This window comes from Mytilus edulis, chromosome 2 (assembly GCF_963676685.1).
Source record: "Mytilus edulis chromosome 2, xbMytEdul2.2, whole genome shotgun sequence".
In the NCBI taxonomy this organism is placed as follows: Eukaryota; Metazoa; Mollusca; class Bivalvia; order Mytilida; family Mytilidae; genus Mytilus; species Mytilus edulis.
Window position 1 is genome coordinate 14,554,663 of NC_092345.1, and position 72,089 is coordinate 14,626,751.

Below are 72,089 nucleotides of genomic sequence, written 5' to 3' on the forward strand. Positions count from 1 at the left end.
CCAATCTTTATTCTGTTAAAATATAAGGCTTGACGAATATTGGGCAAAACTGTTTCTCTTAAGGGAACGACCATTAAGCTTAAAAAAAAGGGGGGGGGGGGTATTTTCCCCCCTAAAAAATATTCTAATCCCCATTTAAGGTCAAGGAACAGTATTTTGCATCATTATAACGGAAATTTATGTATCAACAACATATAGTTTTTTAAGAAAAATCTATGGACTATAATTAGAGATTTGGCGATTTTAAGACAAATTTTAGAAGGTTTTTCGCCGATTTTATGTGCTTTCTATACAAATTTTCACCCATTTTGTAAGAATTCAATCAGTAATATTTCAAATGATAATTGAGATAAATGCATCATTTTTTCGATTTTCAGTTGAAATTCATCGAGCCAGAGTTGTATGCCAAATTTTACTTAAATTTGTGACATAGCCTTTTACTGTAACTTGACCCTAATTTTAATTACAAATGTTATGGTAAAAAATTGTTATGAATCTTGATTGTTCCCATACCTTATAGTGTTTAATTTTTGAAAAAATAATTTAAATGATAGCGTCGAGACTGTAAAAAGTAAAATAAATGATGTTTGAAATCAGACCCCCCCCCCCCCTGAAATTAAATGATTGATCACTTAATGGGAAACGCGTAGTGCAATGTTCCAAATGATCTATAGTTAATCAAACTGGTCAGAACTTCTGTAAATGTCTTTAGTATAAAAAAAACAGATGATCACTTCATATTGTATTCAAAGTTATCACACAAAAATCAGTTACAATTGTTTACTTCAATATAAATGTAATAATCTAAATAAGTCTTTTGTTTTAGTTAAATAATAACGTATTCAAATACAATATCTGATAAGAGGTCCGACTTCATTCAGAACATATAACACAACCTACAGTTTGATATTAAATGTGAATAGCTGAATAGTTAATATTTTTAAACACATTGTGATTTCTGCAAGTTAATTCTTATAAATAATTAATGGCGACCCGAAAGCATCAAGGACTTCTGGTCGCAGCTCTATGCTTTTCTGGTTTGGCCCTTTTATTACATATAATTGGTTTTGCTTCACCATACTGGTATACTCAGGAATTGGGATCAATCACTGTGCACATGGGACTATGGAAAGGATGCGCTGGTATCAGTGGATTACTTGTTTGTAATGACTATTCTCTGTGGGACTCTGAACTTGAGTGTGAGTTTTGATTCAATAAATGATAAATCGATGAAATTAACTTAAATGATATCAAAACAAAACGACAGAAATTCCTATAAATTAAATTGAAATTCGAAAATAAACAAAGAAATAAAAAAAAAAAAATTTATGTGGTGAGAATGTTTAAGCTAGTACGGATCGACTGAGAAAGGATAAAGATCTATACATTTTATCTGCAAATGCATATTGAATAGTAATATCTTATTCAAAATTCCTTTTTTTTTTAATCAAATTCCACGAATGAACGTTTTGATAAACTGTAAAAATACCTTCATACATATTTGATTGGGTCATAAAACCAAAGATTTCTATATCTATATAAACGACAAAAATAATGTGTATGTCATAGTTTGTGCATTACTTTTAAGGGAAATATATGTAAATAATGTTTTAAGTACTATTGAAAATTCTTCAACCAATGAAAAAATTTCTTCATTTTATCTTGCCTACACTGTCTCATTGTCTGGTCAATTATTACCCTAAACGGATGCGTAACTATATACTCCCTTCTTGTTCTAGTTGCAGTCCTTATTCCCTGTCCTTCATACCAGTTTAAACGGTTTAACCCACACACCAGACAATATTTCTCAGGCTTCCATATTTGAATGATACACCACTCATAGTTTTGTAAATGTTAAATTTATATTAAATCATGATGTTTTAGTTGTTGTTGACTGTACTTTGTTTAAATTGGTTAAAAACCACCCATCCCCAATGATCTACCGTAAACAAATATGACATTAAATGATTGCCAATGAGACAACTAGAGACAAAAGGCTGAAGACCCTAACAACTATAAGGCACTGAACGGCCCTCAATTAACTATGAGCAAGACATATATTGCATATTTATAATTTAAAGACCCCGGCATGACAAAACGTAAATCAATTAAAAAACAAGAAAAATCTAGAATTGCGTAAGTTATTCTTACAACAAACAAACATATATATATAAATCCAAATAGAGAGCAACTATCGACAACCACCAATTTCAAGCTTATTACTATGGATAGGAACCTGTAATCTAATGTGTGTCGTTTGTTGCCGAGTATCATATTTGTACTTCGTACTTTATAGTTTTTTTTACATAGATCAGGCCGTTAGTTTTTTCGATTGATTTTTTTATAGACTATGCGGTATGGGTTTAGCTCTTTGTTGAAAGCCGTATATCATTTGTTGGAGAGATGTCTCACTGGCAATTATTCCACATCTTCATTTTTTTCATAATTTAAACATTCAACCCTCCTCTTAAAACGCATAGGTTATCGTATGGACTTCAACTTAAACAGATTGGTGGACGTCCAACCCTCCCTTAAACCTGTGGGCAGTGTAGCGCACGGTTCAGTGTATGTGTTTCGTCCCCCTTTCAGTTAGATACAGGTCTATAGATACAAGAAGATGTTGTATGAGTGCAATTGAGACAACTCTCCGTCCAAGTCATAATTTGTAAAAGTAAATCAGTATAAAGTACGGTCTACAACACGGAGCCTCGACTCATGCCGAACAGCAAGATATAAAGGGCCATTAACATGACTAGTGTAAAACCGTTAAAATTTACATTCCAACTAGTTGCTCGTTCGATGCGGTAAACATTAGTAATCTAAAGAACCGTGGTAACTTTGAATTACGATACTGTTGTCAAGTCATTAAAGATTGCATATTTTGGCGTTAATATTGAGTCACTAATAAGGTCTTTGCATCGGAACTAAACACATTTGTTCTAAAAACAGTTGTTGGCATGACACGGGTTATGTTCTTCTCATCTTTGTTATGATGGTATGATACTAAACCCCTAACGGGAAGGATTGTGCCTGATGTTCATATGATGAAATCATAATCTTTCAGTCAGTTTAATTGAAGTCTGGAGCTGGCATGTCAGTTAACTGCTAGTAGTCTGTTGTTATTTATGTATTATTGTCATTTTGTTTATTTTCTTTGGTTACATCTTCTGACATCAGACTCGGACTTCTCTTGAACTGAATTTTAATGTGCGTATTGTTATGCGTTTACTTTTCTACATTGGTTAGAGGTATAGAGGGAGGGTTGAGATCTCACAAACATGTTTAACCCCGCCGCATTTTTGCGCCTGTCCCAAGTCAGGAGCCTCTGGCCTTTGTTAGTCTTGTATTATTTTAATTTTAGTTTCTTGTGTACAATTTGGAAATAAGTATGGCGTTCATTATCACTGGACTAGTATATATTTGTTTAGGGGCCAGCTGAAGGACGTCTCCGGGTGCGGGAATTTCTCGCTACATTGAAGACCTGTTGGTGACCCTCTGCTGTTGTTTTTTATTTGGTCGGGTTGTTGTCTCTTTGACACATTCCCCATTTCCATTCTCAATTTTAGTACATGTAACATAAACAAATATGAGTACAACTAAAAAGCACGTTTATATGTTACATGAACAAAACATATATTATAAGTGCTGCTTGAAATAATTCACGGTTACACGTTCGTATATATAGGTTGTTTTTATAAAAAGTAATATTACTTTTACTTTTAGATTATCACAGAATCCCCCAAGGTCTAACTACAATTGCACTAATACTTGCATCCATAGGATGTTTCTCATTGGTTGTTAAAATAAGTAAAGGATCAAAACCCGGATTTGAGAAAGCGTATTTAGTAGCTACTACCACATTTGGTATCGCAGGTATGTACAACTTAGATAATAGTAATCATGAACATTAAGACAAAGTCACAGTCACAACAATGAACATTTATGTTTCTTTGATAATATGAAATTGAAAAGACATAGAAAAATCCAACAGCACGAATTGGCTTAATCTATATTTATGTTTACATCGCTTATATGGTCATCGGATGATTTTAATGGTTAACTCGATAGTTAATTAGATGGCGTCTAGACTAAAATACACACGAAGCGAAGCTACGTATTTTTATGCCCGTGTCCTATTGGTTGTTTATTTGAGACTTGTAATAGTTTGGATAACAAGAATTTGACAGCTAGTGCCCTTTTAAGTATCAGGAAGACATTTGAATATGTCAGTAATTCATTGCTTGACAATTGTACTTACTTAATCATTCGTTCATTTATCAGAATATCAGAACTAGTAAAAGTATAATGTCTAGTTCCGAGACAGGAATATGGTAGTTGTTATCAAGTGGTCCGTTTCTATGTTTGTTTGCGTTTGTTTTTATAGCAGTTCAGTGTTTCTGTTTTTCCGTTATTTTCCGCTTATAGTTGACGTGATTCCTTCGGATTTGTTTTCGCTTAGTCGATTGATAACTATGGAAACACGATACACTGTTGTTGCCTTTTTTTGTTGTCTCTTTCCATAGTGTTATATAAGATAAGATGTATTTTATTATTTTATTAAAGTGTCACCATCCATTACAATATCAATATATATATATACACATTAAGTCATAGGAACCTAACATTTAAGTAAAGAGATGCCAGCCGAAAACGACTTATGAGACACTATCATTAAAACAAACATCTAATACATACATAAAAGGACAGCTTTGTTACATTTCAAAAGTATTTCGTAAATAAAAAAAAACTAAAAAAAAACATATATAATTTCTACATGACATGTTTTCGTCGATAACACATATGATAAAGGGAACTAGCTAAAAGAGGAACCATATTCTCATTACACATAAGATAACGAAGTTTTTCAATATCGCATAAATACTCAAAATCAACATTTAAAAGACAGGCTTTGGCATATAATTCATGCCTGATATCAGAGTAAAAACAACAATTAAAAAGAAAGTGTTTTTCATCTTCAATTTGGCAACTATCACAAAAAATACATAAACGGTCTTGTAGAGGTTCTGGTGGTCTAGCATATCGACCTGTTTCAACTTTAAGTTGTAACGAACCAGCTCTAAATAGTGACAAAATACGTCGGTGGCATCAATTATTAACTACCTTTACATAAGGCTCCGTACCAATACAAGTTTTAAACAATCTATAAAATCTTAATTTATTACCATTGACATTATTTTTATCATTCCATACTTCATGGTGCCAAGATTCTTTTTCAAAAGTTTGTATATAATCCCATCCATTACTCATATTAATTTCATCTTCTACATTTATAATCAAACTATATTTACGAGCTACATGTAATTGTAAAACTCTATAATCCCATGACGATTTTTTTCTAATCGCCCAGGTATGAACCTTTTTACATATATTACTGGTATTGTCACATTTAAGACGATTCCATAGTTTAAAAACTTCAACTTTTAGTAGTGCATCACCTGATAAAAAACCCATATCACCTCTAGCAGCTAAGTTGCTGCTTCTTTTGCTTAAGCCTTAGAAAAATTTACAAGCATTGTTTTGCAAATTATTTATACAATTATGTATAGTAATGCCCCATACACCGGAAGCATATGTTAAAATGGGTTTGACTAAAGTGTCATATAATTTAGTAAATACATCAAAATTCATACCACCAGTTTTACAAAATTTTGCTTTAATAACACCAAGAGCTCTATTAGCTGATTTATACAATGCTTTGGCAATTATAGAATAATCTGAAAATTCATTCAAAAGTACACCAAGATATTTATAACAAGCTGCATATTCAAGACAAAGTTCACCACATTTGAACTGAAAATTACTTCTTAGTATAGATTTATTCTAAAATGAACAATTTTGGTTTTGTTTTTATTTAGAGTTAATCTCCACTGTCACACCACTTGTTTAAAATGTCCAAATGCTTTTGCAGTTTCTCTGCATCAGGTGCAATCAATGCAATATCATCAGCATATAATAACATAGAGACCATTATGTCATCTATTTGAATACCACAATTTGCTTCTTTAATATCTGAGACTAAATCATTTACATAGATAGAAAATAAAGTCGGCGATAAAACACAGCCTTGTTTTACACCAAGAGCAACAGGAAAAAAGGATGTCATAAAGTTATTTACTCTGACTGCACAATTGACATTACTGTATAAAGAAGTAATACAATTTAAAAATATACCGCTAATACCAATTTTTCTCAATTTAGATAGTAGACAGTTCCTATTAACGGTATCAAATGATTTCTTTGCGTCAAAACATACAAATGTATCCTTTTTGCATTTTTTCTACTTTTGAGAATATTATCTAATACATAAACATGATCTGTACAGTTTCTATCTAAGTTTTTGAAAACCGTTCTGTTCATCACATAAAATTTCATTTTCATTAAGCCATTTATTCAAACGCTTATTCAAAATGTCAGCAAAAATTTTACATGGGATAGATAAAATAGTTATACCTCTATATGACATAGGATCGAATTTACAACCACTATCATTTTTTGGAATAGGATTAATAATTCCATTTAACCATAAATCAGGCACTTTACCATTTTGAAAGCAGAATGAAATAAGTTTAAATAACAGGTCTATACATATGCTATTGCGTAAACTTTCCGCAGGAATAGTCAAAACCGACGGCTTTATTCAATTTAGTCCTATTTACAGCGTCAATGACATCTTGTCTCGTAACAGGGCTTTCAAAGTGTCACAGTTCCTAGTCGGGAAAACATGACTGTTAACCTTTACCCGGTCTAAATGATTGTTATCAAAGTTGTCATTATCACCGGAATTCAATAGTTTTTCATAATCTGTTTTCCATTTGTCCAGGACAACATCAACATCACTACTAAAGCCTTCATCTGTTTTTACTTTGAATGGAATGTTTTGGCGACGTTCATTCGCAATACCAATATTACCGATGTATTTCCAAAACTCCCGAGTGTTATTACTTTCAAACAGTTTAGACAAATTATCCTGCTCCTTTAATTGAAATTTACGTTTAGTATTTCTATTTAGTTTATCGAACTGATTACGATTATTACAAAATTCCTGTTTTAGTTTGTCTCAGATTAGTGCAGTTTTTGCGATTCAACCACTGCTTTTCTTTAATACACACTTTATTCCATAATGAGGTAAGTTCTTCAGTCCAATATGGTTTTCGAAGAGATTTCTTCCTTTTATTCGAACTTGGTCCTGTTGGGGTCTTCAATACGGGAACTGAGTCTTTCATCTCTTTTTCTATTAAAGTAACAAACTCTGTATATGCACTATTACTGTCTTTATTTGTGACTAGTTCGTTTTCAATTTTGTCAATAGTATCTTGAATGTGTTTATTGTTATTTAGAAAGTTCAATGGGAAGCGTTTCAAATTGTACCTGGGTCTATTTGTATTTGGTGCTTGTCCAATATTACTCGTATCGCATGCAATGTCTTTCTTTACGTTTACAGTCCAAACTATTGGTCCATGGTCCGGTATGGACTTTTCAAAGTTCAAACCCGTATCGACTATAAGATCAGACATTAAATACACGTCACAGCTTGTACACATGTCTAAAAGAGGGACGAAAGATACCAAAGGGACAGTCAAACTCACAAATCTAAAACAAACTGACAACGCCATGGCTAAAAATGAAAAAGACAAACAGAAAAACAATAGTACACATGACACAACATAGAAAACTAAAGAATAAACAACACGAACCCCACCAAAAACTAGGGGTGATCTCAGGTGCTCCGGAAGGGTAAGCAGATCCTGCTCCACATGCGGCACCCGTCGTGTTGCTTATATGATTACAAATCCGGTAAATAGTCTAATTCGGTAGGTCAAATTCATGAAAGGGAAGGGGATTGTAGTTACGACGTGAGGAACATATCCGATATCATTTGTGAAATGGTTATTCCATAACGGTCAACCAACTCATGATGGCGTCCGTAAAATTTACGAAGGGATGATTTCAACTGCACCATTTGGAACTCTTGATTTAATAGCTTCCTTGTGAGCAGTAACCCTCTATCAAGAAAATCATGATAGGAAATGCAAGCACGGGAATATCGTATCAATTGAGAGATATATACCCCGTATGCAGGTGCTGCTGGAATGTTGCTACTTAGAAATGGAAAGTTCACAATTGGAAAGCTGAAATCATCTCTTTTGTCGTAAAGTTTTGTCTTCAACCGACCCTCATTGTCAATTTCTAGATGTAAGTCAAGATATGAAGCTGACTTAACTGTATCTGTAGTATCCTTTATCTCCAATTCGATGGGATAGATGCGTTCCACATAGTCACCAAATTTTGAATTGTTTAGTGAAAGAACGTCATCTATATAGCGGAAAGTAGAGTTAAAGGATATTGCTAACTTCTTATCTTTCTTCCTAAGAAGTTCCTGCATGAAGTCAGCCTCATAATAATAAAGAAACAAGTCAGCAAGTAGAGGGGCACAGTTTGTTCCCATTGGGATGCCGACAGTCTGTTGAAAAACACGTCCTCCGAACGTAACAAATATGTTGTCAATCAAGAAATCAAGCATCTTGATAATATCGGTTTCAGAGAATTTTTTGTTTGAATCAGAGTGATTCTTTACAAAGTAGGATTTATCCCTCCCTAAGACAAGATACTTGTATCTACGTTGGCCATTCTTTTTTATGAAGCAAAGTAATACCAACTCTTTTAATTTGTCTTTAAGTTTGGAATGTGGAATACTTGTGTAAAGAGTAGAGAAGTCAAATGTTTTAATACTGTTACAAGATGAAAGAGAGTTAGATTGTATGTACTCTAACAGATCTTTGGAATTTTTCAGTATCCACATCTGATTCACGCCACCTCTAGAATAGGCAGTTTCACAATAACTTTGAAGCCCGTCTTTGATTGCTGATAAAATGGATGTTAATAATTTAGAAAGAGGTTTTGTGGAGCACTTGGAAGACCCAGCAATATACCGCTGTTTGTAAGGACACTTATGTAGTTTAGGTATCCAATACAATGATGGAAGATCCAGTTCTTCATCTTTGGTTGAAATACCAAAGGAACAAAGAACAGACCTATGATTATCCAGGATTTCCTCTTTGGTAAGTGTCGTGAGGGTATATGTTGAGTTTCCAAGTGAATTGTCTATACCTAATTCGTTTATCAAGCAATTAATGTAATGACTTTTACAGACAAAAACGATGTTATTTGGGGCTTTGTCTGCGGGGACAACAACATATTTATCATGGAGGTCGGATAGGTGTTTAGCAACATTTGGGTCTTTAAAAATTGACGTAGCATGGGCATTGATGGACCCATTCAGTTTCTTAATTCTGATTTGTATTAAGGACCTCACTGCCTTTATCCATTCGGATAGAGTGTCTACGTCTTCCTTCTCGCGCTTAGCCCATTGCCTGGCATAATCCTCGACTGAATCCATCAAAATTTTAAAGTTGTATTTCCAATTTTAAAGTTGTATTTCTAACTGTTCATGAGGTGCAAAGACATAAAATTGAGAATGGAAATGGGGAATGTGCCAAAGAGACAACAACCCGACCATAGAAAAAAAAACAACAGCAGAAGGTCATCAACAGTTCTTCAATGTAGCGAGAAATTCCCGCACCCTGAGTCGTCCTTCAACTGGTCCCTAAACAAATATATACTAGTTCAGTGATAATGAACGCCATACTAATTTTCAAATTGTACACAAGAAACTAAAATTAAAATAATACAAGACTAACAAAGGCCAGAGGCTCCTGACTTGGGACAGGCGCAAAAATGCGGCGGGGTTAAACATGTTTGTGAGATCTTAACCCTCCCCCTATACCTCTAGCCAATGTAGAAAAGTAAACGCATAACAATACGAACATTAAAATTCAGTTCAAGAGAAGTCCGAGTCTGATGTCAGAAGATGTAACCAAAGAAAATAAACAAAATGACAATAATACATGATAAATAACAACAGACTACTAGCAGTTAACTGACATGCCAGCTCCAGACTTCAATTAAACTGACTGAAAGATTATGATTTCATCATATGAACATCAGGCACAATCCTTCCCGTTAGGGGTTTAGTATCATACCATCATAACATATATGAGAAGAACATAACCTGTGTCATGCCAACAACTGGTTTTTGAATAAATGTGTTTAGTTCCGATGCAAAGACCCTATAAGTGAATCAATATTAACGCCAAAATATGCAATCTTTAATGACCAGACAACAGTCAACACATATGAATATTTATACTGCACTCTATTTGAGCAGTCAAAATGCGTTGACCGTATATTTCTATGTCATATACAGTCACTGACCTGATATCACTTTTCCTCATGAATATTTAAATAGAAATCGTCGAAATTTCGTTTAATTATTCATACGACCTCTTCAACCTGTTCTTGTTCTCAATGTAAACAACGATGCGTTTAACGACTCAAACTTGTTTCTTTTGCAATTTTCGGGAAAACATATTTCACTTTTTAATATTTTTTTGTTTGCAACCTATAAATCATAAATTATTATGTTTTATGTTTATTGTTGATATTTTAGTCTGCAACGAATTCGTTCACCATTGATTGCGGTAATGATGTACATTTCCACAGTGTGGGAACGGAACTGTACGGTTTTCTAATATTTGGTCATTCGGGAGACTGTCAAGCGGTGCTCCGACATTTGCAAAATAACAAGTTACTTGATGGAAACTTTGATGAACTCTTATGTTGCTATCTAACGATTCCGCTTCAAGTTTTGATAGCTAAAACATTCTTTATGTAAATATGAACCAATAAAATAATAAGAAAGATATATGCATTCAAACGTTTTCCTTGGAATGGTGGAGCTCCGTGTAAAATTATCAAAATTGTCACACAACAGCGATCAACAATGTCAAATAAACATAAAAAAATTAATGTTTGCTACCTGAATTTTCACATGTACCTTTTCTGATATATAGTCTTACCTGTCTGAAAGTTTCAAAGCCATTGTCCTAGTAGAAGTCTAAATATATTCATTTTCTCCATGTCGGATATTTTTATTGACTGTACAATCGCTTGCAATTTACTGTAATATCACTCGGAGCCTTCCTGTACAATCGCTTGGAGCTTTTCTTTTCATCGTTTGGCCAACTAGACTACTCCGAAAAAAGGGTAACCTACTTTACCTTGTTATGACTTCACGGTCCGGCTAGCAAGCAAGCTAGTCAAAGGTATTACTTTTTCCTACACAGTCATTGCATTTTGCTGTAATAGTTTCTAGTGGCATATGACTAATTATAACTCTTAAGTAGATAATGCTTACTACTATCTCCTCTGACACATTCATGATCAGTTTATGTTTTCTTTGATACTTTTGTCATATAAATATTTATCAAAACTACTGCAATCCAATACAATATATGTCTGGCATGATTTTTCTCTCCTTTTTCTGTTACGATTTACAGGTACTTATTTGGTATTTTTTTTTTCATTTTTTAAAACCTAAATTACACACTTAAAAGTGTTAATGATGTTTGAAGCTGTTATTTGAATGGATGCAGCCTGCATAAGAGGATCCGGTATGCGGGGAGAGGGAGTTTTGGTGGTTGAAACCCCATTTTTTTCCGATTATTTTTTTATTTTGTGGACGTTTCAGTGTGTTCCGTGGTTTGGATCCCCCGTTTGCAGAAAGGCGGGATCCGCACTTGGTCTGATATCGTCAATAATAGTATGATGATCCGATCATTCATCTGATTTTTTATAGTTTGGTCTTGTACTGTGCTAGTTTTGGGGAGAAATGAGCGCACACAGACATTTTTAACCCTGCCAAATTCTTTATGTACCTGTTTCAAGTCAAGAGCTCGTAGTTCAGTGGTGGTCGTTGGTTCATGTCTGTCATATATATTTTTCGTAAATTATTTTATTATGAATTAGGCCGTCAGTTAAATTCGAAAGGTATTGATTCTTAATTTTCATGTCGGGACCTTTTATAGCCGACTATAATAATTGCTTAAATCCATTTATTTTTTTTAACTTTGACAATCATATCACATCTCCTTATTTTTATATTGAAGATATAAATGTGGTTTGATAAAAATGTTGTTCTTACTAAAAAAAAAACAACTGTTTCGTTCGTTTGTCGGATGCCGTATAGTGGGGAATATTGAAAAGTTGCTGAATCGTGACATTGATATAAAAAAAAATCATGTTGAAGGATTTTGTGTTTTCACTGTCTTTCAGATAACAAGTCCTCACCCATCCTTGATACAATTTAATTTTACTGGAGCTTTTTCTACCAGTAGCTATAGCTTGTAATAAACAGACATCTCATTTGAAATTATCACATCTTCTTATTTTAATATCGTGTTTATTGACATATACGTGTCTTTTCTTGGATCAGTGGTTAGCTACCACCATTCCACATTCGAATTCCTTGTTATAGTTACCAAATTAAAAAGTGTTGGGTATATTTAGATACACCATTGGAGGAGCTAAATTTCACGAGAAAGCTTTGCTTTCAAGTGAAATTTAGTTCATCCTATGGTGTATCTACACATAGCCAATCACTTTTTTATTTGGTAAATTACATGTGTCAAAGTTAACAACTGATATCACAGGAAAGAAAATGTGTTACATTGTAGTTTCTGGCTAAAGTGTGAGGTATCTAACATACACCACATGACCATTTTCAATCTTCTGGTAAACCAATCAGAGGGTCGATATGGAACTGTGGTGTATGTGTAGATACCCTCACACTTTTTCAATGGAAAATCAGACAAACTATGGTACATATCAAGTTACAATATCCCGATCCTGTGATGAAAAATATTTTGTTGTATTGTTCAAATATGTATTTATTATTATTTTTTAAAATTGCTGGTAAATAATATATTAAGTAAAATTCAAAATATGCTAATTACCCTTCAAGAAAATCTAATCACCTTTTCGGTATATATAAATATTTATTTTGGAACAGGATTATTTTCAGTTTTATTTAAGATTAGATTCTTAACATATTTTGTACTGTCCTTTTCTTTTTGTTTTGTATATTTATCCAGTGGTTTTGTGTTTATGTGTTACATATTTGTTTTTTGTTCATTTTTTGTACATAAATAAGCCGTTAGTTTTCTCGTTTTACATTGTTATTTCGGGGCATTTTATAGCTGGCTATGCGGTATGGGCTTTGTTCATTGATGACGACCGTACTGTGACCTATAGTTGGTAATTTCCGTGTCATTTTGGTCTCTTGTGGAGAATTGTCTCTTTGGCAATCACACCACACCTTCATTTTTATATCTATTGTACACATTTTGTTTTTGTCTCTGATATCGTCACCTTAAAAGAATTCCTCGATAGAAACTTAATTGTCAAAATGACCGGTTTTATGCTAATATTCAATTCAAATACCATAGATAAATTTAATAGGACAGCAAGAAACAACCAATGCAATGCATATACAATGTATTTAATAAATTTGGCCAAGCAATTCTACAAGAAAGCTCCAAGCGATTGTACAGGAAGGCTCCGAGTGATATTACAGTAAATTGCAAGCGATTGTACAGTCAATAAAAATATCCGACATGGAGAAAATGAATATATTTAGACTTCTACTAAAACAATGGCTTTGAAATTTTCAGACATGTAAGTCTATATATCAGAAAAGGTACATGTGAAAATTCAGGTAGAAAACATTGATTTTACGATGTTTATTTGACATTTTTGATCGCTGTTGTGTGACAATTTTGATCGTTTTACACGGAGCTCCACCATTCTAAGGAAAACGTTTGGATGCATATATCTTTCTTATTATTTTATTGGTTCATATTTACATAAAGAATGTTTTAGCTATCAAAACTTGAAGCAGAAACGTTATACATGAACATAAGAGTTCGTCAAAGTTTCCATCAAGCAACTTGTTATTTTGCAAATGTCGGAGCACCGCTTGACAGTCTCCCGAATGACCAAATTATTAGAAAACCGTACAGTTCCGTTCCCACACTGTGATTTCATCGTGTTTTATATTTCTCCGTCTGTGTGATATGAGGCCTTTTTAAAGGGGGATTTTCCCCAATATTTATATAAACAAAAAAATAACATTAACACAATAAACAACAATTGAAAATGTTTTTTTTTAGATTGCAGTATAAAGACAACAATAGTGCATTGACTTGACATATCAACGATATAAGACGTCGCGTACGGTGTTGGTGTTAGTTTTGGTAACGTTATTTTGACGTTGTTTTTCATGCATTGTATAAATAACGTCGTACTTTTTTTTATTTCGTGCAGCTCAATTATACAGCATAATTTATATGAGCGGTTTGCTTGACTTGCTACGCATAGAACCGAAATGCAAAAGCGGCACATATTTTTTTTTTAAGTACAGTTAAATTAAAACGGAAAAATAATATTCATTTACATTACTATCCCCTCGGAGCAAAACTACTAGGGGGCATTTTAGCGCAGACATTAGAGCCCATTTTAGCGCAGGATTAATCCGTTCAGCTGTATTTTCGATAGCCCATTTTAGCGAAAACTTTCCTAGTTGAATAATACTAAAACCACGAGCATTAATTTATGCTGGTTTAATATTAAAGTTGTATGTATATATCGTCGCTGGGCTTCTAAAATGTTGTAAATTACGATTTTTTTCAAGAATTTTTTTTTTTCACAAACAGGCTTTGAAAATTTTGGCAAAATGCATGCTTCCAAAATGTCGTATGTGAACTTGAACATTTTTGTAAATAGCAGTGAAATAAAAACGTTGACATTTCTGGATTAACCAAGAACTTAAATTATTTTTACAGAAATAAAGAAATGTACAATTATTTTTTTCCCAAAACCATTCTACAACGATTTTCAAGTTTTCATACAACATTTTGGAAGCAAACTTTACAAACAACTGACATTGGCAATTTTGTAATATGTCTTATTTCACACATTTTGATTGGTCTAACTGTATGCTATTTTGTGATAACAAAGATTTCCTCCCGCCCAGACCATTGGTGTCAAAAAGTATTTTTAGCCAAAAAAGTCATATACAACATTTTAGAAGCCCAGCGACGATATATGTTCACTTTGGTTCATCATGGAAATAAAAGTAGTTCTATAGTTGTCACTCAGCTATTTACGTTTTTCTTGATACTAACATCAAATTGCAAACAACAACATATATAAAAATACAATGTATAGGCGAATGTGCACCACAATCTAGACAAGATAAAGAGAAAAATCAGTTCCTACTGCAACTTTATCAACAGTATTGTACTGATTGTGCATGGGTTTTCTCTTCCAGATCTCGCCTATGGGTCTTTGTTTTTTAATGAAAAGTGTGCAAACAAAATAAATATTGAAACAAATATATAAAGAAAAATGCAAGGATTAACTTAAGGATGTTTTATTAATCCATCGAAATTGATAAAGAAGCATGCCAGCATTTTTTTTATCCTTTCATGTTCCTATGTCCCTAGAAACACACTATCCATTCTTTCTGATTTGAAAATGTGCAATATAAATTGATCCTTTTTCTATTTTAATCGTTCGTTTTAAGACACCAGGTCCCATGTACTGAATAGAGAACATATCAAACTAGTCCCCCAAACTACCTCAAATAATAGATAAAAAGGGAGGGAGAGGATTTCAGAAACATTAAACCTGTTAAAAAAGTTTTGAATAAGCATTCAATGACATATTTGTCGCTGGACGTCAGATAAACAATGAATCAATACACAAAAAAATGCGCCAATTTGGATTACGCAATGTTTCAACCAATCTCATTATTATAATTAAATCATACTATTGGTAGAGAAATTCACAATTTGTTAAATCAAATTGACAATTTGTTAAATCAAATTGACAATTTGTTAAATCAAATTGACAATTTGTTAAATCAAATTGACAATTTGTTATTTCTAATTGATAATTTGTTATATCAAATTGATAATCTGTTATCTCAAATTGATAATTTGTTATACCAAATTGATAATCTGTTATATCAAATTTATAATTTGTTATATCAAATTCATAATTTGTTATATCAAATTCATAATTTGTTATATCAAATTCATAATTTGTTATATCAAATTCATAATCTGTTATATCAAATTCATAATTCGTTATATCAAATTGGAAAAAGTTAATTAGCATGGCACGTAAAGGCTTCCGCAATTTTCGACGTTAGGCACTACATGTCAAGTTTTACAGAACGTAACGTCAAAACAAGTAAAAAAGCATGGTGTGACATTATGACTAGACAAAAGTAGTCGCTGACTGTGTCGTTAATACTTCCGACATGTGATCGAAAATGGGTTCAAAAAAATCCCTGAACAGTAGATTTTAATGTTATATAGTATTTTTTGTGCTATTATAATTTCAAATCCCCCCCTCCAAAACTGTATAATACGACTTATCATACTTGTAACAAAAATGTAAAAAAACGGCGTTTTGTGACATTTTGACTAGACAAAAACAAAAAGATCGCGTTTATTTTTTTTTCAATATTTTCTCTTAAAACTTCGACACAATTTTTTTTCATACATTTAAAAAAAAAGTTTTCACGTTTGAATAAAATTTCATATCGTAGAAAAGACAGCAACTGCCTATTACTTTTCATAAGACACTTTACAAATACGCCAAAACGTCAGAAAACTGCGAGTGTGACATTTCAACGGATTTAATAAAATGAACAATTTAGGACATAATTTAAACAATACTTACTAATTGAAGACATAAAAAGTTGTATATTTATTGTATAATTTTGACACAGGAAGGTTGGATATGTAAATTGTGGTTTGGATCTGCAGCATTCGTTCGAATTTTGAAGAGCTCCAAAAAATATGCAAGATTTGGGTTTTGTGACAGAAACACAAATTTCAAAAAATCATTAATTTTGCCACGATCTTTTGAAATGTTGTAACACAACTTTTTTATTTTTTTTTCCTTATTATATACGGAATAAAAAGATATATCATTTTCTGAATAATCTATTTGAATTACCTTTAAAAATCACTCTTAACTTCACCCCTATCCATATTTTTTTCAATTTTCGGCTTGACCACAAAACAAAGTGAACTTTTCGTCCTGGTCAGACGCGTCCAGTTAACGATGACGTCATAAATAAAACATACACCATAAACACCAAAGACTACTCTTGCTAGGAGTACAACTTTTTTTTAATAAGTTTAAAAATTGACAAGAATAACTTCAAAGCAACGCTGATCATATGTCGCGGTGTTACTTGTCTACACGCTCAAAATCAGTGTTATTAGGGATCATTCGAGTAACAAAATTAATAAAAGTATTGATTTTAAGGCATATTCCATTTCTACTTTTAATTACGCACATTTTGATATATACATTTATATAGTTATCAATTCCGAAACTTCTAACAAATGCAATAAAGGCGAACTGGAAAGCAAAACCCGTATTATCACCAACACCGTACGCGACGTCATAAGGATTCGGCTCGAAACGGGGAAAATGCTCGGCACAGCCTCGCATTTCCCCGTTTCTAAGCCTCATCCTTATATCGTTGATATGTCAGCCGAGCATTTTCCCCGTTTCGAGCCGAATCCTTATATCGTTGATATGTCAAGTCAATGCACTATTATTGCCTATATTTATATATGTTACACTTTTTGTTACTATCCAATATTGTTTGATTGTGTTCATGTGATCACGTGGTTATTTAAACTTACAGATTGCACGGACTTTTTGTGGTAAAAAACTATGGTCAATAGATTAAGTATAAATTTAGCTTTTGTAAAAATGTTTCATTGTATGTATTCTACTCATTTCACTTCTATGTTATTTAAGAATTGAATGCTTCTTTTTGTAAATTTATTGGGGTGTAAAAGCGTTGACCGAAGTACATTTTTTCCGCGCTTCATTCTAAAAATGTACGCACGGTCACCCTTACTGAAAAAATCAGCCTCCTGCAAACATTTGCTGCAAGTCTGCTGCGAACTTGCTGCAGACTTGCAGCGAACATAGAGTCCGTGTTTGCGGCGTGTTTGCTGCAAATACGCTGCAGGTCTGCTGCAAACAATTTACCATGCAAATGAGTGTTTGCTGCAGACCTGCTGCAAACATTTATATGCAAATGAGTGTTTGCTGCATACCTGCTGCAAACATCTTTATGCAAATTAATATTTCTCCTGCCTGTTTGCTGCAGACCTGCTGAAAACATTTATATGCAAATGAGTGTATGCCGCAGACCTGCTGCAAACATATTTATGTAAATTAATCTTTCCCCTGCGTGTTTGCTGCAGACCTGCTGCAAACATTTTTATTCAAATCAATCTGTTATACAATTGACCAATGTCATGTGTACACATCATTTTATCTATATTACACAGCAATTAATTCTTAAAAAGTTATGTTACATCCATGCATCCATTCATAAAATAATTCAACTACTTTATCATTTGAAATATTGTCATAGCATAAGTTTATACCCTTTAACATGTTTAATAAGTTAAATTAACTCCAAGTACGTTCTCAAATGAATTACATGCATGAATCTAAAGTTAAAAAGATTTATTTGAAAATTTCTTTGCGCATGGATATGATTATATACAGCTATCATAGTTGAACTAAAATTGTCACAAAATTCAACGAGACTTGCATATATTTTGTAAGTTATAATCTCTATATGAGGGAGTACTGTATATTCCATGGTTACATATTTGAAAATGTATTTTAAACCTCATGCAGATATCTGTGGAAGGAATGAATTTCATAAGTTAAATTAACATTGTACGATGAATATGTACTTACAAATAATGTCTCTAAAACTTATCTGTTAATTGCCAAATTATAATGCCTCCCTGAACACTAATATATATCATGACACAAACATCACCAACATTTTCAAATTTCAAATCTTTATCTTCCAGGAAGTTACCAATAGGCATGCTCAGTCGTTTTATGTAGTTTCTTGCGATGCTCTTGCAAACATATAAAATTGTCAAAGATTCCTGCAATCTAGCTGCGAACATCCCTTATATTCTAGTTTTTCCTGCAATCTTACTGCAAACATATTTGTTTCTGCAAGCTTGCCGCAAGCTTGCAGCAAAAAGCTGCAATGTTTGGTGGAGGTTTGCAGCTAGCTGCGAACATCTGCAAACATTATTCAAGGGTTCCTGCAGGCATTTTGTTTGCAGCAGACCTGCAGCAAGTTTGCAGCAGATCTGCTGCAAACATTTCAGTTCTGTAAGGGTGCAACGCTTTTACAACCCTATAAAGTTACAAAAAGAAGCATTCAATACTTATAATTACATTTTTTAGCTATGATCATGAAAACACGAATTTTATATATTTTATTATTTAATTCACCTGTGCACTTTATTGTTGGAGCACGTGTTATCATGAGTGAAAAGTTGTATTGAGCAATGCAACTGCTTACGGAATAACACGTGATGTGCAGTTAGCCAATCAGAATAAAATATTATAATGAAACATACATCTAATGTAATTATTTGTAAATGTATGTATATTTGTCGCTCCTGTTACGCAGGAAATCTGCGTCTGAGTGTATTTTGAATAAACAGTTAAACAGTTAAACAAACAACTGACCGTCCACGCTTTGAGACACAAGTGAAGTCGTTATTTCCATCAGCACGACCATTTAGCATACACAAGTTACAACTGGTCAAAAAGTCAATTAGAAGATCACCGTACTTGTTACTAGAAACGTCAATTATTTCTCTTTCATTAATATCATCCACACCTTGTATGTAATCTTGCTCGCTCCCGCATCTAGAATTAACATCTCCACTAATATACACAAAGCCTTCATTTTGGTAGCAATAAACTTGTTGTAGCAGATCATTATATAGAATTTTTCACCATCATTCAAACGACTTGACCCTTCCGGTGGTAAATATCAAACACAGAAACATATATTATTTGAATCATCATATTTATGTGATAATTTAATCCACAAAATATCTTCCACAGAACTATCAAGAATTGAAACACTGAAATTATCCAAGACTTCAACTTTCATCAACACACCCACACCACCAGATCCTCTCTTCGTTTTTGCATTTAAAACTTTCTACTATGGCCAAACCATTCATAACCACTAATTTCAATATTATCATCGGTTTTAAGAAGGTTTCACAAACACCAATTTTATCCAAATTAAGGAAATTCAAAACACTTTCTCTAATCCTAGAATTATAGGAATTTTTATATTTAGACCAACCATTTACGTTCAACACACCAAGCCTGACGTTTTCCTAACTTGCTTTATTCGGGAGGATTCTACCACCAAAAACTTTGAAATTCCGTTCTTTTCCAACCATTTTAAGAATTTGCCGTAAATTGTTGTCATTGTTACGCATTTCAGGTGTAAGATCATTTTCAATATAAACGTTTGCAAAATTCTCAGACTTTTTCAAACTGGATTTTGATTTCATAAGTTTTTGCTTTTGTTCAAATGTATCTACCGTTGCAATAATTAAACCCGTCTTGTTTTTGCCTTTAGGTGTTAACCTTTTTGCCTGACTAACTTTGATGTCCGTTAGTTTTAATCCGTCTCGTAATAACTTATTAACAGTGTTCATCGTGGCAGATTTATCATTTATCTCTATCGTACACGGGGCTAGGTTTTTAATAACAATGTTACATTTCTTATTATTTGCGGATGGTTTTGCAACTTCTGCGTAAGATTTCGTGAGTTTATCTAAATCAGATTTCATATTGCCTATGTCCTGATTTATTTGCTTTTTGAAGTTGGAGATTTCATTACCAAATTCTTCATGCACGACCTTGCGTACAGCATCAGCTATATTTTCCGATAATCCGTCCTCAAATTTCTTCTCCAGATTATCCATACGACTACTTAAAGAATCGAAAACTGTATTGACTTTCTCTGTCAAAGTATTAATTGCATATAAAACTGCTGACTCTGAGTTATAAGAATCGTCATTTTTAACCCTTTTTTTGTTGTTTTTCATCACAGTTTCATTTTCGGGGCCATCTAAATTTTGCGAGGGTTTGCGTTTACGTTGGTCTACTTGATTTCTTATTGGGCTATTTGAAATATCTACTCCCGCCATATTTATGTTTTTCTTTGTTCGTACAAGTAAAGTGTTTGTGTCACTGAATAACTGATAACTAGTTCACTTTTGAACCACTGAAGGTTTTAAACAGTATCTAAATACAAAACTTACTGGTTTTGATTGCATATAAACAAGTTATTCCATATAAATCAAATATATTTCCACAAATTTTTCACAGCGAAAATTTTCACTTCACTTCAGCTTGGGCATGAGCAGATATATCTTATATATATAAAAAAGAAGATGTGGTATGATTGCCAATGAGACAACTATCCACAAAAGACCAAAATGACACATTGTCTGTTTTGATTATTTTTTCGAGATAGAACAATCATCTTAAATCTTTTAAAATGTAAGGCTTGACGAACATTGGGTTAAAACTGTTTCTCTTAAGGGAACGACCATTAAGCTTTAAAAAGGGGTATTTTTTCAAGGCCCCCTATTTTTTTTTAACCTTATCCCCATTTAATTTAAACCCGGATTTGAGAAAGCGTATTTAGTAGCTGCTACCACATTTGGTATCGCAGGTATGTAAAACTTAGATATAGTTACGTATCGTATATACATGGTACGCATATTCATAAGTTTAGGATCAGTTTACAAGTAATTAACATAGGAAGAAATTAAATATGAGACATCGCTGGTATTTTGTTTATATTTTTTATGAATACATATAATTGTTTTTAAATTTAACTTTTGATTTCGCGACAAAGGAGATTGATATTTAAAAAGAACTCAATTTAATCCTGATAGATTCTATAACTGAATAATTTACATCTTCGTATAATTACATTAGATGTATCATGTTTCATTATAATACGTTATTCTGATTGGCTAACTAGAAATCTCGTGATATTCCTTAATCAATTGCATTACACAATGCAACTTTTCATTCATGATGACACGAGGTCCCACAATAAAGTGCACAGGTAAATGAAATAAAAACTTGATGAAAGGCGTGTTTTCATGATCCTATACACGGTGGGTATGGTTGTCCTGCGAGAGAACGTACTGTGCTGGTGATTTGGTCCTGACGGGTGCTGGTGGGTCCTGATTCTGTGCTGGTGGGTTTGTTTACATTGTATCAGAACGGCAATAAAACGACTGTTTTGTTGCTTAATTTTTCTCTGATGTGTCATAAGTACCATGCAAAGTATATTACAACAATATTATATTGCAAAAGTCGTGCAAGTTCGTTAAACGGAATTGTCCTGACGCTGTGCTGGTGATAAGAAAAACGGTCCTGGTTCTGTGCTCCTATGTCCTGGTTCTGTGCTTTTATATTTTAGTTAAAAGTGGCATATATTCAAGAGCATTGATGCTGTACTGTTGTTGACTAATTAGCTGTTGTCTGCTTTCTTGAAATTGACATTGTTGTGAATCTGTTTACTGTTATTATGAGAGAAAAAATACCCCTATTTAAAAAAAAAAAAAATGAAATTAACTGTAATCTTATTTATTGGCCTGTTAATGGAACCCTTCTTGCCCCCTTTTAAGATAAGAAAATATGTTTACGATTTTCGGGATTACGATCATTTTGCAAGATCACCAAAATACGTTGTAATTTATACAATACTTAATATAATGTAGATGATGTGGTATGTTTGTTGTCAATGGACAAATTTCCATAAGAAACCAAAGGAAGTATGTGTTAACAACCATGCGTCATCGTACGACCTTCAACAATAACCCATAAAATAAAAATGTGAAAGGTTTTGCATAAATATAGAACAAAGGACTTTCTGAGCGTTTTAATCATGTCTTTAGCAGCTTAAAACACATTTGTTTGTGAACAATTGAGTGTTGACTATAAGAATGACAATAGTATTGCGGGTTTGTTTGTTTGGTGTTTTTTTGGGGGAGGGTAGGGGAGGGAGGGGGATAAGTTAGAGCGAGGTTACAGTGAAAGCTTGGAATAGTTTCCCGTAAAATTTTAAAGGTGGATTGTAAAAGAAAAATGTATCTTATATTAGCCTTGGTCACACCTTACCGGATAGCTCGAACGGACGCCTAACGGATAACTTTTTCTCAATCCGTTCATGTCCGTTGGACGTCCGTTCTTATCCGTTAGGCGTCCGTCCATATCCGTTGCATGTCCGTTAAGCGTCCGTTTTATCCGTTGACGTCCGTTCTGTCCGGTGGAAAATTTTGAGCATGTTCAAACTTTGAACGGACGTCCAACGGATAAAATGTCCGTTGAACGTCCGTTAGGCATCCGTTTTGTACGGTACTCGTCCGTTTTGTATCCGTTACGTATCCGTTATGCATCCGTTGGAGATCCGGTAGACCAATTCACCAACGGATGTCTACCGGACGCCTAACGGATAAAACGGATATTAACGGAAGGATAACGGATAAAACGGATGACTACCGGATGTAAAATGGACAAATGCCAATTGAAATTTCTCATGGTTTATTGCCTTTAATTTTTAGATGGTTTATTGCCTTTAATTTTCAGATTATTTTGTTCATCCGTTTTATCCGTTACGCTTCCATAGCGGTGTCTGTTTTATCCGGTACTCGTCCGTTGGATGTACGTTCGACGTCCATTCTGTCCGGTACGTATCCGTTTCACGTACGTTCAGTGTCCGTTGTGTGTCCGTTTGGCATTCGTTACATGTTCGTTAGTACACCAACGGACTCCCAACAGATACAAATTTTGTCAACGGATAACTTTTTTTTTATCCGTTAGGCGTCCGTTCGAGCTATCCGGTAAGGTGTGACCGAGGCTATAGCTATTAAGAATCACTTGCTGTAAGATTTTTCCAACATATTTTTTTTTTGTCTAAGCGGTTATCAGGTATTTGTTTTTCGAAAATTCGATAAAACACTAAAAAATCACTATTTTATGAAAGGGCAAGCTAGAATATGTCAGAGAATGAAGACGAGATAACCTAGAAAACACTAAAAAACCTAAGATTTCTTAGCTTTTTCATTTCAAAATAAATATTTTTGATAAAGAATTACGGGGGAGGAAGTGAACAATGTGTCCTACTTTTCTATATTTAAATATTTTTCATGAATAAAAATCAAATGTGCCTTGATTATAATTGAAAATGAGTAAATGGAAAAAATACCCAACTAAAATACACTTTTATTTTAATATTGGTAATATCACTAAGCTTTTAAGTTTTGTGTGTCAAACACACCATCTCTGTAGTTATGACTCCTTACTAAGATATTTCACTTCATTCATTTTTTTTCTGCATTTTTTTATATTGTGAATTCATAGAATTATTATATTAAAATGTAGCCTTAATTTATATTTAAAAAACATAAACACGCCTGGAAAGTAAAATGCGTACTCGGCTGTCTGTAATCGACCATTTTTAGACACCCCAGGCTCCTAAAAAAAAGCCGGGGTGGGGGTTCAAAGATGCAAATTAAGTACTTATATCAATATTTTATCTTTTCGTGTACGGTTTATGACAATGTCAATTACGAAATGTGCATATATCAAGGGGAAACTTCTTGCAAAGCATTATTATTTATTATAGTTCATTATTGTATTTAGTAGAAAAAAGAGAATTTAGTGAAAATAAAATACAATTTTTGTAGAAAATTCACAGACCTTTGTACAGAGATTTTTGTTATGTTTACCATGGGATCAACACAAGGGTTCATTACCGAGTAAACAAATCAAAATGTCTATCTACCTTGCACATTTCAGAAAATTCGGATCAGATAACGAAACTAGGTCCAGCAACATTTATAAGCAATTTAAGATTTTGACCCTCACAGTTTCCATTCACCACAAATATTCTCGTTACAACGAATCATTTTAAATACAAAAATACCAGTTGCAGCCTTTCGTTTATCTATTAATATATGTATACGGATGAAGTTATGAAAGGCAGCAGGGTCATCAGGGTGAGGAGTCCATGTCATCTGAAATAAATGCTAAGCATAGATCTAGAAAGCGACAGATAATCATGACATTAACTTCTCTCTTTTTTTCGACTTTTTTCGAACAAATTGACACATAAAATGAATTATATAGTATTGTGGAATTTTTAACTTATTTTAGATACTATATATTGTTATCTGATATTGGACGAAAGATGTTGCCCCTTTATGTTATTATGTAATACAAGTTAAGATCATTTGAAAACACATACTAAACAGCCAAATGGATGCACAAGAGCTAAAATAGGAGTCATAGATCCTGTTGGCAACAATTATCTGCCCAATTTTATTGATTTTGTAACATTTGTTTCAAATATGACCAACTTATTATCCAAAATCACCAGCACCGTATCAGGACCCACCAGCACAATGACAGGACCCACCAGCACAGTATCAGGACATGCATAAATTGAGAAAATGCTAAATTTTAAGAAATTGCAATGTTTTTTCACAAAATTGTTTTGTCATGTGGATTGCGGTATAGAAAGCGGACTCTATGAGCATTTTTGTTTTATTTTTTCAGTTCGAGATTTTCTGAAAATGAGCATTTTTGTGTTACGCTTACTGAAACAGTTTAGAGGGTCAATTTTTTAATGGTTTATATATGAACCCATAAGAAACGAAATTGAAAAATCTCAACTGTTTTCTTCCATTTTTTATGAGTGAAAACGTCAAAAATCATCATTTTCGTCTTTGTTTACATTTTTTCATTGATCACCAGCACCCGTCAGGACCGAATCACCAGCACAGTACGTTCTCTCGCAGGACAACCATACCCACCGTGCTATAGGTAAAAATGTAATTATAAGTATTGAATGCTTTTTTGTAACTTTATAGGGTTGTAAAAGCGTTGACCGTGCGCACATTTTTAGTATGAAGCGCTTTTGCGCTTCATACAAAATGTACTTCGGTCAACGCTTTTACACCCCAATAAATTTACAAAAAAGAGCATTCAATTCTTAAATAAAGTGTCGAATAGAGATTCACACTGGGTAGATACTTCTGCTGGTGGCTGTTAGTCTTTGAAGGAACCACCAGCAACCCAGTAACCGGTATTTTGGTAAAATCAAAATTACGAATGTTGTTGTGCTGTTATAAAATCTTAAAATCATTTAAAATCAAGGAATAACATTGTATCTTCCCCATGCAAAACTATGATTGATAATCCGGATTAAACTTTATTTTCAGCTTCTTTTTGGTCTGATCAAATTTTTGGCTTCAGGCATCACGGAAAATACATTTCTTGTCGAAATGCGCATTTTGTGCAGTAACATTGGTACCGTTAATGATATCATTCAATCCAGTGGCAAAGTATATTAATATATTCAAAGACAAACAGATAAAAAGAAATAAGATATAAAAACTTAATGAAAAAAACAAACAAACGACAACTCATATATCTCTAGTAGTCGTACATATTTCCAGCCTTGAGGAAGAACGCAAAACATGATAATATATATGCGGAATAGGCTGGTTCTCTCCCTAGCATAAAAAAAGTATCAAATATAATTTAAACAGAGAAGGGACAGGGAACCAGTCAAATATTCCGAATGAATTAATGGTTTCTCTCTTGATAGTTAAATCCTAATGATTGTCAATTATGCCTATTGAAACAAAAATTGTTTGCATTATTTATTATTTTTCAGATGTATTTATCGCTATTGCACTAGTTATATGGTCACTGTTCCAGACAGAAGCGGTCAGAAATAATAAGGGTTATAGCATCTATCTAGAAATATTTGCAGCTGTGCTTTTTTTCCTTTCGGAAATTGTACTTTATTTACCAATCAATGCACCCGAGCCTGTTGTTTACCCAGCAATGCCACAAACTGTATCTTATATTACTACGCAACAACAATCTTACCGGAACTGGTGATTACATAAAATCTGGACGTTTCTGAAGAATTTAGAAGATTTCGCCATTTTATCCATGCTTATTCTTTTCTGTAAATGATAACTACTGTTTTAATTCTATGAATTTGTAATTATATAACATCAATAACCGTCATATCTCTGTTGTTTATCAGGTGTGTTCTATAAATGGTAAGCATGGTAAGATGACACAAAACCCAACATTTACGTGTACAATTTTACCGTCGCCTTTATTGCACAGTAATATTGTGGATTCCCGTAAAAAAATAAGCAACCTTCATTTGCATGATCTCTAGGTTAAAGTCATCTGTAACAGTTGATATTCATTTTGTTCAGCATCATATATAACTTTAAGATTTTATGTTTGAAATTCATGCAAAACGGACCAAACAAACGCAAACTAAAATCTAGATCTTAGTATCCTTTATCGTTGGAAAACGTCTCTGCCATTCGTACAGATGGAAACACGAAACAATTCCTGTACATGTAACAATGACGTCAGATTCAATGTTCCAAAGAAAGACAACTCTTTTCTTCAAAACGAACGAGAAAAAAACATGAAAACTACTCATAACTTTTTTGAAAGGTCGGTGACATACCTTTTTTGGGATTTATTTTTAAGAGTACACATGACACTTTCCTTCTTGAAATTTTTATGAAGAAATTACTGGTAGATATTTTTAAATACTGCAAACGCTTTTCATTTTTACGTTGTTTTTTTTTGCGTGAAATAAATAAATCATATTTTTAAAGATCAAAACAATTATAAGACTCTTGAACTTGTACTTGAAAGACAAATGTCTACTGTTTAACATGAAACAAGAATTATGTTTGTAGGTTTGATATACGGGAGATTAGATACATGTAACAAGCAAATACGTTTATATTAGGGTAAACACAAAACAGAGGTTGCTATAGTGACAAAACTAAGTCGGTGTCCCCCAATTTTTTTTTATATTTTGTTCCTCAAATCATGAAACACCTTCACATAAAATTTTAAGGGAAAATCACTTGTAGAACTGAATAGTCTGATTTTTCTTTAACGAAGGAGTAAAACAACCCATCAAAAACCGGAAATAAGTGGGCTCCATAAGGGTAAGGTATGATCCTTCTTCACTATGCACATCCTTTATTTGTCTTTGTTAAATTCCCTTGATGCAACTTATTTTGTGATGATAACGTTATTAAAAATTAGAAAATTGATTATTTATCTTGTTTAACTCTAAGATATAACAAACACTATTACTATCAGTACATTTTTACTTGCACTACTTCTTTTGCCGGTTTACAGATGATTGAACTTATGAAATTAAACCATAGACTTTGAAGTCAACTCTCAAATATGAAATTAAAAAATTATAAAGTGCAACCAAAACGTTTTTCTCAATTTACCTTTATCAGGAACGTTCAAAATCCTAAAGTTAAAAGCCAGTGATATATTTCAAATTCTCGAAAAACTTTATTACAGCTTGGATTTAGTAAGAACACACCGCACCGGTCGTCAAGCGTAAGCGTGTTTGACTCGAGTGCGGATCAAACCAATTTGAAGGACTTTGAAATTGTCATTTGCTGCTTCAGCGCTATGCACTGCATCAAGGAGAGAGAGAGAGCAACGACTGGTCGGCCCGGACTATGTTACGTGTCTCCCTGTGGACTGTTACCTGTTAACTAGCACATATGACTATAAGATTCTGCTTATCGGTCTAGTACAAAGCCGGGTAAATATTCAAATTGCATGAACATGATTGTTCTTGTCCGCAAAAGTGATATCTATAATTTCCACCAGATGCTAAACAAAAGCCATCTGTCATCGTCTAATGTAAGAACAATTTGTATGCAGTCCGATTCTTTATAATGCTTATCAGAAATGATTATTCGGTAGATATGGTTATCGTCCTTAGATTTGTGTAGTCTTTTGCAACTATCTAGATCAAAGTCAAAATCAATTTATTATTATCCATAATATATATGATTCTTACTATATTAAACATTTTGCGCCGGAACATTTTTTTATCTCTTTAGAGGAGAATGGTCCTTGGATAACCAACAAAGGTAAGTTCAAAACACGACCATGGCATTAATTTTTAATGTTATGGCCAAATGATCTTAAACCAAAACAATCTAGGCTTTATGACGCACCATTTAGCCAAATAAAGAAATCCCGTGACCTCCACAAGGATTTTCCCGGTCGGTGAAAATGTGATACATTGTGTACCTAGCATGGCTACTGTTAGCCACTAAATCAAAATCGGATTTCTCTAGGCACAGACTTCTTATTGGAGAAACAAGAATCCAAAGTTTAGAATAGTCTACTCATAGTGGAATATATTAGCAAGCACAATCGAGATGTTCAAATGATGATACAAGCATAAAAATTAGCACGAAGCATCATTATTATATACTTTTTAAGAAAAAAACTGCCTGGCCATGAAAAAAATTCATTTTTTTGAGATGGCCACGGCCTTTTTAAAAAATGACTGTTTTTTGCCAGTTCGAAAATACTTATTTTTCTGGAAAAAGTTTTATTTGACCTTTTTTAGTCAAAATTATATCAGGGTTGGTGGCTACATTCCTTGCATGTGACATATCTAATAAAAATAAATATTTTACTCTTCAGGGTTTGCGCATTCGCGAAAATGTAACAAATTCACACATCAACATTTGAACTATTTACTATTTACTTGGTGCTTTTGGATTTTTAATGATACTAGTATTATGAATTGGTTTGATAACATTTTTAAGGTTATGAAACAAATGCGTTTATCAATTTTGCGCATGCTCAAACTATTTATAGACATACAGAGTGATTTACCAGGACACAATGATGTAAATCGTAGTTCATCTAAAAGACGAGGACTTGAATTTCGTAAACATATCTTGGTCGTCATTTAATTCCTCTAAAAAAAATGATCTTCTATTCATGTAAGTGTAACTTAATATATGATGCCACTGTTTGAAAACACGCCCATTCAGTTAAATTGATCAAGCATTTGACGGATGAGATGAAAAACGTGGTTAGCTTTCAAAATCCCGGCCAAATACAATTATAGTTGCAGATCACCCACTTTTGGTATTGTCTGAACAAACTCAGTGGGAATGTCCAGATTTATTTTTTATGACCAGCAGCTAATTTTTTTTAATTATCGTTTAGTCAACCTTTATACCAAATTTCATGCTTGTATCACGATTTGCACAATTATTTCCATAATATCTCCCACTATCATATATTTCGACGAAATTAAACACAAATAATTGGTTACTATGATAATGGTAGTACTTTTATGGTCCGTTCGTCACCCAGCAGTCAGGTTTGGCGTACATTAACAGTTACGAGAACAAGCTACGTTTTCATGTACTGTATATGTTCCAGACCATATGAGTATTTGGTCATGAACTTATGGGTATATACTCATATGACCATGACTATATACGTATGGTCCAAATACTCAATTGGTCCGGAACATATACACGGTTGATTATTATCAGTCCATTAGCAGAATAAGTAGTTATTTGGCTAAAAATTGATTAACCTTACAGTAAATCTCTAGTTTATAGAATTATGTAATTTTATTTCTGAAAAGTTGCAACTCCCTCAGTAAAAGGATACAAAAAAGGTTAGATTTATACATTTAATACATTAAAACCCCGCTGTCACATGACTTATAGGTACAAACTAAGTACCGAAAATATACGGAATGGCTTAACTGTAATACATTTTGCATGGTTTACTTTTATGAATTGTGACTTTGATTGAGAGTTGTCTCATTGGCACTCATACCACATCTTCTTATATCTATGTGAGTCGTCTGGTAATAATTGAAGTCACTTTTGAACAAGTGCTCACTGTTAATTTGGATGCACATAAAGACATTAGGCACATCTATCACCTCTTGTTTTAAATGGAGTCTGAACAGTCAACGTTTTGACTGTGAAGTGGTTTCTTGTTGGCTATTAAAGACTGCCTAAAAAGAGTGAATCGAAAGTATGTGTGTTGGATTTTTCCAAAATCATGATATTCAATGTTTTTGATATTGTAATTTAGTATGTGTATACGAAACAATAAACAACAGATTGAATTTGTATCTATTTTAAACCAATTCCCCCTAATTAAATGGACTGGAGGGATTGAAAATGGGTATAGTATATCGAAGATTATATCTAACTGAAAGTTATATAAGCCCCATTAAGGGAACAGGTACACATTAGTAGCATACAAGGAACGTTATCAAAACTATAATTCGAAGGGACAGCGTAACCACTATGTGTCTCTATTTTTTTTCTGCTTTGTTGCCTATTAAATGCATTTACATTTGAAACCTACATTTTGGCACTGAACTATGATCGTAGCCCGTTTACAATCTCTAAGTCGATGCCACTTCTAGTGGAGATTTACCCTTCGAGAGTATCACCAGCATAGTGATCACAACTTGTATGATAGTATCACAGATATGATCATAATTATGAATCATTAGCTGTTTACACAACTTTGATTTATTTCGAAATAGTAAGGCCCTTTTCCCCCCGGAATATTATATAAACAGTATTTGGCAAAGCTTTTAGGAATTTTGGGTCCTAAATGCTCTTCATCTTTGTACAGATTGTTTGGTCCTTAGAACTTCTTTTTATTCGAGCGTCCCTGATGAGTCTTTTATAGATTATTATTGTGGCGTTTGCCTCAACATCCAAATAAGTAAAATTGAGAAAAGAAACGCGAGATGTGTCAAAGTGACCACAACCTGTCAAAAAAACTAAACGCCGAAAAATATAGATGAGCCAAAATTGAAAAAAAAACCCATACAAGACTAATGAAGGCCCAAGGATTTGTGACTTTGGACAACCGCCAAAAAAGAGCAGCAGAGTTTTAACAAGTTTTGTGATATCTCAACCCCCCTATACCTATAGCTAATATTGGATAAACCAATACATAGAAATATGCACAGTAAAAATTAGTTTAATAGAAGTCCGAGTTCGAATTATAATAGGTAACAGAAGAAACTAAGAAAATGAAGACGATGAACATAGATAAAGACAGGAATTAATACTAGCAGTTACTGACAGTTTATGTTTTTGTTTAAATAGTATTTCATTCAAATACTACTAAGTGAATCAATATTAATTCAAAAATTAAATGCCATCTTTAATGCCCTGACAACAGTATCATAACTAAATCCATTCTTAATAAGTATGTGGAAAGGTTTGGCTAGCATTACTTTTGAGGTGAATGTTCAGATTTTTTTGATTTTTATAGAAATTTACCATAAAAGATTGGATGCGAAATACCTGAACGTATAAGATGTCTGCACATTGATTTATATTTACAAATAACGGCTTTTTATCGATGACAAAATTTAGTAACTGTTTTGTGAATTTATTGTATCCTGTCAATTGAAGCTAGAGGAAGGGAAATAAAATCGACAAAGCAATCGTCAAAGAAGGGCAATGACTTTTAAATCATATCCGATAACGATCGAAAGTCATGTTGACTTATTTGCAGATCTTGTCTAGGTGATTATATAGGTATTTGCTGTTTCCAAATTAACTTCATCTACAACAATGTATTCTATTACTAACGGGAAGGATTGTGCCTGATGTTCATATGATGAAATCATAATCTTTCAGTCAGTTTAATTGAAGTCTGGAGCTGGCATGTCAGTTAACTGCTAGTAGTCTGTTGTTATTTATGTATTATTGTCATTTTGTTTATTTTCTTTGGTTACATCTTCTGACATCAGACTCGAACTTCTCTTGAACTGAATTTTAATGTGCGTATTGTTATGCGTTTACTTTTCTACATTGGTTAGAGGTATAGGGGGAGGGTTGAGATCTCACAAACATGTTTAACCCCGCCGCATTTTTGCGCCTGTCCCAAGTCAGGAGCCTCTGGCCTTTGTTAGTCTTGTATTATTTTAATTTTAGTTTCTTGTGTACAATTTGGAAATTAGTATGGCGTTCATTATATATTTGTTTAGGGGCCAGCTGAGGGACGCCTCTGGGTGCGGGAATTTCTCGCTACATTGAAGACCTGTTGGTGACCCTCTGCTGTTGTTTTTTATTTGGTCGGGTTGTTGTCTCTTTGACACATTCCCCATTTCCATTCTCAATTTTATTACAGATTTTGTAAAGGATAAAATGGATAAAACAGTTCCTCTTTCGTCCATTTTGCTTTTTGTTCTATTTCGCATTAGTTACATACAAGGAACGTAAACACAAATATAATTCGAAAGGGTAGAGTAACCACTATGTATCTGATTACATCTATTATGTTGTGGATGGTTGTGAGTCTGTTGACTAATATTCCATTATCTCCCTATATTCCTAAGTACAAACTTAACCAGAAAAGTTAACTATAAAAACATGTACAGTTTATATAGATATTCTTTAATAACGCATTATTTTGTACAAATAAAAAAAACAGAGTTAAAAGTTTTAAAATATGGGAATATAGAACGGAAAAAGTGTTTACATTAATTTAAAGCAACTTAATATCTCGCAAAACCCTGATTCGCCATATAAGGATATGCTTGAACTGGTGGCGGCATATATGGTTGAGCTGCTGGTGCCATATTTAGATGTATTTGAGTTGTTGGATTAACCGGTGCTGGATTCCTATAAGGATCTGAAGGAGCATACTTCCGTATTGCAAGTAGTATCGCAGAAACAATAAAAAGAACACCCGCACCCCATTCGATCCAGTAAGCAAACGACTTGTTTTCTTTGATAACTTTTTCCTGATATGCCGACCACACTCCGGTTACACCAAATATCATTAGGCCTAAAAAAAAAGAAGGTTAAATTACACGTAACTGTTCAAGAAAAAGGTCGTTTCAATATATATGCATCTTTATAAGTTACTTAAAAACCTACATAAATTAAGGTAATCTTCAATTTATTTTACTTTCAAAAAGTCATAAGCGCGCCCTTAAAGTAATTGCTTGTTTTATATGACTTAAACATACTACAGACTATCATTTATCCAATACCATTCTATAGAGTTAAAAGCGAAATGAACTCAATATTCATGCATCCCTCACAGCAAAAGGATATCGCATACTCTCATTCATATTTCAAATCAGACGGGATCACAATGCGTATAATTCTTTTAAAAGGATAAAAATTTACGAAAACAACCAACCGGGAAGACTGCTTCTCAGACCTGTAACATGTTAAATTGCGAGAATACCTTACTCCTAGGAACATTCAAAACGGAAAGTTTTTGATCGAATGGTAAAAAAAAAAAAAACACATTAAAAACGGATATCAATAGCTTCCTTGTGATCAGCAGCCCTCTATCAAGAAAATCGTGGTAGGAAATGCAAGCACGGGAATATCGTATCAATTGGGGGATGTATACACCGTATGCAGGTGTTGCTGGAATGTTGCGACATAGAAATGAAAAGTTCACAATTAGAAAGCTAAAATTATCTCTTTTGTCGTAAAGTTTGTTTTCAACTGACCCTCATTGTCAATTTCTAGATGTAAGTCAAGACATGAGACTGACTTAACTGTATCCGTAGTATCCTTTATCTTTAGTTCGATGGGCTAGATGAATTCAACATAGTCACCAAATATTGAATTATTTAGTGAAAGAACATCATCTTTATAGCGGCAGGTAGAGTTAAAGGATATAGCTAACTTCTTATCTTTCTTCCTAAGAAGTTCCTCATAACAATAAAGAAACAAGTCGGCAAGTAGAGGGGCACACTTTGTTCCCTTTGGAATGCCGACAGTCTGTTGAAAAACACGTCCTCCGAACGTAATAAATATGTTGTCAATCAAAAAATCAAGCATCTTGATAATGTCAGTTTCAGAGAATTTTTTGTTTGAATCAGAGTGATCCTTTAAAAGTAGGATTTATCCCTCCCTAAGACAAGATACTTGTATCTACGTTGACCATTCCTTTTCCTGAAACAAAGCAATACCAACTCTTTCAAGAGAGTTAGATTGTATGTACTCTAAAAGATCTTTGGAATTTTTTAAGTATCCACATCTGATTCACGCCATCTCTAGAATAGACAGTTTCACAATAACTTTGAAGCCCGTCTTTGATTGCTGATCAAATAGATGTTAATAAATATATGACAATAAAACTATCGGAAAATATTACCTCCAATAAAAAATAAAACTCGAGAGACAGGATAGGCACTTGTACAGCCAGGTTGTTTTCCTTTACACAGCTTTACTATAAGTATTATTACGCCGATAAATGTTAAGAGTGAAGCGCCCATCGCTAGACCTTGGCATGTTCTCTCATACCCTACAATTAAAAAAGAGTAACTATTATATAAACTCATCATAAATACCAGGATTAAAATTTTACACTTACGCCAGACGTACGTTTCGTCTACAAAAGACCTATCAGTGACGCTCGAATAAAAATATGTTTAAAAGGCAAAATAAAGTACGTTAAAATGCATTTTATTAAAGAAAAATAAATAAAAATAAAACAAAATGGCTAATTTAATAATGGAACGCAACTTTTAATTCTGAATAACACTTTTCAACTTAAGGTCCCGATTTGTGACATATAACATGACATTGTACAGATGTGTAATGTTCTATTTATATTTGATCTGAAGCTCCCTTATGCAAGAACTTACTAACTTCAAAAGCTCCCGGCTGTATCTATATTTCAATATTTGTTTTCTGTCAAAATTACTAGAAAACGTAATAAAATAAACATAAATTGAAATAAAAATAAAGTTTTCATATAATGATATAATTTTTCACCTAAAATAGAAAAACGGCGAGTACAGCAGGCTATATGAGCTTTGCGTAAAATAGGTTTTACATGTTGCTATGCATATAAATTCCTGGAGTACAAGCATCAATTTATTTTCCTGCTAGTTTATTTTATCTCTTTGGAAAATGCAACTTATTCGTATAAGTATGCAATTTGATCAGAGAAGTTCAGGGGAAAAATTCCAAAGAAAAAACCGATAGGCAGCAGCAAATATAAACCTTTTTTGGAATTAGGTTACTGATAAATTTCAAACTAAACGTATCCCGATATGAACATTATGTGAATAGATCGAATAGACCGCATAAACAACAAGAGGCTCTCACGAAAACCTGAATCGGTCATCTTGATTTTTTGGCATTTATCTTTCGTTTAAGAGTTTAAGTGCCCAATTTCATATAAGTTTGTTTTTTTAAACACATTGTGTAAAATTGTCCTTTAAAGGACAATAACTCTTTAAGGGATCCATTGACAATCTTGATCATTTATTTGTAGATCTTACTTTACTGAATATATTTGCTGTTAACAGCTTATCTTTATCATTAATACTATTCAAGATAATAACCAAACACTGAAAAATTTCCTTAAAATTACCAATTTAGTGGCAGCAACCCAACAATGGGTTATTAGATTCATCTGAAAATTTCAGGGCTGATAGCACTTTACCTTATGAACACTTTATCTCGTCGCAAGATATTGCTCTAACTGCTTCTGTTTTTGAAATATAGGCCAAAAACTGCATTTTACCCCTATGTTTTATTTTTAGCCATGGTAGCCATGTTTTTTGACGAAACAAAAAATAAGACATAAAACATATTCTAGACACCCTAAGGATCATTAGGCTTAGGTTTGGTTGGGTTGGAAATTGTTCAGTGGTTCAGTTCAGAAGATTTTTTAAAGTTGGAAAAGATAATAAACACATTGTGTAAAATTGTCCTTAAAGGGCAATAACTCTTTAAGGGATCAACTGACAATTTTGGTCATATGAACTTATTTGTAGATCTTACTTTGCTGAACATAATCATTAATACTATTAAAGATAATAACCAAAAACTGCAAAATTTCCTTAAGATTACCAATTTAGTGGCAGCAACCCAACAATGGGTTATTAGATTCATCTGAAAATTTCAGGGCTGACAGAACTTTACCTTATGAACACTTTAACCCGTTTTCAGATTTGCTCTAAATGCTTTGGTTTTTAAGATATAAGCCCAAATCTGCATTTTACCCCTATTCTCTATTTTTAGCCATGGCGGCCATGTTTTTGACAAAACAGAGAATAAATCACAAACGTTATTTTAGATACCTTAAGGATCATTCAGATAAAGTTTTGTTGGAATTTGTTCAGTAGTTTCAGAGGAGAAGATGTTTGAAATAGTTTACACCAGACGCACGACGACGACGACGGACGCCAAGTGATGGCTAAATCTCACCGTTCCGAAGGAAAAATGTAGATTATATTTTATATTCCTTAAAATTGTACAAAAACAGTGTACAAATCTTGTAACAAATTGATAACCTTCTTTATAAAAATACATGAACTGATTCAACTTTTCAATTGTTATTTTCACCAAAATAATTATCATGTTTGTATGTTGATAGAAATTCATTAGACAAGAGCAGACTGGTGTACCCGAATGCTTGCCATGGATGTGAAATACGGGTACGTTTGGGAGATCGTATAACATGCTAAGGCCTAAAATTAGTGACAGGAATGATCTTTAGATTTTATATACATGTAAACATGATTTTTTTCATTTTTTTTCATTTTTTTTTATCAATATACATCAAAGATTAACTTTTCTTAAATTTTAAAAAATATAGTATATAATATTCTAAGGAAAATTCAAAACGGAAATGGCAAAATCAAAAGCTCAAACACATCAACTAATGGATAACAACTGTCATAATCCTGACTTGGTACAGGCAATTACTTTTGTAAAAAATGGCGGATTAAACCTGATTTTAAAGCTAGCTTAACCTCATACTTGTATGACAGTCGCATACATTTCCATTTTATTGACAACGATATGTGAACAAAACACATATTTCTAATAACACAGATAAGGAAAACAAATACATGTATATCCATTAAAAGTTTTTTTAACATGTTCTTTGCATTGACTTATTGATAAAAGTCTGGTTTCTGATCTTTTTTTTCACTAACCGATTTCTTTTGTAATGCTTTTTTATTATTAAAAACAAGTGCGTATATTTGTTTCCGATGCCTATTTCAAAACTATGAACATTAAATAGTGAATGAATGAATAGAATAGATGAATATCGTAGATTTTTTTTTAGATCTGATTGAAATGTTAAATATAAAAATGAGAACACGGGTTATGATTGCCAATGTGATAACTCTCCAACAGTGACTAAAATGAGTTTTAACAACTATTATCAGAATATGTAACAGAAGGAAATAGATAAAATGACAATGATACATAAACGAACCAAGGACTACAGACCTCAAATAAACCGATGGTGAAAGATGATGTCTTCATCATATGAACAATCCCTCCCGATATTGGTTGAGTATCATACTATTACTATCATAAAAGATACTAGAACACACCTGCGAAATCGCTGGCATAGCTTGTTATTACTGTTGTAAGATGATTTTTTTTGTAAAAGATATTATGTATGGAGAATTTCATAAAAGGTATCAAAAGCCCCCTCCCTTTTTCCAAAGTCCGATATTTGTTTCCTTTCTATTAAATTCAATTATTTTCGTGTATCTGGCCTCCGACCACATGTATTCTTTTCCTTTGCTACAATGCATCTTTTGGTAAAAGTCAAATCAAATAAAACATTTGCACCGCTTTAAACATGAAATAAATGTACATGCTTATATATAGACCATTATTAGACTAATAAAATATGCTTCTAGGACAATCCATCAGTGCTTTTTTTTTTGAGAGTCTTATTATCACACCAATGGTAGGATATGAATCTTGTATAAATGACTAAGATCGACTTAGGTTAATTCGAGGGGTAGTCGGAGGGGTCCTGACCCCGAACACCCGGGATTAAAGACATGAAATCCCGAGATGTAGAATTTAAAGAAATTCATATCTCGAAATCCCGAAATCGAAAAATATATTCCCGGATACCGTAAGGATCAATCCCCAAATCCTGAGCTTATAAACACCTGATCCTGATGTCCCGAAAAAGGTCCTGCCTCCCTCTAATCTCTACCCTACTTTTTTGCGAAATCACTACTTTCACTTTCAAAAATAAATTTAAAGTCCAATTTATTTGCATTATTAGTCTGTGCATCCATGCGTTCGTTCGTTCGTTTGTGTTCGTCCGTCCGTCTGTCCCGCTACAGTTTAAATTTTTGGTGGAGGTAGTTTTTAATGAAGTTGAAGTCCAATCAAATCGAAACTTAGTAAACATAGTGCCGATGTAGCATCCGTGTACTATGGACACATTCTTGTTTCCACATGTTTTACTAATTTTGATTTATAAATTTCAAAGAAAACCGTAGACAGAATACAATGAGTCTCTATATATTAAAGTATTATAATCGTAGTTTACCTGTAGATAAACGCGAAAAATAATTGTCCTCTCTAATGAGGTATAATAGTTGTGGCTCTTGTAATCTAAGCACCATAATATTGAGAACGCTCTGATTGGCTTATTTATTTTCAATTTTTGCTATCTATCCTACGATTGGTTGTATTTGTGTATGTTTCAAACCGGAAGTCTTATCAATGACTAAAAGTAAGTCTGATGACGGAATCAATATCTGGACTCCTTTTCTGTCGTTTTTCTCCCAAAATAACTCAATTTGAATAATCATAAGAATGGATGACACATGCGACTATACATGTTACCTATAGAACACAGGGCATGATGATTAATTTATCGTGGAAGGAAGAGAAGCGAAACACAAAATGAGATGTACTCGTTTAAAAGTATAGATGAGAACATATTCCGTATCATACTAACAACTGCTTTTAGAATACATGTAGCTATTTTCACCGCAATGACACTATCAATGAACCAATATGTATTTTAAAACATGCCATCTTTAATGACCTGCCCTGTATATATGAATGAATGAACTGATAACTACTTACATTTCTTATCATCTTCCCAAGGAGAAGTTATGTCTGAACACTTTACTTTTCCTGATATTTTGGAACATGCTTGCCATAATCCGAGATAAAAACTATAATCATCACCAGACTTGCTATACCAGTATGGTAAATAAGATGCTAATCCATGGGCAACAAATGCAGTTAAAGAGAACAAAAATCCAACAACAGCAAGCCCTTTATGTTTCCTTCGCTCCATTTCTAATATACCAGCAATAATTTGATCAGAATACAGATAGTGCGTCGACGCTTTGCTTACGTTTTCTGAAAACACTCCTTTCTGGTTTCAGTTCTAGTAATTAGTCCATAGCCCACATTTATAAAGGTTTGTATAATTACAAGAAAAACAGAGGATCCCGATGGGTATTTAAACCATAAAAAAGGAGTCGTGTGTTGTCATATTTTTGTTAACAAAGCATGGTTACAAGACCTGTATTTTATTCAGAATGTTCAAAACAATAAAGTCAGTTATCAAATTAAAAAGAAGAAACAAAAACATATTTGTCTTACACTTAAATTTTTGAAAATCGTATTTATTTAAATTCTATCTTCATAACTGATATATTTAAAGAAATATTCACATAGATCAAAATGTCACATAATTGTTCAACTTATCTTTGATTAAATCCCTCGTTTTAACCTTGTATTATTTCCTTTTTGTATTTTGCGACGAACGTATTAATTAATTTACAAACTAAACAATGTAAAAACCATTATTAAATTATTAAAATACTTTAATTGACCTCACTTTGTTAATCTGTTCTATTTACGAACCTTCAAATATGGAATTCCTAACTTTTTGTCTCAATTTAAATGCCGTTTCGGTCACACGATGATTTTTAAAGACAACTTAGATACATACTATTTTGTATAGCAAATTATAAGTATGTTATAAAACTACACTTTAATGTGATATTATTCTTGTTAATATACAGATACATGCAGATTGGGTCGAATTTTGAAATATTTACTAATAATTTGATTTGATTTGTGTTTGTATTATTGGAAACTTGATTTGTTTGTTTTGGTTTTTTTCATTTGGTCAGACATATATTTCTTTTTGGGTTTCTAAAAATAACGCAAGGAAATTAAAGTTTATTTAAAAAAAAATGTTTTTTGAATAACTTCTGTACATCAGTTTGCTCTTAATGTGTTTAACAATTATTCAGAAATAATTTACATTCACTAAATTTTCTTGACTTTTGATTGTTTGTTTTTTATACTTTATCTAATCTAAATAAAAACATCTGTGATTTCTTCATAAAAAATGGTATAATAAACAATTCATCAAGTTGACCATAACTAATCCAAATTTATAGAAATACGCACTTTCATATACTCATTTTCAAGCTTTATTCTGAATGATAAAAAATGGTAAGACAATTAAACATCTTTGTTTCCTTTTGATGTTGCGTCAAAAAATATATTACGTAAGCGCATTTTTACCGCCCTACTAACGAAAATCCTTTTTACCGTATAAAGACCAGCAGTACATAAAAAAAAGTAAAAACAGTGCATAACTTGGTATAGTATTGGCTCACGTCAATGATCGAAACAAAAGGTATTTGTCAAGGGTTGTCAGCATATATGAACGTCCAGATCTTTTAAGGACATAAATTAAGGCAACATAGATTACCCTGTTCAAAAGTCATAAAACGATTGACAATGATTGAGAGAAAACAAAACTTGGTAATTTTTTTTGTTTTTTTTTTCGATTTTTTTCCACGTTTGTATTAAGTGACTATGCACTTTCAAACATTCCTTTCTGTATGTGTAATCATATGATCAACTTACAAAAAATATTGTTTTATGTTAGGTATCTATATCTGTATCGACATTCACTGAATAAAATCATAGTTAGCAGAATTTAAATTTATTTTAAAATTACATAGTTGACAAGCATTTGGGGCCCAACATTCCCAAGGGTTTTGTCAGATACAGCTAAGATAATCCATTTAAGTGATTTAAAATCCTTAGTAATTCGAAAAAAAAAATCAAAATTTATTCAGCAGTTGTGATCTAATTATAACAATATCAATAATAATGCATGCTAAGACAATCCCAAAATGTATCAGCTCAAAAGTATTCCACATTTGAACGGCTTTTTATTTATGAACACAATTAATTGACTCATCCAGTCTCGCCCCTTTTGGAGTTCTGGCGATTCTTACAGTTTTCATTTATAACCTTGACTTTATCTCCACAATTGGTTGATTAAATGTGAACAACCGTTCATTTATCGTGCCTTAATTTACGGAAATTTATAGTTACTGATTTTATACGTAGTGTACCAATATATAACAACGTCAAGACTAAAAATGAAAAAGACAAAACAGAAAACAACAGTATTCACAACATAGAAAACTAAAGAATAAGCAAAACGAATCCATAGGGGTCAAAACCAAAACGTACAGGTATTCATCAAAGTTATATTATTATGAACCAACTGCAAAGGATATTTGATAAACTGGCTCACTTGATGACGGTATTTGCGATAAATGAATTCGAATGCATTACGGTAGAAAGTTGCAATTGAAGTTGCAAAATTAAATTTCATGGGACACCATGAGTGATTTAGGTCTATCAGTTCCGAAAAAAGCTCTCTATTTTGCCGGAAATGTTTTGTATTGTTATCCACGAGTAGGTTGATTTCCACTTCCGAACAATCTGAGAATCCGGACAACCTTAGAAGAACTCCAGGGTTTTGATACGGTTTATGTTGGCCAGTCATATTCCAGGTATTATTTGTTGTTCTCAGACTAATAGCTCTTTTTGACTCCTTCATATCTTTATCATACATTGTACAACCATATTCATATATATAATAAGTACATCTAAACAAGCGACAACTCTTCGACAGATCCACCCATTGGATCAATAGTGAAAGTGTTATACGACTGAAAAGACATTATATTTATAATTACTCTAAATATCAGCACACCAATGTTCTCCGCATTTTGGTTCTTCCCTCTACGAGGTTCGATCTCATGCTATTGGGATTTCGAGACAACACCGCCTGCTCTGTGTCCAGCAATACTTAAATAAATATTTGGCTTCTTCATTGTAAGACAGTTCAGTGAGGCTGTACACTCTTTTTTTATTCATCTTCAAAATTTAAAATATATTACTTTGGTATGCTACTACTTCAAGATCTGATAACGAAAACATTTCATAGAAAAACATCAATTAACACAAAATAACGCAAATAAACTCATTATACATACCAGGATTAAATTTTGTATTTACGCCAGACCTGCGATTTGTCTACAAAAGACTTGTCAGCGACGCTCAATTCCAAAATAATTAAAAAGGCTAAATAAAATACGAAGTTGAAGAGCATTGAGGACCAAAAATTCTGCAAAGTTTTGCCAAATACAGTTAACCTTACGGGTAATCTATTCCTGAGGTAGAAAAGCCTTAGAATTTCAACCAGATGCTCCGCAGGGCGCAGCTTTATACGACCGCAGAGGTTGAACCCTGAACGGTTGGGGCAAGTATGGACACAACATTCAAGCTGGATTCAGCTCTTAATTTGGATTGTGATTAAATAGTTGACACAGCATAGGTTTCTGACACAGAATAAATGTGGTCTAATGAACTTAAAATATATATGCTGTTGAATATCAATCAATTCAAAAAAATGTTTGAAGAAATTTTCTTTTTATTTATGAAAAATTTAAGCCCCCTCCCATTTTTTTTCACATCCCCCTTTCCCTTTTTCCAAAACTGATCTCAATTCAAATCTCTAATGGAGTTTGCAACAATAACTACTCATTTAAATACATCATAAAATATTAAAATGTAAAATAAAGTGCTTGTTATCACTGAATGGTAAAGATTGTTTTAATTTATCAGTTGGTAGTAAAAGTGAATATACTTTGTATATTATCAGTGTCTCATAAGTCTTTTTAGGCTGGGTGTTGATCTTTTTTTTATGTGATTGTACTTGTGTAAATATTTTACTATTGTGTAAGATCAATACGTGACACTTTATTAAAATAAATTTATCTTTATCTTATCTTATTGTATAAAACAATGATTTAAGTTGATTCAATTACTATTCTGGACAAATAAAGATAACTCCAATTGAAAATTTCTTGCTATTGCACAATATTGTGCAATTAGATATTTCTTGTTATTGCGCAATACTGTGCAATTGAAAATATTTGCTATTGCACAATACAGTGCAATTGAAGATTTCTTGCTATTGCGCAATACTGTGCAATTGAAAATTTCTTGCTATTGCCCAATACTGTGCAATTGAAGATTTCTTGCTATTGCTGAATACTGTGCAATTGAAAATTTCTTCCTATTGCACAATACTTAATATGATAATTTTGAGTCCTGATTTGAACCAACTTAAAAACTTGGCCCATAATCAAAAATCTAAGTACATGTTTAGATTCAGCATATCAAAAGAGCCCAAGAATTTATTTTTGTTAAAATCAAAATGAGTTTAATCTTGGACCCTTTGGACTTTAATGTAGACCAATTTGAAAACGGGACCAAAAATTAAGAATCTACATACACAGTTAGCTTTGGCATCACCAATTATTCTATTTTTGATGAAATCAAAAAAAGTTTAATTTTGGACCCCGATTTAGACCAACTTGAAAACTAGGCCAATAATCAAAAATCTAAGTACATTTTTAGATTCAGAATATCAAAGAACCCCAAAGATTCATTTTTTGTTAAAATCAAACTAAGTTTCATTTTGGACCCTTTGGACCATAATGTAGACCAATTTGAAAACGGGACCAAAAATTTTGAATCTACATACACAGTTAGCATATCAAAGAACCCCAATTATTCCATTTTTGATGAAAGCAAACAAAGTTCAATTTTGGACCTTTTGGGCCCCTTATCCCTAAACTGTTGGGACCATAACTCCGAAAATCAAACTCAACCTTCCTTTTATAGTCATAAACCATGTGTTTAAATTTCATAGATTTCTATTTACTTATACTAAAGTTATGGTGCGAAAACCAAGAATAATGCTTATTTGGGCCCCTTTTTGGCCCCTAATTCCTAAACTGTTGGGACCTCAACTCCCATAATCAATCCCAACCTTCCTTTTGTGGTCATAAACCTTGTATTAAAATTTCATAGATTTCTATTCACTTTTACTAAAGTTAGAGTGCGAAAACTAAAACGACGACGCAGATTACGACGCAAACGTGATACCAATATACGACCAAAAAAGTTTCAATTTTTGCGGTTGTATAAAAATTCAAAAGTGTTGTAAAAAGTTAATTTATGAACATGACCATATCAATGATAAATCATTTCAGCACAGAAGTGGGCTGGTGATACCTTCGCGGAATTAAAACTCCACCAGCAGTGGCATCGACCCAGTGGTTGTAAATAAACTCATTGATACTAGTACAAGGATTACAATTTAGTATTAACGCCAGACGCGCGTTTCGTCTACAAAAGACTCATCAGTGACGCTCAATCCCCAAAAAGTTAAAAAGGACAAATAGATACGAAATTGAAGGGCATTGATACAGCTGGTAATCTGCACACGCAGAACATTTGGTTGCGCAATGAAAACCGTGAGAAGATTTTCCGAATGGAGTTGTGATTGAATGAAGTAATTGTCACCGCTTCATGTATGTACATTTCTAAATCGCAATTTTCTAATTCAACTGATCAAACTATTGAAAATCGGCGAATGCTATGCTATGCTGTGGTGAATACTTTAACGAAGGGATACATGTATCATTTACTGTTGTACATGGAGTTAAACTCCTACAAAATCAGTTGCCCCACAAAAAATTGACTAAAAAAGTGATATTTAAATTTTAAAATGGTTCTATTAACATAACTACAAGTTCAAATTTAGTTTTTTTTTTGTTCAATGGGTATGAATGTCGTTTTGGGCGGCGTGTACCCTGTCCGGTGTTGATAGAGGTCTTTTAGACTACAAATTTTCATTATTTCATGCGTGAGGGGATCAGTTCTGATTGAGGACATCGTGAATGAGTGAGGGGACGTGAAATCATTTCTTAAGGTGGCTCGTGGGTACAAAAATTTTAGCAAAAATTTAACCTTTATTTTTTCATTACAAATTTTATTTATTACACTGTTAGTTATTACTTTTTGATATGGTACAAAAATCAACCCAAAAAAAAACACGATTCGGTTTGGCCCCAGATGACTTTTAAAATGTTTATATCATTGAAAAAGCTCCAAATTATCTCCCTTTGGTGCAAAAATGCCATTTTGTGGCATTAAATTTGAAATATCTTTTTTAACTCATCGGTGACTTTTTTTTTTTTTACAATTGTTATCAAAAAAGCTGTAAATAAACTAAATAATTGAAAAATTTAAGCGATTTCTGTAATTAGGTTATGTTTTTATTTCGATATTACCTCTATTTTGCCTATTAGCTCAACAGAAAAAAAGGACATTAACAAAAATGTATACTTCTTCCGGAGGCAGATTATGAGCTTAAATGAACGGTGATCCCATTTTTTTATTTCATTTTTCTTTTAAGTATATGATAAAGTTCATTTATAAAAAAAAAGAGAGAGATCCTATATTAAAAAAAAAATTGATTTATACCCAGGAGCCCCCTTAAGAAGAATAAAAAGAATTTTTTTAACTCCATGTACAACAGTAATGGTACATGCATCTCTTCGTTAACGTATTCACCACAGCATAGCATTCTCCGATTTCAATATTTAGATCAGTTGAATTAGAAAATAGCGATTTAGAAACGTACATACCATTTGCAGCGGTGACAATAACTCCACTCAAACACAACCGGAAAATCTTCTTACGGTTTTCATTGCAGAACCAAATGGTTTGCGTGTGTAGATTACCAGCCGTAATCTATTACTAAGGTAGAAAAGCCTGAGAATTGCAAAATCGAAAATTTTGTAAACATTTAATTTATAAGTTTGACCATAACAATGATATATTTTTCAAAACTATTTACAAATTCCTTATTTATCTCAGTCTTTATAACTTTTAAATTTATTTGTTATGTATTTAATGGATAAAGCTTCATACAGAATGTGTTTCGGTTGGACTATTTCAATTTGTCTACCTGTAGAATGTGTCATTTTGTTAAAGAGTTGCATCTTTAACAAGCTGGTGAAAAACAGTGAGAATGTTATGCATTTTATCTGCATAAATAGTTTACTCCAAAAGCAATATAAACTAGAGACTAAATGTAACAGCAACATGACAAACACATATTTCACCATGGTCGACTCCTTTCTGATGTAATTGCCCTTAAATGACAATTTCTCTATTTAATGCTTTTTGGTTATTGTCTAATTCATATTATGAATAGATAAATATTTTATTACTTTAAGATGACGATTTTGATACCAGAATGATGAGAAATACATCAACAAAAGAGATTTATTAGTCAGTCATTATATTCTAGACTACGTTCTATTAAGTGGACATTTTTTTAAAATGCACATATACTTAGTATGTGAATGTCACATTTTAGTTCAATTTTTCATTTGTTGTTTTTTTCGCCGCTACGTTGCTGTTTATTGAAATATATCCTTTCATCTTATTTTTTCTACTCATTTATTGCAACAACAAAGGTGACCGATATGCATACAAAAAAGTCATTACACACAATGACATGCGTCTTAAAAAAATATATTTATTAATTATATCCAAACAGGACCAATATAAACAAACATAATGTTAACATCCACAGAAAACAGCAAAAGTATAAAACTAAAAATTGAATTTAAGACTTTGCCAAACGTTGGTTTTGTTGAATTGTTGGTGTGACGGAAGTCTCTGGAGCATAAATTGGAAGTGCAAGCAGGATTGCAGATAAAATGAACAATCCACCAGCACCACACTCGATCCAAAAAGCATAAGACTTGTTGTCTTTAATTATGTCCGTCTGGTATAATGCCCAAACTGTGGTCGCACCTGCAATCATCAGTCCTAAAAATGAATATAATGCATTTTAGTATGAAACTGTTTAGACGCACCAACATCTTAAAGTAATTTTTTTTTTATCTGAAGTGAGAATCACTTACTTTTAATTTTAACAATATATTGTACAGTTTAATGCATTTGAATACCTACTATTTACCTTTTCCTAAAGTAATATTATATTTGTTTTTCGTGGTGGCAAATCAGATGTAATCTTTAAAAGTTTGTGTAGACTATATACGTGTATTTTTTTTAAAAGAGTTTTGAACTCATACATATGTTTACCGCTGTTAGAATTAAAAGGGAACTGATTAAATATTAAAGAAACCAACCACATGTGTAGCCTAATCTCGAAGCAATCTCGGGTTAAAGTTCTAAACCTGAAATTTGTCAGTGACAACAACAGTTTCTGGAAATTTGTAAAATAAGAATCGATCCCAGAAACCTCACTTACAATTAAACTATAGCATTGGACTAATATAACAAAGTTTAACCTTTGGCATTTGAATGCTTCTTTATGTACATGATGTACTTGATCAGTTATGTATAGACGAAGAAAACAAACTTAAAATTTGTTATAAATATGATAGCCAGGTAAATAATCATATTGAAGCACGAGAATACATAGAATGTGTCAAAGAGATAACATCCCGATCAATAAGGAGAAAAATTCCAAGGCCACAAATGGGTCTTCAATGAAGCGAGAATGATGCGAGAACAATTGGCTACCTAAGGCGACTTCAGCTGAACCTTTAACACTAATATATATAAGTTCATCGAAACGGAAGCCTCAATTAACTTTGAAACATATAAAAATAAAACCAAAATTTGAAAAACTCTCACAGAAATAACAAAGTCTAGAGGTTTTTGATGTAGGACATGTGAGATCTTAACCCTCCGCCTATTCCTCTAGCCAATGTTGAATAAACAAATGTATACAGAAACATAGATTTATTGATCAAAATGAGTTACCTAGTCGCATGGCAAAGATATTCATGACTATAAAAATATTAGAAAAATTTACCTCCAATAAAAAATAAAAAACATGAAGCAACTAGGCCACTTTTGCATACAGGTGTGGATCCTTTACACATCTTTATGATAAGTGTTATCACGCCGATCAATGTAAAGAGTGCAGCGCCCGTCGTTAGACCTTGGCTTGTTTTCTGATACCCTGAAATAAAGATTAAGTAACTATGAAAATATATTTTACATTATTAAATTGAAACTTAGTTAAATATTGTTAAGTATGAAACGCCACAGCTGTCTTATGTAAAACTCTAATATTACGTTATGTAATTCTATTATTACTTGATGATAGTTTGTCTTTACAAAATATGGGTTTGACATTACGTAATGATGTTTTGGTATAACTCAATATGGAATAGTCATTACATAATGATATTTCAATATTACATGATATGGTTTCGTATTGACCTGATATAGTCTGGTCATTTCTTAATATGGTTCTGTAATTACTCGATGTGGTTTTCATTATTTAATGTGGTTGGGTCATTGGGCAATGTGGTTTTAACTTTACTTGATGTGTATGTGACATAACGTAATGTAGTTGTTTCATTACATGATGTGGTTTTGTTATTTCGTAATGATGATTTATCAATTCTTTATATAGCTTTACCATTAGATAATGATGTTTCAAAATTTGGAATAGTCATTACATTACGATTTTATACTACATGATGTGATTGTTTCAGTATTTGATGTGGTCATGTGATTTTACCTTTACTACAACGAGGTAAAACCACGTGATCATTTTGGAAAAAATATGTAATATTTTTAGACCGATTTCCATATGTCGTTTGTGCAATGCGCTTTGGATGAGTACCGCTATCCATTATGTTAATGTTCAAATTAAAAATCAAGTTGTTGTTCATAGTTATTTGGTATGAAAAAGGGGAACGACAGACAAAATTAAGAAAAAAGTACTAAAACATTTACAGTAATTCGGACATAAGGGGGATATCCCAAAACCACGTTTTTTCCATAGTTCTAAAATTGAACCAGTATTATAATAAATTCGTAAATGATTCCAAGGAACACTGCTTTATCTTGGTCTTGAAGAATAACTCCTATACAAGTTTTATAATAATTCATGGAGATTTACAAATTTATCATGCCAAAATAGTTTAATTCGGTAATATTCAATGCAAAAGAAACTTACTTAGAAATAAAAAAAAATGTGGTATGATTGCCAAATGAGACAACTCTCAACAACATACCAAATGACGTAGAAGTTAACATATATGTGTGACTTTTTAAGAATGAGCAAAATTTATACCACATAGTAAGTTTAAAAAGGTCGCGAAATGAAAAATATAAAAACAGTCACAAACTAGAAACCTAAATGATAAAAACGCCGATGATACTACCGACGACGGCATATAGATTTGTTGTATCTCACTTTCGCTACATTATTGTCTCAGGAACTACACAAATCAAAAGACTTGTACTGTATTTTCAACAAATGAGACACTTTTAATCAACTCGCACTAAAGTTAAAGGGAAATGGAGGGGAGGGGTAAGCAACAAAGCATCAAAGTTTTACTTTCACGAATAACACGACGGGTGCCACAAGTTAAGCAGAATCCGCTTACTCTTCTTAAGCACCCGAGATCACGCTGATGGATTTATGTTATCCAGTCATACTGATCTATTTAGTTGAGCCAATCAAAACTGTCTTTACATTTTCTTCTTATGCTGTGATATGATTCACTAGGTTAGGATAGGGATTAGCGCTTACATACATGTTACACTCCGCTGCGTGCACTTTCTTTAAATGCCTGCCCCAAGTCAGGAATAAAACATTCCCGAGGCACATAAGTATAACGGTAATTGATTGTCTTTTGTGCATATGTAATACATGTATGTGTAGGCGTAGGAATTTTTGGCGCCAAAAAATATGTTGTAAAGTGACTGTTTTATATAGTTAATTCTAGCCTGTACTTCGTACTGTGAACATCGTATTTTGTAAGTGCCGTTCACCGTCACGCTATGGATGACTTAGAAAATAATCTAAGTTGGACAGTTTATTTACTACTAAATTTCAAGTTTATGACTAATAACAGAAGGAACGTTCGGACACAAAGTTCAGCCGTATTCACAATGATCTTTTATCAACAGACAGTTACAAATTTCAGAGAAAAAGTTGTGAGGATCAATTTAAGTTCAACCAGAAAGTGTCTGTCGGGTTGAAAGAAGCAGAACCTGTTATCGAGCCAAAAAACCAATTTGCCGCGAAGGCTAAACAGAAGATATCTGAAGGTATTGAACTTTTAAATTATCGGCAAAAATTAGTAAAGATGGCAGACTCTTCAGAATGTGGGTGGAAATTGGTTCAGGAGTATACCACAAATCCTTTGGCGGACGATTCAGAAGATGACAGAAAGATATTTCGAACACAAAACAGAGCGGAAAGGAAGATCAAAGCAGATAGAGTAAAGAGGAGATCCCGCGCTGACCCTTATGTACAACCAGCGAGTTCCAGTGAAGGCAGAGTTAGACAGACAATATCAAGGAAACCTGGTGTGTGTTATAATTGTTACAAGTCTGGTCAATGGCAGAATGAGAGTCCTGAAAAGAAACGACCAAAGTTAAGTAAATTTTTTAATAAATGTCGTAATTTAGCTTGGGATTTGAGTTACAAATAAAATTTTGTGTTAGAAGGGGAAGTCATTTATTGAATTCTGCTCACAATGAGGTAAACGAAATAATGGTCAATTGTGTTAACAGTTCAGTCAGGTATGACGAGAGTAATGACCAGACGTCTGGTCATTTAAATTTACAGGTGAACGTTTTGACACCAGTAGGTAAATTAAATAAGGCAATACACAAATGGAAAGAGACGGGTACAAGTGAGTATATTTTAGAAGTAATAGAGTAAGGCTATGGTATACCATTTAAAACTCTTCAAGACAGTTGTGTTCTCAGAAATAATAAATAATCTTTAGATAATTCTGTTTTTGTAAATGGTGAATTTCTAAATTATTAGATAAGAAGTGTACTTCAAAAGTACACGAAATACCGTTATCCACTAACGGTAGCATATAACAGATTAGCAAAACCTAGATTGGTTTCTTGATTGCAGACATATCAACGAGTGCATACATCAGTCTAAATTTAAGTTTGAAGCCAATCAACTATTTAAAAGGAAATTATCTGTTTCGCTTTGATTTAAAAAGTGCTGATCATCACATAGAAATATTACCAGACCACAGCAAGTATTTAGGTTTTAGTTGGCAATTAAAAGGGACAACCAGATATTATGTATTTTATGTTCTTCCTGTTGGAATTGATAGCGCTGGTCATATATTAACCAAAATTACAAAAGAAGTATTGGATGAGTCAATGTTTGAGAATCATAATGTACTTAGATGATGGTTTGGGCGGAGATAGTAATTTTGATTGCGCACACCGTGTTAGCACTTTTGTAAGAGAAAGTTTGACAGAGTTTGCTTTTTTAATAGCAGAAGAGAAATGTATATGGTTGCCTGTGCATAATATTACTTGGATAGGGTTATGTTAGGAAATGCAATTTGGAAAATTGAGTATTACCGAGTCGAAAAACTTCTTTCGGTTATTGACACAATATTGAAAAATGTAGGTAAAGGCAAGCTTTTGTATAATGCTAATTTGTGGCTGGTATTGTTGGACAGATAATACCAATGCTGGCTGTAATGGGAAACGTTTGTAGACTTAGAACTCGAGAACTGTACAATTGTCTTATAATGTGAGCAAGTTGTAATTCGCTTGAAGTATTGAATTCTGTAGCTATTGAAGAGCTATATTTTTGGTTTGAGAACTTAAAAAAAGTTCAATAGAAAGGGTTTAAATCTGCATGAGTCAGATGTTTGTGATTTTGTGGCGTATACTGACGCATCAGTTGTCGGCTTTGGGGATATGTAGTCCCAGCTGATACAGAGGCTGTCTGTGACTCTGATTGTATTATGAAAATGACTGATTGTGGTCTAGAAGTTCCTTCTAACAGTTTGATAACTGTGACTAGTAACTGGTCGGTATCTGAAAGTGTTAAAAGCTCTACATTGAGAGAGCTTGAAGCAGTAAGTAGACTAGTCAAAAGTTCTGTTAAAATGCTGCAAAATCACACAGTTCAACTGAATACTGATAATGAAAATGTTACAAGCATAATTAAGAACGGTAGTAGAAAGTTAGATCTTCAAGAGATTGCTTGCGATTTAAATGAATTGTGTACAGAAAACAATATAAGTATTAAGACACAATGGGTTCCACGGTATTCATATTGTGATGATTGGCCAATTCATTTTGAAGTGTTTGAAATGCTTGATGAGCTTTGGGAAAAACATTCTATAGATAGATTTGCTACTGATTATAACAGTAAATGTTTTAGGTTTAATTCAAAATGTTAGTGCAAAGGTACTGAAGCTATTGAAGCTTTCACGCAAAATTTGCAAGGAAAAATAACTGGTTGGCGCCACCGCCAAATTTGACAGGCACATACATAAATAATGTGGCGGGGTTAAACATGTTAGCGGGATCCCAACCCTCCCCTAACCTGGGACAGTGGTTTAACAGTACAACATAAGAACGAACTATAAAAATCAGTTGAAAAAGGTTTAACTCATCAGATGGACAAAAACACAAGTGGACGTGCCCAGTATGTATAATTTAAAAAAAATGAAGTATGTAAAATTTTAAGCAATAATCATAAATCGTTTATGAGATACGGCGCGACATGTGAAAAACCCCTCCCCCTTCTTTTTTACAAAATACTCAATAACTCAAAATAAAAATTTGAATCATCACCAAAAAGTATACAGATCTTAAGATTAATATAACTAATAAGTTTAAAGTTTTAAGCAGTAGTTATAAATTGTTTTTGAGATACCGCGCGACATGTGAAAAATCACACCTGTTTTAGTTACAAAGTCCCGTAACTCAAAAAATTTTAATCTTATTTTCACTAAAAATTATACAGAACGTTTGCCCATCATTAGAAACAACTATTTTCAAAGTTTCATGAAATATGGATAAGTCGTTCTCAAGTTGCAGTTATAGACCATCACGTTTTCAAAACAATATGTAATTGTTCTTAAATGTCTTCCTTATGGATAAAAGACCCCCAACATAAAACTTTTTTCCTGCTATCCTCTTTATCATGCCTTTATCATGATATAGGAATTAAAAGTCAACTTATCGTTTTATAATGCCATTAAATGTTATAGTAAATCGATTTAGAATATAGTTTCCTTATATATTCACCCGAAGTATTCAAAAGTTTGACTTAAGTTTAATTTTTTTTATAAATGTTTTGGAATTGTTGAAAAGTCATTAGTTTTCCCTTATCGTTTAATAAATCATTTATCAAAAAAGATCCCTTTATCTTTAAAGAAAATACATGTTGTTCCTATTTTTATGTTTTTATTATTCCAGAACGAATCTGATACAAACTCCTCTTCATTTTTTGGTATAAATTTATTTTGTAAATCTGTCCAAGCTTTAAAAACTTTTCCCCAAAAGGGGTTTTACATCTTTTTGTTGGGCCTAAATAAACTAGGTTTTCAATACTAATTGTTTTAGTACTTTCTAATAGCTTATTTAGTTTTGAGTTGTTTTTTAACCGTCTAATCCAAGTTAGTTTCAATCCTTTTATATATTTGTCAATATCTTTCATTTTCAAACCTCCTAATTTGAGTTCAGAACTTAATATTTCTCTTTTTATTTTGTCAGGTTTGTTTTCCCAAATAAATGAATAAATCTTATTACACTTCTTAGTTATAATAATCTAAAGATCTGTATACTTTTTGGTTTTGATTCAAAATTTTATTTTAGAGATATTGACTTTTTGGAGAAAAAAAGTGGGGGTTTTCGCATGTTGCGCCGTGTGTCAGAAACTATTTATGATTATTGCATAAAAATTCAAACACAAGACGACGGGCGTATCATGCGCTCATGGCGCAGCTGTTTATTCGTAGATTGTTTAGCTATAAACTAGACTGTTAGTTTTCTTGTTTACATTGTTTCACATTTTCATGTGGTTGTCATTTGTGGCCGACTACACGGTGTGTTGAAGGCTGTTAGGTTGCCTTTGATTGCTTGCATCCACTGCATTTATACTATGGTTGATAATTTTTTCATTGGCAATCACACCACATCTAACTTTATTTCAATTTCTATCTTGTGTTTTTTATGCTGTAAATTATTAAACTTTTGTACATATACCAACCCCTGAACCCTCTTTTCGGAAGCTCGAGCAAAAGCCCTAGATCCACGATAAAAACAAATAGAACTCATATTAGATAACTCGAATTTTAACTCTTAATCTTAATCTAAATGAGACTCAAATAAGGGTTTACCTCGAACTCTTAGTTAAAAGACGACTCAATTTAAAATTTGAAGTCTAATTGTAATATTGTAATTCGGAACTCCATCTTTAAATAGAACTCAAACTCGAAGTTCAACTCGAAATTTGTGATGTGGTTGAGAGTTGTCTCATTGGCAATCATACCCAGTGGTGGATCAAGCCATTTATAAAAGGGGGGTCCTAACCCAGGATAAAGGGGCTCCAACTTTATGTTCCCATTCAAATGATCGTAAAACTAGTATAGGAGTTTTTCTTCAAGATAAAGATAAAAGCATCTACAGAAAAACATGTTTTCCTCCGTTAAGTGTACCAGATAATGTCAACATTTAATTTACGCTTTTACACTGACATCAGAATTATCCGGCGAGACACAAGGTTAATAAGAATCTTTAATTTATTTATTAATTTATAGCTTCCACTTGAGAACTAAGAAAAAAAACGGCAGGACCGAATTGGTATTTTTTAAGTACTTTTTTTCTTATTTTTGTCTGTCGTTCATTTTTTTTTTATACCAAATGACTATGAACAACAACTTGAACTTTAACTTAATGGATAGCGGTACTCATCCAAAGCGCATTACACAAACGACATATGGAAATCGGTTTAAAAATAGAACATATTTTTTTCCAAAATGGTCACGTGGTTTTACCTCGTAGTAGTAATGGGATAACCACATCAAAGAATGATATGACCACATCAAATACTGTAACAAACACATCATGTAGTGTAAAATTGTCAAATTTTAAAACATCATTATGTAATGTTAAAGCCATATAAAGAATTGGAAAATCATCATTACGAAATAACAAAACCACATCATGTAATGAAACAACTACATTACGTTATGTCACATACACATCAAGTAAAGTTAAAACCACATTGCCCAATGACACAACCACATTAAATAATGGCGAAACCACATCGAGTAATGACAAAACCATATTAAGTAATGACAAAACTATATCAAGTCAATACGAAACCATATCATGTAATATCGAAATATCATTAAGTAATGACTTTTCCATATTGAGTTATATCAAAACATCATTACGTAATGTCAAAACCATATTATGTAAAGACAAACTATCATAAAAATATAATAGAACAACATAACGTAATATCAGTGTTCCAGCTGTGGCGTTCCATAGGTAAGCACAAAATGTTTTTTTATTGTGATTGATATTTTTTTATTCAGCCCTAATTTCTTACATGTAATGTCTTATGTTTAATAAAATCAACGGTACCAATTTTGTTGCACCAGATGCGCATTTCGACAAAATATGTCTCTTCATCGTTGTCTTAAATAAATCGTTGTTGTTGTGTGGACTATAATAAATATATCACAAGCCAAGAAGTCAGCACTTCAGTGGTGACATGAATATCAATTAAATGGTCATTTTCATAAATTGACTGTTTGCAAAAGTATGAATTATTCAAAATACCAATGATTATCTTATCCCAGTCATATATTACCTTACCGTATTTGAGACAACTGTTTGGAATTTTTGGTCTTCAATGCTCTTCAACTTTATATCTGTTGGGTTTTTAGCTATTTCGATCTGATCGTCACTGATGAGTCTTATGAAGACGAAACGCGCGTCTGGCGTGTCAAATTACCTTTGATAACTATTTACACCCACCACTAGGTCGATGCCTCTGCTGGTGGAAGTTTCGTCCTCGAGGGTATCACCAGCAAAGTAGTAGGCACTTCGGTGTTGACATGAATAACAATTATATGGTCATTTTCAAAAATTTACTGTTTGAAAAAGTATGAATTATTCGAAATACTAATAATTTTCTTATCCCAGGCATCCACTACCTAGCTTAGCCGTATTTGGCACAATATTTGGAAATTTGATTCCGCAATGCTCTTCAATTTATATTTGTTTGGGTTTTTAACTATTTCGATCTGAACGTCACTGATAAATCTTATGCAGACGAAACGCACGTCTGACGTATCAAATTATAAGCCTGGTACTTCTGATAACTATCAACTTCTTCTGTTTTCTCATCTAACTGCGTCCGAATGCACGCTCCGATATGTTATTGATCATTACTAAATTTCTCTCAAGGATGTGTTCAAACGACAAAAGCTGGATTTTATCATATATAAAATATCATCGGGAACTACAATAGATAATAATAAAAAAAAAAACTAGAAACAAATAAAAACAAATAAAAACAAGCAAAAAAAAAAACAACAAAACAAAAACAAAAACAAAAACAAAAAGACAGATTAAGTCGATATTTGAATTAAAAGCTAATGCATAATTATATTGATATATTTTTTTCAGTCGAAATAAACATTGAGTTATTTACCATTGATATGTTTACCCATATAAGCGGTATTGTTTTTGACATATCCAGTTGCGCATTTTGTATAACATATGCTATGTATTAACTGATAGATATACTCGTTATATTAAAAAATTTAGGTCTCTTGACATGTTTCGTTCCTTTCAAATTTCAGTTTTTAAGGATTTAACAAGATTGACCTTATTATTACACTTATTTGATTCGTATTATCATTTTGTTTCAATGAAATTGAATGCCAGAAAATTAGAATCAATCAATGAAAGAAAGTGCGAACCAATGAATGCAAGAGAGGACGAATAAATTAATGAAACAAAATAAATTAAAATGACATGATGGACTTAATGAATCAATTAAAACAAATACTCACATGACAGATCACTGTCCCATGGTTGCATTTCCGTACATGTGGCTGGTCCGGATATTTCGTAGCAAATTTGCCATAATCCACCATAAACACCAACATTACTGAAGGATTGGCGATACCAATATGGTAAACCAAATGCTACTCCATGAGCAATAAATGCAAGTAAAGAGAAGAAAAGTACAACACACACAAGACCTTTATGTTTCCTTTTCTCCATATATCTCCGTAATGTCTTGTACTATTTATGATAAAATCATCGACGAAACTTCCTTTAAAAGTGTCAAAGTCAATTTTCAATATTATTTCCGAAAAAAACTAAATTGCTTTGTAGAAATACGTTTTAAAAGAGCATAATTGTTGTAAACCTTAGGTTTCTAAAACGATATGTAATTAAATGATCACACGAAACCAATTATACGTCTATAATTTTTCAACTTACTCTTTATTTTAAAAGTCCGATGTTTTAACTTTGCAGTTCAAGTGTTTACTTTTGTGATATTCTATATATATATATATAAGTATAAACAAAGTTTAGATTTACCTAAAACTTCACTAAACAATGTTTGAGCAATTATCTAAATACTTTAAATAACACAACTTGGTTCATCTGTTGTAAAATCAAATCAAATATGGACGTCCTTAAAGTGAAATATTTGTTCGATTTTGAAATATAATAGTATATCTTTTATGAGTGTCATCAATATTTTAAGACAGGCAATATTAACAAAATATACAACAGTTGATATGTATATAAACTCAAATACAAAATACGCAAACAATCGACGATAATGTAATACAAATATTGGAATAAACGTCTTTCTATGGGTGACACTCGTTTTATTAGAGGTTTCCCGATTTGCTACGTATCAAGTACGGTTGGTACGTAACTCAACGGTTGGTGCTCTTTTCGAGAAATCATTTAATGGATAAGATCATTTTGTTCATCATAATAAAATCAAAAGAATTGAATTGCATATCAGCTAAATACTAGCTTAACGTTTTATTTGATAACGATTTCAACGTTTCCAGAACACTTTGTTTATGATTCCTTGTGAAATTATTTAGTTGTGCAGAAGAGCATAAATCGAACAGACCTTAAACGAACTGAGTTGACATGACATTGATATTCTAAATATAGATTCGCGTTTGTTATTGGTATTGATATTGTTTTTGTATCGTGTTTCTATAGAAAGAAAAATAATTTGTTTCCTATTTATATTCGTTAACGTGTCAAGTTGTGTTAATTTCATTGTATAATTTATTCTTGCATGATTTTGAAATCAGACATTAATATTGGCCAATATTAAATAATAAATTTCGATCGATTCATCAAAAGATTTTTTTTTAATGATTGGAAACCTGAGATTTTGCATTGAGTGAGAAAAGCGTACTCTTCTCATATTTTGTGTATCAACAACTTGAGATTTTCTTCTTGAAATGCATTCTAAAAAAAAAGACATTTTTCCCTTTTCTGTTATCGATGAAAAGCACCAATATAAAAAGGATAATATGATATTATTGCCAACGAGACAACTATCAACCACAGGCACTTGTCTCAGATTCCTCCCTTTTATATCTTAATATATATTAAGGTACATATAGGCATTTTTTTTTCATGACTTGGATTATGCACATATACATACATAATTTGGCGGGGTTTAATATGTAAACTTGACAGTGGTATAACAGAACAACATAAGAGCGAACTATAGTAACCAGTTATAAAAGACTTAACTCAGATAGATACAAATAGAAATACATCTAACTAAAACACAGAATGTACCTAGTACTTGTGCAGATCTGAGAGTTGTTACAGTCACTACCAGCTAGTAGTTCAAAGCCAAAAACAAACGATAAATAAAATCATACATCCTAGACTAAATTAGTAATCATCATATTATTGATTAGACTAGAATAATTATACTAGTATAACTATTAAATTGTATTGACGTTGTATTCTTTGAATATTTCATAAACGTATCTTTTAATTAACAATTTACTTGCACTTTAATTGGTAAAATGTCGCATACGTGTGAAGTACGATTTATTTTGAAAATGCGGAAAATATCTCAAAGATAGAGACAATGAACTTGAATTCTTAAATAACTTCAAAATTAAATTAGATAAAAAAAAAAAAAGAATACAAAGAATTGATACTGATCATGTAGCTACAAGTTTGTTTATCACCAATGCGGAAAAAAATCTTTATGATTAATAGACATGCATGTTCTTGTAGGTTTGTAATTCAATTTTTCTAACTTTTTGTTGTTCTTTGTTTTCCCTCAAAAGTTATTCTGATTTCACATAGCTGTTTCAAAGACCGTAATATTAATTTGCTATACAGACATTTTATATAGGTTTTGGATTTGTTTTTATCATTAATAAATTTTCAATAAGGTCAATTTGGTATGTTAAAATAGCTCCTATTCTATCATGGTTTTGAAAGCCTACCCCCAAAAATGCCAAACTATTCAATATTTACTGTATTATCTATATAACAGGCGATTATTAGAAAAAAATATGAATGGGCTTTATTTTTAGCTTGTTTATGCTTGTGCGATTTCAAGAGAAATAAATCTTAATCGCAAACCGTTCGTTGCAACGGTTACTTGCAACGGTTGGTTGAAAGCATAATCGAGTACACACACAATATCGTTTGTTATGAATAGGGAACATATCTACATGAAATTTATATTAAAAAGTAGCTAAAATTCATCCAAATACGTTTGTTAACAACTCATAAACATTCGTGGACATTAAAGGCATACATGCATTGTTTTAAAAAGTTCAATGACGGCTCCCAGTTCGTACTACGGTTTGTACGGTCGCAAATCGGGAAACCTCTATTTAAACGCGTCCTTACTTGGTACTACGAAAGGTATTCGAACAATTGGATATCTAAGAGAAATTTTTTATCACATATATTCAGGATTGAAGTACAGCTTGTTACTCAAGACACAGGTGACTTACTTGTGTGCAAGAGAGTACATAAAGAAAAAAGCTCTGCAGATAGGGAGAAAGGTTTAAGCAAACTTTTCGAAATTTCATATATACATACCGACTAATAAATCATAAGGCACTGTCAGCTTTGAATATGATATAGAATTTAATCTATGCTGAAGTGAAAGCCATATAAGCTAACTTCAGATGTACTATTTTTCCTCAGAAGTCATGATCAGAAACTGGTAATTTTGTAGGTGAAGCAAACGATTACCGATTGTAGAAAATGTGTGGTGAAAACTAAAAAAAAAATGTACTTCCTCGCTAACTGTAATGTTTAAAATAAATTACTAGTAATATTTCCCAATAAATTGTATGGTGCAACATGTGGAACAGGGAAATTGTAAAGAATAAATCTTCCAAATCACATAAAAAATAATGACACAATCATATGACATACGAGAACCAACGATAACCACTGATATACAGGCTCTGACTTGGGACCTTTTGACGAGGGTGGTTTTTGACCGTGACTTCTCATGAGGGTCTTGCACGGTCGGTATCTTTGGTGTCTTTCATCTCTGTGTTTTGTAAACAAGCTGTTCTGACTTACAAAAATACTACAAACAGCATGTACATGTAGGTTGACGGAGATAAATATCAAATGCATTTGTAGTTTTGTAAGTGGCAATAACGTACTTTTAACTTCGATCAGCCCTTTGTTTATACTTTGTTTTTGACATGATAATTTTGGTAAATCAAATTTAATGTCTAATATTTTTATTTCGACATGTTTATGACATTTATTTTTTAACTTCAGGGACTGTAATCTTCAACTGCAATATGTATCGCTGACTTATTTATTGATTTGATGTTATATGTAGAATTGTTTAAAATTTTTGAAACACATTATCCAGACTATTTTCTAACTATATTCCGGCTGGTGAAATGTGTACAAGTAAAATTAGTCCTACATGTGCAGTCTTACACGCAAGAACAACAAAATATCAATATAATTGATTACGCAAATTCCTTAGATTTGATAAAAGGGTATTTTGATCCTTGTTGACATAAATAATAAATAATAAAGTAATGTATTACATATGCTTATTTTGAACTTCCCGATACGTCTTCATCGTATACTGTTTTTGGGGGGAAGTGGGAGGGGAAATTGCTAATATAAACTCTCTGAATGCAATCAAAATAAGTTGTTCAAATACAATTTTATTATCTTCATCCAATTACTTCAGATCCATCACCAGAATACCTGCAGGAAAAGAAATCATATGTATTTTTAAATACTATATGATGATATTTAGTAAAGAGCAAACAGTTCTAGCATAATAGCTACATGTATTGATACAGATAGTTTCCTCTTACTTCATCACCGATCATAAGGTGTTTACTACATGTAGTTGTGAATATAGAAGTATAAAGGCTCCTCAACACGACTCATGGATCGTTTTTGTTTGTTTTAAGCCGGGGTCACACATTCACGATTTCAACGGCTGTCCTTGACAGACCAATTTCCGATTAATTTGTCAAAAGTCCGATCAAAATCCTATGCGTCGTGGCAGGAAATAGGAACTTTAGTTTAAATTTGAAAGCACATTTATTTATTCACGACAATAATCAGATATTGTTCAAGAAGCGTATAAATTCAACTGTTTCCAGTGCATTTGTCCCGTTTATTAATCCGATTTGTGTCTTTCACAAGGTAAAAACTACCGCATATGTCCCGAAAGCGTACCGATAATACCAAATGTGATCCGACAGATATCAGATAGTGCACCGAAGCTAATGAAATTATTCGTTAGAAAAGTGTCGCCAAATTAGGGATGCTCAGGTATTGTCAGAATGCAACCAAATCACAGTCCTATGTACCGCATTCGAAACGGCTTGGTCTGGATTCAGTCGTATTGTGTTCTGTAAATGTCGAGACTATGACTTTTATTGCCGAATGTCCTATAAAAACGGAACTGTTCCTGTACGGTTTTGGCAAAGACGGTTCGGATTTGACATAAATGATTGTAATTTCATAGGAATCTGTAATGACGTATACAACTGCGTTCAGACAATGATAGGACATTCCAGATCATGGAGCATAATAATCCGAGGTTTTCCCTTTGACATCCTTCACAAAGCAAATGCATTGCAAAATCTAATTTTGTATATGGTAAAATTCAACGTATACGTAAGATGTATTCATTTGCAGCAGTCCTTTTCCTCAAGTTGCTATTATTTATTAAAAGTAACAATTGTGCATATTTCTGGAATTCATTTACGTCTTTACTTGTACTAATATTTTATCGTACTTGATAATCCTAGATAAAAAAAATGATACTTTAATAGGAAAAGTCAATAGAATAAAGGACTTGTGTTGCAAGATATGATAACATTTGTATTGGACTGATGAGTATTTTATTTCATTTCTTTCGGAGTTTTTTTTTTGTATTTTCATATTTTATATAATGACCGACATGTATCTTCGCTAATAAAAGAGAACCGCGAACAAGAATTTTCACATCTATTTAGATAACACTATTTCCTCGTTAAAAGCGTGCACCTAGATGATAAGATTGATTTACCCGATTTTTTAAAATTTCATAAGTTTAATGACACGTTAGATGCGTTTACACGACCTTCAATTCTCCATCCGATTTTCAATTTGATTTTCAATCCGATTTGGTACCGTCGCTCAGGCAAATCGTAGAAAAAGTTCTGTTCATACACTAAGATTTTCTGTTCGATTAACAAAAGAACATCCAAATTTATTGTTGGTGCAATTTAAGTCAAAAGCAGTTTCCCAGTAAAATTGTATAGTGTAAAGGCACCTTAAAATGTGTACAACTCTAAAACTTTGGAAACATAAAATATGAAATAATAAGCAAGTAAATGATGTATATTGGTCATTATAAAAAATAAATCAAACATAGGTTAATACCAAAGTTTGATTGCTTTATAGCTGTTGTTTTTATATACTATATTACTATACATTCAATTTGATATCTCTAGAAAAGAATTAATTACTAGTAGTAGTTATTTAATACTCCGTTAAAAGATATTTTTAAATAACTATACAATTAGACATCTGTATAGATTGGTTGCTTCTGGTAGAAATTAAAGAAAGAATTCGAAGACGTTTACATTTTGTATTTATATATATGTTGTGTACAAGTTGTAATGTTGTACAAATTATAATTTGTACAGATTTTTTGTACAAGTTATCAGTATTTTATGACCTCCTGATCACAAATGGATGATGCAAGCACACAGTCTTTTGCTTCGTATATTTCTGTCATATTTTCACAACTTCATGATACAGTCTAATACTGAGCATTGATACAAAAACATTATAAGACCACACAAAGATTTTGTATGGAGATGAATATGGTATAAGGAAAAAAATAAAATTAGAATTTAAACCATTCAGGTATCCTCATTTCCAGTTTGAAGACTAGGAGAATAGCACTAAATGTTAGGTTGAAGTATAATATTTTGAATTTAAAACATTCCACTGGTTAATTTTATAAGATACACCTGTATCACCTGTTGCAAGAAGGAATGTGTCAAAAAACTTATAACTTGTACAAAAACCCTGTACAAATTATAATTTGTACAAACTTACATCTTGTACGCAACATATATATATTGTTGTTAAGGGTGTATTCTTCTGACTTTTCAGTCTCGTTCAGTCTCGTTGAAATCTCGTTCTTGAATAAAACATGTGTTACAAGTGGAAAATATCAATGAATATTAAAAATATTATCAATCAAACATAACTCTGTGAAACATTTCTTATATTAACACCTACCTATAGTTTTTTTAAAGTAAAATTTATTCAGATTGGTCCACTTCATCTTTATAGAAAGTATGAAAAAAAGTTTAATTGTAGAACTGTGATTTTGTTCACGATAATAGCCCAACAATACACTAGGTGAAAATCGATGAAAAATGGGAAAATCATCAAAACTTGGTATTTTCAAAGGCCCGTAGCAAAAAAAGAAGTGCACCACCATATGATTTTTTCTTCACCAATTATTTTGTTATAGTCTTATAAACCCAAAAATCAGGTTAAGAAAAAAAGTTTAATTCTAGAAATTTTTGGCTTCTCAGAGGTGTACATCCTTAATTGGATTGAATAGATTTCGATTATTTTCCGAGGTAAATATACATTTACTTACTCTTTTTCACAAATGAATCTGTTCTTATATGTACAACTAGCGTCATTCCATTTCAGACCATACGGTGCATACATATGTAAACAATTTTCGTTGCCATGGCTGTTATCTGGTTGACCTGGGTTCCAATCTGTATAACTGAACGCTTTATCTGTCGATGCCCACATCCAAACTCCTTCAATTACATCATCCCTACCTCCAAGCCAGTAACTCTGTCCTGATATACATACAATGATATATGGATACTATTAAACTAATTTGCATATCTCTTGCTTTCTCATTATTCTAATAAAACACATAAAAGGGAATACATTTCCGAAAGGGAGACACAGGAAGATTATAGTAAAAAAAAAACGAATATACAAGCCAAAAGTGGGCTTCAGCTTAATGACTAGGCATAACATTTACAAATCAAAAACAAAACCCCTTCTTTTAATTGGAACAACAAAAAAAGGGATAACTGTTAGTCCTTTTGATTAAATGTGAAATTTTTATTCAAAACAGAATAAAATATTCATGCATAAATATTATTATACACTCACTAATTTAATATGATATCCTCCTTCTTAAATTCAATCTTACACGGACAGTTTTCATGACTATGTGTTCAAAAGACTAAACATCAACCCAACAATGTTAGATCTGTAAATTTGCTTACGAACATGTTTTGTTCTTCCCTTGCCGGGATTCGATCCCATGCTACTGAGATATCGTGACACCAAATCACCTGCACTGTAACCGGCGCACCAGACCACACGACCACCCGGGGTTCATAAAAATGAAGCTTTCGGTGGCCAGGTGTTACCTTTCTACATCAGTTTTAATCTAGCGTCGTACTACAGTACATGATATATAAGGCATGAAGAAGTAATTTTTATAGATCAGCTAAATTATCTATAGTAAAGGATCCTACAAATTAATGTAAGATACAGTCACAGAAATAATTATATTTATAAGTACGTCTGAACCAGTGACAACTCTACAACATATTTATCCATCGGATCACCAGCAGTGGTGGTGATAAATGGCTGTGTACCATTCTGTATATACAACTCGTCTAAACATCAACCCAACAATGTTAGATCTGTAAATTTGCTTTCGCAAATGCTTTGTTCTTCCCTCGCCGGGATTCGAACCCATGCTACTGAGATATCGTGACACCAATTTATATATATAAACGCCTCAAAAGATAACACAACAACACCATTAAAACAAAGGAACTATAAATGTAATTATTTAGGGTCTAAATACAGCACAAACAACATTTTCTAAAAGACAATTTAAATGAAAAAGTATATTTAAAACGCATTTGACTAACAGGTCGAACAACTGATGTTCTCAAACCCTGCTGACTGCCATTGGCGATTGCCAAATAAATTGATCACAAGATGTAACAAAATGGATCTTATTAATTTAATACTTAAAAGAAAACAATAAACTTGCGGCAAATATGTTATACCTCAAACATGAGGTGCAAAACATTTGTACACCAGATCCGGATTTCGACAATAAATGTCTCTTCAGTGATGTTAAGGATCGAAACGGTAATTTACCTCAATTTAGGATAAACTCTTGAATTTATATATACTAGTATATATATATATATATGTTAACAGCAATAAGTGAAATTAGGCATTACGCTTTTAAAAATCCTAGGCAATAAGCTAACGCATTGGCATTACGTTAATGCCTGAAATTTCAGGCATTATATTAAAGCTTATTTCCTGAAATATGATGATGATTATATTCATCCTATTGCCAAACATAATTTTAAGCAATAAGTGAACTCTGGAAATTAAGATTTTTGGGTGATTTATTCTTGATACAAAGTCGTTTCTTAATTATTAGAATTTAATTCAATAATAATTAAATTCAGTTATTGTAATTATATAACTTGGTATGCCTATTATTGATTTAAATTGACGGTGTGTTCGATTCATTTTATACTGGTCACTTTAATATGATAATTAGTTTAGCCCGCGAAATGTTAGTCCGTGCAATTTACCTCGTGTGGTTTGGTCATTTGAATTCAAACCTTACACGGAGCTTGACCAAAGCTATAGAATTTAAAACACAGAAGAAAAGATGAGTATTCTTTTTTAGTTTTAGAATTAAGCAACATTTTATAAAAAATAATAGCTCAACAATTTAAACTATTAATCTGGTTTTTCTTTCTTAAATAATTTTAACTTTGTTAAATGCTTTAAATAGTCGTGAACTTTTTCTTTGGTGTTATAACTGAATTTAAATTCTATCATTGCGTAAATTGTCAATCTTTTCTTGGATATTATTTTATATTTATATTTGTAAATTGAGTAGATGGTTATACTTATTGTGCGAGTTGTTATATCTAATTGTTTAACTGTCTTAATACGCTAATGAACATTTACCATGTTATTTATTCTTAATCCAAATCCAAATCTTGCAGCGCGAAGTAACCGGTGAGTAAGCCACATATTAATTTCAACATAAATGTATATATAAATTCTTTTTAGTCCTAAATATGCATGAAATAGGTGCCACTGGACATAAAGAAAACAATATATGAATCTAGGTATGGCAACGAATGCTATTCACATTCCATGCATTTTGAACTTCAGTCCTGAATGAGATTGGTTTACAGATTTCACTGTATAAATATTGTAACTGATATACAGATATGAATTTACTTTACTTTTATACATACAAGTATTTTAATACAGTGATCTGACATAATTATTTGTTTGAAATTTCTGGAATAAGAATAATGTTATATTATTTTCATTGTTTTTGAGTGCAACAGGTAGTTTTAGTCCAGTAGAATAATTGTTAAAAGGTTGTTGTTTATCTTTATTTAGAAGCATTCACTATACATGCTATATAAGAATAAGAATATTTCTTTAAATGTTAATGAAAAGGGAACATTCTAAAACTATCATGACAATACAAAGACAGATGACATATTTCAAAACTTTTCTTGTCTCTCATGGTACAACTGATTTTTATAGTTTGTTCTTATGTTGTACTGTCACAGGTCAAGGGGGGGATTGGGCGCCTGCTAACATGTTTAACCCCACCACATTCTGAATGTATGTGCCTGTCCAAAGTCAGGAGCCTGTAATTCAGTGGTTTTCGTTTGTAGATGTGTTAAATATTTGTTTTTCGTTCATTTTTTGTACATAAATTAGGCTGTTAGTTTTCTCGTTTGAATTGTTTTACATTTGTCATTTCGGGGCCTTTTATAGCTGACCATGCGGTATGGGCTTTGCCCATTGTTGAAGGCTATACGGTGACCTATAGATGTTAATTTCTGTATCATTTGGTCTCTTGTGGAGAGTTGTCTCATTGGCAATCATACCACATCTTCTTTTTATACACACACAAACTTATACACTTGTATATAAAGAGTAATATTTCATATTTTGTTTCTTTACATTCAAATGTTAATAAAGTTTTACTTTACATTTTCAATTAACAACTGATGCTCTGAAAAAAGGAATAAACAAAAATCGTCACGGTCATGTTATGTGACTTTGGACGATAGAATTTCATGATTGTGGTTGACATTTTCATGCTTTAAGCTTCTATTTTGACCAAAAAACTTAATATGGAGGATTGAAATTGACTAACAAGATGTAAAAGAAGCAAAATAAACAAAAGCTATAAACCCAAATGATTAAATGATTAAAAAAAAAAAAATATATATATATATATATTTTATTAATTTTTAAAGAGAGGCAACAGTTTTTCCAGAGTAGTAAAAAATTACCATTTTGAACATTTGCTATTTCTTCGTTGTTATTATGTGTATCGATAAAAGTGAAACTGTTTTGAAAATGTCTTCACAATGCCTTTAAAATGAGGTCAAGTTTTCTTAGATCAGTTGATCACTTTCCGTACCTAATGAATCATTTCTTTTTGTAAACTTTTGCGAGCCATCGAGAATGTTAGTTGACTATTTAAATATATATACTTTTCGATTTAATTGTTTCATAGTTTTCATGTATTATAGTCGATTATAGGATAGGAATATTTCTCATTAACGAAGGCCACTTCAATTGATATTCGGTAGATACAATAATTATTTTCTTTTATGACTTTCGTTATCAATATGATATTATCATTATGAATATACTTGAAATATCTGCCACTGGACATAGACAGCCACAATCAAGCATTTGCGGTTTTTTCTACTTTGGTTATTGCCATTGTATCTTAATACTAATTAGTCAATGGTAAAAATTGAAATATTTGTATTTCAATATTGATTCAATTGTTTGATTAAGGGATGTAACATTGACAAATGATATACTATTTTACTAATGCATTGACTAACATTGTAATTATTTGTTTAAGCCAGTATGCCGAGGGGAAAAGGGGAGAGGGTGCTGCCAAACCGTGCTGTACGTAGGCAAAATCAAATACAGCTACCGGTAAACAGAAGGCTTCACCCAAAGAGAGCTGAAATTGTAAGACAAAATATAGCCATTCCACAACAGCCGTTAATACCACCACAACAGCCATTAATACCACCACAACAGCCATTAATGCCACCACAACAGCCATTAATGCCACCACAACAGCCATTAATGCCACCACATCAGTTATAACCACAACAGCAGTTATTACCACAACAGCCGTTTGAACCACTACAGCCAATTCTACAACCACACTCATTTGAACTTCAAACTTCCTCAGCAGCCCGCTGAACAACAAGTTCCTGATCAGGGATGTGTACAACCAGGGCAGCCCACAGCTCGCAATTCTGTACAAAACGGTGAGATTTTAGTTATACCTACTAGTAATGATGTTGATGTGTTTGTACCACAAAAAATTATAAACCAAATATGGAATTTAGAATATGTTGATTTGGCACAATTACTTTACAAAAAAAAAAAAATTTTGTTTCAAATATTGATCAACCGAAAAAAGTGCTCGGTTTTGATGAAGATGGAGACATTTTAATTGACAGAAACAAATATTCAAAAGTAAATCATTATCTAACTTAGGTGAGTGGACTGAAGGGTTTTTAAATTATATGAAAATTTTATTGCAAAGATTCCCGGAATTGGCAAATGAATTGATTAGCTACATGACGATTATAAGGGGGTGTGGTGTACCTTTTGAGAACGTTTATACATTTGACATGCAATTTTGACTTAGAAAAGCTCGTGATCATATGCGTGCATGGGACGTCATTGATGGGCAGCTATGGCTTCAGTTTATTGCAGTAGGCATAAATCATGTTCCACAGACAACTTCTTACTTCTCACACAATTATTAGTCCTTGCTACGATTATAATTTTAAAGCCGTTTGTACTCGTATGAATTGTGTATACAGCCATGAATTCATGTATAAGATGTAGCCAGTTCCATCCTTCGATGTACTGTACAAATTATTCATATAACAAGAATAATCCTCCAAGTACTGCAACTTCGGACTATTCTGCTCCTAGGTATCAAAACTACCCTAGGGCACCTGATGCAAACAATTTTGCACCAAGGTATCAGTCCAGTGCTCGAGCAGTCAAACAGGTTTTTGAATACACATGGAAATTTTAACCCAAATACTCGTTTTTCGATAAATAATTAAAGATTTCCCTGTTAGCAGGCAAATGTTCCACGGATGCAATTTAATCATTTCAAATTTTATAATTTTGTTTACAGCTTGCAATCACTGTACGATATTTTGGTATTTTTGGTTGTTCCCCTGTTAATACTACGGTTTAAGGGAATATGTTGACTGACTACCCCGTTAAAATATTGGCAAATTTATTATATAATGGTTTTAAATATGGTTTTCGAGCACATCATACAAGCAAAACATTAAAGTCTGTTTTACAAGATCCAAATTTAGCTTGGAAAAGTCATGAGTGAATTGAAAAATGGTAGAATTGCGGGGCCTTTTTATTATCGACCTATTTCTAATCTACGTGTTTGGAAAATAATTTTAGAAATTATAATGGCATTTCTCATATTTTGGGTGACAAGTGGTTGTCGAGTTCTGTTTTAAATCTCTTTATCGGTAGTTCAAGAGTTATTCAAATACTTGGCTTACGTATCAAATGGACTAAATTAATTTCAAAACTTTAAACATAAACTAAACCTGTATGACGTATGGCCATGCCCCGTTTCACATTTAGTTAATAGTAGCTGACATGTTTAAGGATGAATATTCTTATTCCAATGGGAATGCGTACCTTTCAGGCATTAGGTTTAATCATAAGATCAATGGTTTATTGGACAACACTCATTCTTTTATTGTTCAAAAGATGCTCAGTGACATAAGCGACACGTCTGTCGTAAGCCTATTACTATTGGTATATTAACTAGACTTTTAGATGCGCTTAATTTAGTTTGTTATTCAGTATATGAAACATGTTTATTCAAAGCTTCATTTTCAGCTAGAATTTTGGGTTTCTTAGTTTTGGAGAAATTGCAAATTCAAGTTTTAATGAAAATCTTATTGTAAAACGATCCAAGATATAATTTGATGCTTATTCAGGGTCACTTATTATAAAAGTTCCTTCTTAGAAAACAGATCAGCTGGGTAATTCAGTAACGACAATTCTGGAAAAGAATGAACTACTTCAATTTGTCCTGTCCGGTTGATGTCGGACTACATTGCTGAGACACAAAGACGATGGACATTTTCATACACCTTAAAAAAGGTTACGTAAGAACAAACCTTGTATAGTTGAAACACTTAATTTCAGGGTACCTGAAAGATATTTGGGTAATTGGCTCTTTTATTGTCATAGGAGCTGTCATATTAAGCTTATAGGTGCATCGTTCGGATTAGAGATAGTTGGGTTTATTCCAAAATCAGATTCAAGGAGCTCTGAAAATGTTATGTATATATTTTCTTTAAATTTCCTCATTGTTTGGTTTTCCCTTACAATGAATAACATAGCTTAGATGTTGACAGTATTGCATTTTAGCTGAAGTTTATGTTGATGTTGCCACATGAATATCAATTTAATGAAGTTCAAAGTATTGAATTTAAGTTGATGTTGAAGTTTTGGATGTTTGTGTTGAAGTTGATAATAATGTTGAAGTTGATGATAATATTGAAGTTGATAATAATGTTGTTGATAATAATGTTGTAGTTGATAATAATGTTGTAGTTGATAATATTGAAGTTGATAATAATATTGAAGTTGATAATATTGAAGTTGATAATATTGAAGTTGATAATATTGAAGTTGATAATATTGAAGTTGATAATATTGAAGTTGATAATAATGTTGAAGTTGATAATGATGTTGAAGTTGATAATGATGTTGAGTTGATAATGATGTTGTTAATATTGTTGATGTTGAAATTGATTATGATGTTGAAGTTGATAATGACATCGAAGTTGATAATGACATCGAAGTTGATACTGATGTTGA

The 72,089-nt window shown here is 32.4% G+C and overlaps 2 protein-coding genes and 1 long non-coding RNA gene across 3 annotated transcripts in view; 2 read left to right on the forward strand and 1 right to left on the reverse strand.

Annotated features, from left to right (window-relative positions):
• Window positions 1-904: 904 nt before the first annotated feature.
• LOC139511540 (uncharacterized) lies at window positions 905-28,002 on the forward strand. Its single transcript, XM_071298372.1, has 3 exons — window positions 905-1,199; window positions 3,724-3,873; window positions 26,573-28,002. Exons 1-3 carry the CDS (start codon window positions 986-988, stop codon window positions 26,800-26,802), a joined length of 594 nt encoding a protein of 197 aa, XP_071154473.1. The 5' UTR covers window positions 905-985; the 3' UTR covers window positions 26,803-28,002.
• A 5,153-nt stretch (window positions 28,003-33,155) lies between these two features.
• LOC139510493 (uncharacterized) lies at window positions 33,156-39,965 on the reverse strand. The gene is made up of 3 exons (XM_071297068.1): window positions 39,621-39,965; window positions 34,903-35,052; window positions 33,156-33,570 (listed from the first exon to the last, which is right to left on the reverse strand). The coding sequence occupies exons 1-3, from the start codon at window positions 39,835-39,837 to the stop codon at window positions 33,278-33,280; spliced, it is 660 nt and encodes a 219-aa protein (XP_071153169.1). The 5' UTR covers window positions 39,838-39,965; the 3' UTR covers window positions 33,156-33,277.
• Window positions 39,966-70,389: 30,424 nt separating this feature from the next.
• The window catches only part of LOC139511516 (uncharacterized), a 2,675-nt gene continuing 975 nt past the window's right edge, over window positions 70,390-72,089 (forward strand). Inside the window, exons 1-2 of the long non-coding RNA XR_011662037.1 lie at window positions 70,390-71,965; window positions 72,056-72,089. The exon at window positions 72,056-72,089 is cut by the window's right edge and continues 975 nt beyond it. This is a non-coding gene — a long non-coding RNA (uncharacterized lncRNA). The remainder of the gene's footprint in view (window positions 71,966-72,055) is intronic.

What these genes read in the sequence shown, in the direction of transcription:
- LOC139510493 (XM_071297068.1), bottom strand. Translation starts at nt 39,837, where the DNA reads ATGGAGCGAAGGAAACATAAAGGGCTTGCTGTTGTTGGATTTTTGTTC. An exon ending in TTGGGAAGATGATAAGAAAT is followed by an intron (nt 35,053 to 39,620) that starts GTAAGTAGTTAT and finishes TTTTAATTGTAG; the next exon opens with GGTATGAGAGAACATGCCAA. An exon ending in AGTTTTATTTTTTATTGGAG is followed by an intron (nt 33,571 to 34,902) that starts GTAATATTTTCC and finishes CTTTTTTTTTAG; the next exon opens with GCCTAATGATATTTGGTGTA.
- LOC139511540 (XM_071298372.1), top strand. Translation starts at nt 986, where the DNA reads ATGGCGACCCGAAAGCATCAAGGACTTCTGGTCGCAGCTCTATGCTTT. An exon ending in GTGGGACTCTGAACTTGAGT is followed by an intron (nt 1,200 to 3,723) that starts GTGAGTTTTGAT and finishes TTTTACTTTTAG; the next exon opens with ATTATCACAGAATCCCCCAA. An exon ending in TACCACATTTGGTATCGCAG is followed by an intron (nt 3,874 to 26,572) that starts GTATGTACAACT and finishes ATTATTTTTCAG; the next exon opens with ATGTATTTATCGCTATTGCA.